This window comes from Odocoileus virginianus, unplaced genomic scaffold (genome assembly GCF_023699985.2).
Source record: "Odocoileus virginianus isolate 20LAN1187 ecotype Illinois unplaced genomic scaffold, Ovbor_1.2 Unplaced_Contig_26, whole genome shotgun sequence".
In the NCBI taxonomy this organism is placed as follows: domain Eukaryota; kingdom Metazoa; phylum Chordata; class Mammalia; order Artiodactyla; family Cervidae; genus Odocoileus; species Odocoileus virginianus.
The window spans coordinates 1,289,595-1,361,510 of NW_027224343.1; the positions used below are offsets into that span (position 1 = coordinate 1,289,595).

At 41.9% G+C, this 71,916-nt stretch overlaps 2 protein-coding genes and 1 pseudogene across 2 annotated transcripts; all 3 read left to right on the forward strand.

The window, feature by feature from the left end:
• The first annotated feature begins 16,758 nt into the window (after positions 1-16,758).
• LOC110122566 (plasminogen activator inhibitor 2-like) lies at positions 16,759-30,018 on the forward strand. The gene is made up of 7 exons (XM_070464483.1): positions 16,759-16,936; positions 21,603-21,722; positions 23,432-23,560; positions 24,197-24,314; positions 27,309-27,451; positions 28,127-28,291; positions 28,832-30,018. The coding sequence occupies exons 1-7, from the start codon at positions 16,766-16,768 to the stop codon at positions 29,234-29,236; spliced, it is 1,251 nt and encodes a 416-aa protein (XP_070320584.1). The 5' UTR covers positions 16,759-16,765; the 3' UTR covers positions 29,237-30,018.
• Positions 30,019-39,024: 9,006 nt separating this feature from the next.
• On the forward strand, positions 39,025-57,581 carry SERPINB10 (serpin family B member 10). Its single transcript, XM_020870078.2, has 7 exons — positions 39,025-39,192; positions 43,438-43,503; positions 43,944-44,081; positions 45,098-45,215; positions 51,640-51,782; positions 55,039-55,194; positions 57,156-57,581. The coding sequence occupies exons 1-7, from the start codon at positions 39,025-39,027 to the stop codon at positions 57,558-57,560; spliced, it is 1,194 nt and encodes a 397-aa protein (XP_020725737.2). The 3' UTR covers positions 57,561-57,581.
• A 5,531-nt stretch (positions 57,582-63,112) lies between these two features.
• Positions 63,113-71,286, forward strand: LOC110122564 (serpin B8-like; annotated as a pseudogene).
• The last annotated feature ends 630 nt before the right edge of the window (positions 71,287-71,916 follow it).

The following is a 71,916-nucleotide window of genomic DNA, read 5'->3' on the forward strand; positions in this document are numbered from 1 at the left end:
TCTAGTCTCCCCTCCCTATAAGCAAAGCTTTATTCAGATACTGGAAAATTATCTACCTCTCTTTCTGACAGCATCTAATGCAGAGAAAATCCCAGCCATAAGTTGGTTGGGATGTTAGACAATGCATTGCCAGAGGTCACATATCCTGGGAGGGTCCAGCTTAGCATATTGACCGAAGACTTATCATTTGCTAATGACTTTGCCAGGCTCTGGGGAAGCCAGGAGTGAATACCACATTGTCTGATCCTGGTGGTCCTGGTAGTCCCTTAAATAATCACAGAAATATAGACTCATACATTTCAAAAGTAGAGCATTGACCTAAAACATTTAGATTTAATTTAATTTTGACCATTCAGTAACTATGAGGTACATCCTTTGACTGCTCTCCTATCCTATTTCCTCAGCTGTAAAACAATGATTTAGCTGGTTAAACAGTCATTGAACATATTTAATAAGATAATGTGCATTAATGGGGCTTCCCTGGTGGCTCAAATGGTAAGGAATCTGCGTGCAATGTGGAGACCTGGGTTCAATCCCTGGGTGGGGAAGTTTCCCTGGAGAAGGAAATGCAACCCATTTCAGTATTTTTGCCTGGAGAGTTCCATAGACAGAGGAGCCTGGTGGGCTACAGTCCATGGGGTCGCAAAGAGCTGGACATGACCAAGCAACCAACACAATGTGCATTAAAATATTTTACAATTTGTATGGGACTACCACAATGTGGAAGAGAAAGCCTAAGAAGACCCAGTCAATATCACACAACTATTATCAGATGTGAGTATAACACTCAAGTGTTATAATTAAGAGATAATTATATCTTAATTATATCTCTTAATATCTCAAGAGATAAGTATAATAATACTCTAACAATAATATGCTCAGTTGCTCAATTGTGGCCAACTCTTTGAGGCCCCATAAACTATAGCCCACTGAGCTTCTCTATCCATGGAATTTTCCAGGTAAGAATACCAGAGTGGGTTGCCATGTTCTTCTTCAAAAATAATAATATTGAGTGTTTAATATAATCAGACATTTTGTTCATGCTTCACCTGTATAATTTCATTTATAACAACAATAGTTCTGAATACAGAACATGTAACTATTTTCAAATCTCTCCTACTTTATAACTTTATCCAAAGCTGTTGGAACTCATGAGTATTATTTATTATATTTTAGATGACTGTATCAAACATTGGAAATGCAGGATATGTGTGCAAATTTCCACACTGATGTGATAAGAAGGAAGAGGATCTTGCTTCAAGTTTATGATGCCATATTAGAAAATCATGTAGCATAATTTCAATATAAGTCATAGATTCAGGCTAAGAGGTCATGACTATTAGGCAAGTATGATGACCAAAGGTCTTCCTTGATGGTGGAATTCTCCAAAAAAATTTTGTAATGAGCTTTAGTTACAAACTCTTATTCCATAACCAATTTCTGTTTGCCCGGACAATTCTATGAATTGGTTATGGAGTGAGAGTTTGTAACTACTAAAGAAAAGTTAGATTATTGTACTCAATCTCATGTCCTGCCAGTGTGTGAACAGATAAGCCAACACTTTCAAGCTGGGTTGGCCAAGAAATTCATTTGTGTTTTTCCATAATGTACTTCCTGGCCAACGCAATTTTAGGGCAACACGCTTGTGGGGGCAAGTATGGAAATTACTAAGAAATAGGATTAAAGTAGTGTTGGAAGGGAGATAAGAGCAAAATACACTGAGACACAATATACTTTGGGGAATATTCATTCCTTTGACTCAGACTTCTGATCAGCAAGGGCTCCAAAGGAATGGATTAAGTAACTAGAAGCAAATGTCAGGGAAAAAAGTCATCACAAGTCCAGACTTGATGGAAATCTGAGATGTTTTGATCTTTGTATGATCTCATTAGCTTATTCACTTCAGTGCCATTGGCATTTATTTCTTTCAATGAAGCTAGTAATCTTGCCAGTCTCACATAGTCTATAACCTAAAAGGTCGTGTTCAGCAGCATTTAAAAAAATTCCTTTATCATCGAAAGTTTTATTCACTTCTGTTTGGAGTCAAGTGTCCAATACAAAACTTAGAAAATAAAGGCAGATGGAGTAGACTTCTTCCCCTGTAAAGTCCACTTTCTGTGGCTTTGACATTATCATCTTTTAGTTCTTTGCCTCCTTCCTTAGCACTGTTACTTCCTTACTGTTTAGACTCTTGGGGCCCAACTTCACTCAAGCTCTGGAGTAGAGGAGATGTTTCCCCTTCCACAGGCCTGTTCCCCTCCAAGCCTGTTGTACAAGATGAAGGTGTCTGCTCCTTTGCCTACCTGCCCCTATAATTCTCTGGGCTCTTAGACCAAGGGTCCCAGCATTCACCTCATATACAGTTCATGGGGCTCACTCTTAACTACTCTCTGTCTTGGAAGATTAAGTTTTTGAGAAATGGAGTATTTGCTGCCATATTGGTAAAAAAAATGAATGTCCCAGTCATCAGAGATCGCAGTCACCACAGATGGTGAGCTGGTGAGCCCTGAGGAAACTCAGGAAGGAAAGAATACATGCCATCTAGCAGCCATCAGACTGCAGCCACTCCCTACAGTGAGCCCTGAGGAAACTCAGGATGTGAAAACACAGGATACTGGCCCCAGATAGCTGAGATGCATATCAAAGGAATGATTTCAGTGAGCCCAGACTCTTGCATCTTCTCATACATAGAAAAGTGCTAAATTCCTTAACTTGGGATATCTGATTTTCCTTTAATTTACAGTAATCTTTTGACATTCAGACTACCTACCCTTTGTTGCAAAACTTCTATATAACCTGGCTCCCCCCCATCACCTCCTGGAGAGCAGTTCTCTCAGGGTTACTTGAGATGCTGCCTCCTGGGCTTCAAGTCCTAAAAATTCCCACCAAATAAAACTCTCAGGTTGTGAATTTTTTTTTTAAAGTTGATACTTTCTATCCTCATAGTGAAGGGGAAAGAAGAAAAAACCGTACTTTAGGTATTCAGTAGTTCTATAGAAGATCAGCATTGAGACACAAAAGATCATTGTCAGTTTAATTTAAAAAACAGTAAGTAGGTATCACAATGAGCACATATTATACCAAGTTAAAAATTGAGACACCAAATTTCTGCCCTGAAAGAGCCTTACTGAGGAAATTAATATGCAAAGATAGCACTTTGATACAATTTCTAAGTACACAATAGAGGTGAATGTGATAGTAATCATTAATTTTGAGTACTTACTATGTGCCAGCTATTGGGTTGGTCAAAAAGTTTGTGTGGAAAAACCCAAACAAATTTTTTGGCCAACACAATATTATGATAAAAACTTATCTAGAGTCTTTAATGTGATTTGAGAGGAAGGCAGGGACTAGATAACAAATGATCTTGGACTCATGTGAACATAGTTAGGACATTGAGTGTGTGTGCACTCAGTTGTGTCTGATTCTTTGCAAGCTTTTTGGACTGTAGCCCACCAAACTCCTTTGTCCATGGGGTTTCCCAGGCAAGAATGTTGGAGTGGGCTGCCATTTCCTTCTCGAGGGGATCTTCCCAACCCAGGGATTGAATCCATATCGCCGGTGTCTCCTGCACTGCAGGTAGAGTCTTTACCATCTGAGCCACCAGGGGAGCCGTAAGTGACAGGTGACATAGTGGGGACTCACTGAAGAATTTGAAGAAGAGTCAAGGCTCGGTCAAATTTACACTGTAAATACAAGAAGCTGTGGCTTAAAGAACAAGACATGCAAGACAGATCAGGGCAGAGATGATGAAGATCTGAGCCAGGGCATTAGTTTAAGAGAAAAAATAGAGAACTCGACTCAAAATATCTTAAAACTAAAATTAGTGAGATCTGTTAAGATGTGACAGTGGATGAAAATAAAGGCGTCAAGGATGTGGCTTTGATTTTGGCTTGGATGACTGGTAAATGGGGAGTAGGTAAGGAGAAACATGTCCAGGAGAATGATGGGGAGACGACGTGTCCAGTTTTGGGCGCACTGAAACCCGAGTGGCCACGGTCAATCAGTGAGGATGCCCGTGAGAAGCTGGATTTGGCATCTCAAGGTCTGGGAGAGGTCAAGGCTGGAGACAGAGTTGTAGGAGTTTTTGCTGTTTCCTTTCCCTCCTCCTCCCCAGTCATCCACACATCCCACTCACATCCCCATGTTGCTGTCCACACATTCCATGAATTGTGACTAATGAACAGGGAAGAACTAAGCAAAAATTTCCTCTCCCTCCTCCTCATTTGACACAAGTCTAAATAAGGCTATCATAATTTGAAGACAATGTGGATTCTCTGGCTTGATCCTGTGATAAAACACATCCCTGCCTCACAATTCATCTAACTTTTCTTTGCCATGTCCTTCCTAGAAATTAAAGGATTACCCTAGTCATTTTATATGAGGCCAAATCTGGATGTGTATGTGAATCAGGCATGTAGTTTGGTCTCAGGTCGTTTATCTACTCAAAGAAAAAAAAAATACAGAAATTCATAGAAGTGTAAAGCAAAAGTAATTGATACCTAGATTTGGAGTGCCTTAAATGAAGATGTGGTTATTTATTGTCTATGTATGTTTTATGAAGGTTGAAACTGAAGTGTTTTCTTTTACTAGGCATACGCCATTGACTGAGATGTAGTAGGAACATGCTAGATAAGAGAGAGAGAGTAAATTAAGGAGTGTTAAGTGATATAATAATCCATTTATAGGAAAGTAATCCACAAGGATAATAGAGTTGAATGATGCATGCAACTGTGGCTTCAGGAGTCCAATAATACATCACTAGGTCCTTGAAGGAAATGCATCATTCTAAGTGCAGAGTTTCACTTGATATGTATGGTGAGTGAATTCATGATTCACGATGCATTCTGAGACTGTTCTAAAAAGGCAGTCTCTTTGCATGCTTTTGTCATGATAAGTCTTAGGAAGGTTGTTGACTTTCTCAAACCACTGAATCACAGAACCCTGGATATGTGTTCTCACAGTCTACCAACCATGGCATCCATGTTGGGTTTATCACTTGGCAACCAGATAAATACTCTAATGAGGTGTTACACTCCCTAACAAAGCTCGTTTCATGTACAAACTTTCTCACACTCATGGCTAGCCCAGGGCAACATCTCAAAATAGGTGAGGTTTGCTTTCTGTTGTCCTGGATTCTGGAACTGTCCCTCTCTGTGGCCTAGCCCCAATCTCACTAAAAACCTTCTCATTCTCTTGCTTATCCTCTTCACACACCCCAAAACTCCTTCCTTGACCATGTCCCCTTCCACTCCATCAAAACCCTCTCTGCAGGAATCTCAAAACATGTATCATCTCTCCAAGAGACATTAACATACTATATTTTTTATTGCCAATTGTAAAAGGAGATGTTTATTCTCTTATAAAGATACTTCAAGGAATGTATGTTGGAGGATGTTTTAGTCAAGGTGACCCCAAATTCACACTACAGGGTTAACTACTTTCATATACACTTGGTCCTGCTCCCAGCAACAACTATTCAAATTTCTAAAGTGAATCAGGCTATTTAAACACACAGGCTAATCTGTTTTAATGATCTTTGTTATAAAAACAATGTTGTAATATATTTAACTGAAAGTATTTTATAAAATAACATTACTATATGGAATTAAAAAAAAATAATTTATTCTTCTTACAATGTTGTGGGTTATCTGGATTTTTTTTTGTTGTTGTTGTTCCAGTGATATTTGTTGGAATCATCTGATATTTGTTGGAAGTGAGTTCAGCTGGTGTTCAACTTGGGGCATTCTCCTCTGTACATTTTCTCTCTCGGCATGATGTCTTATCTTTAAGGGCTTTTTATTTTTTGGCTATGCCATGCATGCGGGATCTTATTTCCTGGACCAGGGATCAAGCCTGTGTCCCCTGCAGTGGAAGTTAGGAGTCCTAACCACTGGATCACCAGGGAAGTACCACTATATGGACTTTCGTATCAAATGGGGCTTCCTTTTTGACCTACATTTACATTATCCTTTGTATAACTTCAATACTGACATTACTGCCAGGGTAGATGTATCTTTCTAAATCATACAGTCCCCAATCACATGGAAAGGGTGATTAGGAAGTGTTAGTGTTTGCTCATTCAACTTGGAGAGAATAGGAAGACATCACAGTGCATTGAGGATGAATAAGTCATTTATCAAGCATTTAGTGAGAAACAGTCTCAGCCAAGTGTCTCTCCTGGCCATCAGGAAAGATGATTGTGGTTGTGGAACTCATGATGTTTACCCATCTGGCAGGAAGACAGACACCGAATAGTTAACTGCAAGCACTATTCAATCACAGTTGACCTTGTGTTTCAAAAACAAAGGACAGGGTATGTCGTCTCTAAATTAGAATAATAGAACCTTATTCATTAAGTTGCTTTCTTATTTTGGGTATTTCTGCATATTATTTTTACTTTATATGTAATTCATTGTAGTGCTACTGGAAAGAAAACGAACACTTCAATACAGATAATTTGATAATATATTTCTGATTTTAAAATAAATGCATACCCATTATAGTATATGTAAAAATTTTTTAAAGTAAATGAAAAAGGTTGAACATCTATGAAGCTATAATGCAGAGATATCACTGTTTACATTTTGATGTATTTTCTTCAAGTCATATTTTTGCACATATTAATACATATAGTTCACATCATACTATATATTTAATTATATATCCTTCCTTTTTCCACTTAAGATAATCAAATACACAGTTCCTAGAAAATAAGATGAGAAGGTGAAAGATACTCTGTTCATTTTATTCTTTGCTTCCATAGAAATGATCTGTCCTACAACTGCTGCATGTACTATTTCAGGGTCACTAATCTCACCATAAAACCTAATCAAATATATTTTACAATAGTAAGGAACACTTCATAGAAGCTGTGCTTTTCAAACTAGCATCCTAAGGTGTGTTTCATCCTTTGGGTTCTTTCTCTTCCAGACTTCCCAGATTTTTCTTGGTAAAACACCACATTTTACAAGTTACTTCCCTTTTCCAGGGTGTGCAGTAGGCTGCCTTTAGATTGGGTTTCCCTGGTGGCTTAGTGGTAAAGAAACTACCTGCCAATGCAAGACACATAGGAGATGAGGGCTTGATCCCTGGGTCAGGAAGACCCCCTGGAGAAGGAAATGGCAACCCACTCCAGTGTTCCTGCCTGGAAAATTCCACGGACAGAGGAGCCTGGCAGGCTATCATCCATGGGGTTGCGAATAGCTGGACATGACTTAGCAAGTGAGCACAAAAGCACACCTTTAGATTAGCATTCAACTCCATCTAGCATTAGAGGCCCCTTTGTAAGATGCTGTCTCCTTTCCTCTCTCCAGCTCCTGGACACTGACTGCTCCAGACAGCCAGTCAGTGTGCTCCCCACTTTGCAATTTTAGTGTCTTTTCTTTTCAATCTTCATTTAAAAAATTTATCTCAACCCTTTCCTTGCAGTCCTCACACACAGTTTCAATGCTTTCCCCTCCTCCCTATGACACTTCCTACTTTTGGCACTATTCAGTTTGGCTCTGAATCATATATTGCCTTTTACAACTTTCTCCAATCGCTTGATTGGTGAATGTCTTTTTCGGATGTTGATCTCATCAAATTGCTCCAATCTAGGCAGGGCAGTGACTTCCACACCTGGACACCAGTGATCACTCTGTTATACCGGCTAACACCATGGGGCACTTGTCATGTAAAGGATAATATGTTAAGTGCTTGACAAACAGTAGTTCATTCATTCTTCACAACAGTCTGTGTCTTCTAGGAATGCTTTTGGCTGCAAACAAGGACCCAAGCTGTCTCACAATGCCTGAACAATACAGATTTATTATCTAATATGACAGTAACAACAAGAGAAAAAACTGGAGGTAGGTGGTTTCCAGCATTGGCTTAGGAACTCTGATGTCAGGCTTCTGGTTTGGCATCTCTACAAGTCTTTCCGGCTTCCTGGTGGTTGCGACATGGCTGTAGCATTTCTCACTACCACATCATCGTACAACCTTGCTCAAAGTCGGGTAGGAGGGGTGGTGTAGAGAACAGGGGGTTCTCTTTGCATATCTCCCTCTTATCAGGAAGGAAAAATTTCCCCAGATTTTCCCCAGCAGATTTCTCCCACGTCTCATTGACTAGAATTGGGTTATCTATCCACCTTTAGATGAGCAACAACTAAGTCCTTCTTCCCAAGATCAAGAAATCTCTGAATAATACTAAAAATCAGGATGAAAGACATGAAAAATGAACTGCTCTTGCATAGGCAATAAACAGTACCAGCTGTGAGGCATGTTAGGGGCATGTTAAGCTCAGAGAAGTTGAGGCATTTGCATAAGATTACCCATTCCAGTATTCTTGCCTGGAGAAGCCCCATGGACAGAGGAGCCTGGTGGGCTACAGTCCATGGGGTTGCGAAGAGTCGGACATGACTGAGTGGCTAAGCACAAGGACAGGACATGCCGTTAGTCTATAGCATCTTTGTTGTTGTTTCATCACTAAGTTGTGTCCAACTCTTTTGCAACCCCATGGACTGTAGACCACCAGGCTCCTCTGTCCATGGGATTTCCCAGGCAAGAATACTGGAATGGGTTGCCATTTCTTCTCCAGGGAATCTTCCTGACCCAGGAATCAAACCTGCATCTCCTTCATAGGCAGGTGGATTCTTTACGGTCTGAGCCACCAGGGCTTCCCACTAAATGGCAGGAAGAGGATTCAAATCAGACTTTTGGAGTCTCTCAGAATCCACATCTTTGCTCATCAGACTATAAGATCTTTCTAGAGAGTTTTAGCATCTTATTCAATTCATCAAAAAATATTCAGTACCCACTTGATGCTCAGCACTGTTCTTGCTGCTAAAGGGGAATGAAACATATAATCTAGTTAGTACCAGAAGCTCAACCCAGATGAAACAGCTGGAACACACAAGGTTAATTAATTAATAATCATACATTTTTATGTTGCAAGTTCAACTTGAAGGAGTATAGTTCTATGTAACAGAAATTCACCGAAGTTGGTAGAAGTCAGAGTGGACACTATGGAGTGTGAATCGAATCTCACTGCTTTGGTTCAATGGAAATAAAGGTGACTAATGTTTTAGGTGTTAATACATTCACTTTTTTTTCTTTCTTTTCTAAAAATTTATTTATTTTAATTGGAGGTTAATTACTTTACAATATTGTAATGGTTTTTGCCATACATTGACATGAATCAGCCATGGGTGTACATGTGTCCCCCATCCTGAGCCCCCCTCCTGCCGTTCCCTCCCCATCCCATCCCTCTGGGTCATCCCAGGGCACTAGCCCTGAGCACCCTGTCTCATGCATCCAACCTAGACTGGCGATCCGCTTCACATATGTTAATATACGTGTTTCAATGCTATTCTCTCAAATCATCCCACCCTCGCCTTCTCCCACAGAGTCCAAAAGACTGTTCTATACATCTGTGTCTCTTTTGCTGTCTCACATATAGGGTTATTGTTACCATCTTTCTAAATTCCATATATATGTGTTAGTATACTATATTGGTGTTTTTCTTTCTGACTTACTTCACTCTGTATAATAGGCTCCAGTTTCATCCACTTCATTAGAACTGATTCAAATGTATTCTTTTTAATGGCTAGGTAATATTCCATTGTGTGTATGTACAACAACTTTCTTATCCATTCATCTGCTGATGGGACATCTAGGTTGCTTCCATGTCCTGGCTATTATAAACAGTGCTGTGATGAACACGGGTATACGTGTCTCTTTGAACTCTGGTTTCCTTGGTGTGTATGCCCAGCAATGGGATTGCTGGGTCATATAGCAGTTCTATTTCCAGTTTTTTAAGGAATCTCCACACTGTTCTCAATAGTGGCGGTACTAGTTTGCATTCCCACCAACAGTGTAAGAGGGTTCCCTTTTCTCCATACTCTCTCCAGCATTTATTGTTTGTCGACTTTTGGATAGCAACCATTCTGACTGGTATGAAATGGTACCTCATTGTGGTTTTGATTTACATTTCTCTGATAATCAGTGATATTGACCATATTTTCATATGTTTGTTAGCCATCTGTATGTCTTCTATGGAGAAATGTCCGTTTAGTTCTTTGGCCCATTTTTTGATTGGGTCGCTTATTTTTCTGGAATTGAGCTGAAGGAGCTGCTTGTATATTTTTGAGATTAACGCTTTGTCTTTTGCTTTGTTTGCTATTATTTTCTCCCATTCTGAAGGCTGTCTTTTCACCTTGCTTATAGTTTCCTTCGTTGTGCAAAAACTTTTAAGCTTAATTAGGTCCCATTTGTTTATTTTTGCTTTTATTTCCATTACTCTGGGAGGTGGGTCATAGAGAATCCTTCTGTGATAATACATTCTCTATTGGCTTAGCAGACTGTTGTGCTGCCCATGTGTGGTTAGAAAACAGTTGAACAAATTGGTTGCCGTGTCAGGGGACTGAGACTGAAAAAAGAGAGAGACCTAGACCACCAAGCAATAGCACCCACTGAGTGTTCACTGAGACAAAGCAGTGGCTGAGTGCCAAGGGACGTGAAAATCTATGAAAGGGCCAGTGGCTGCCTGCAGGGTTACTGTGGTCTAACGGAGAAACTGAGGAGTTGAAAGATCACTCTTGATGTGAAATTTCAGCTCTTTTTCTTTATGCAAACTGCGATCTTCCAGAAATTAATAAACAGAATAATTTGGCTTTTGAAGGCCAGATTCTGAAGAACACATCTATCTCATTGCCCCTTTAATAATAATGAGGCATTTGGGTTAAGTCTGGTGGTTCAGATGATAAAGAATCTGTCTGCAACGTGGGAGACCTGGGTTTGATCTCTGGGTGGGGAAGATCTGCTGTAGAAGGGAACGGCCACCCACTCCACTATTCTTTCCTGGAGAACCATGGACAGAGGAGCCTGGTGGTCTGTAGTCCAAAGGGTCACAAAGAGTTGGACACAACTGAGTGACTACCACTTTGGGTTAAGTCAGCCCACACCTTTTTGACCAGAGACTCACATTAGCAAGAAGAGCTAAAGATAAGTCTGGCTCTGTGGACCACAGCCAAGCTAAGAAGCTCACACAGGGCTCAAACCCACAGGCTTGGTTTCAAGGACACTCCAGATTGTCAACTCAGCTCTTCAAGTGGAGACATGGGGCTTGCCACACCAGCAGAGAAGAAGCATGGTGCTTTCGCCTCTTTTTGTCCCTAACGCTTTGTGGATTTCCTATGCATAAAAGTTAAGTGTGCAACTAGAGATGATCATACTAGGCGAGGTAAGTCAGAAAGAGAAAGACAAATACCATATGATATCACTTATATGTGGAATCTAAAATGTGGTGTGAGTGAACATCTGTGAAGCAAATTCAGACCTAGTTATTAGACTTGTGGTTGACAAGCAGAAGAGAGGAGAGGAAGAGGGATGGATTGGGATTTTGGCGCTGGTAGATGCAAACTATTACATTTAGAATGGGCATAGAACTAGGTCTTACTATATAGCACAGGGAAAGTATATACAATCTCCTGGAATAAGCCATAATGATGTTTGTGTGTGCTCAGTCATGTCTGACTCTGGTTCCTCTGTCCATAGGATCTTCCGGGCAAGAATACTGGAGGAGAGTGCAATTTCCTACTTCAGGGGATCTTTCTGATCCAGGGATCTAATCTACCTCTATTAGTTTCCTGCATTGGCAGGAGGATTCTTTACCTCTAGTGACACCTGGGAAGCCCATGATAGCAGGATATTAAAACAACAAAAACAACTATATATGTGTGTAAACCTGAGTCACTTTGCTGTGCAGCAGAGATTGGAAGAATGTTTTAAAATAACTCTACTTTAATAAGGAAGCAAAGTGAGAAGAAAAACCATCTTTACAACGTGTTGGAAACACTTTTCAATAAGCTCTAACAATATGAACATTTTAAAACTCAGATTCTCTTTCATTATGCATATCTTTTATCTGTTTTTATTGGAGTCCTTTGGCTGTATCAAAAAATCTAGCGATTTTCAGAATCATGTTTTCAACATCACAAATTCCAATTAACAGCTTTAATTTACCCACTTAAAAGTTAGCTTAAAGTACACAGTGGATTTTCACTGTTTAATTAAAGATAAAATTTATGTTCTAAAAAGGGGCAAATGAAATGTTCTTTGGGTGTGATTTGTGACAGATTAGGGTGGAACTCAGAATTATTTAGACAATTATAGCTTGAGAAAATGTAAGAGGGTTTAAAATAGAGAATTTATAAGGGAGAAAAGTGTTTTTTTTTTTTTCTTTCTGTTCCCAAAGAACTGTTTGGTGGCTGTCTAGATTCAAAAGAGAAAGGATTCCATTGCTTTTAAATATTGCAAAAAGTTCCCAGGCCATTCTTGTCAAAAGATACAAGAGACATTGTAGGATTTCTTACTAAGAGAGCAAGTTAAAGAGGGGACTGTTGAAACTGGGGCTGACAGATTTTAGCTAATTTTAACAGGCCTGTTAAATTGTATTGCTAAATTCACAAGTTTCTGAATGATGTCATCTTCTTAAACGATGACTTAGCAAACAAGCATTTCTATTCTAATGATATCTTTCTGAGTAAAATGTTGAATCACTCAAAGGACACAGATAGAGAGAGAAAAAAATACCATGTGGGAGGGGCAGAGCTTTATAAAACCAGTGGTTACCATGTCTGAACTCTGACAGCGCTCGGAAGACCGTTTCCTGTCAGACAGAGAAGAACCAGGTATTTCAGCCATTTCCATGTCTCTCTCTGTGAAATAGGGTTTTATTTTGCATACTGGTATTATTAATATAATGAAAATTAAACCATGGGATGTTTTTAGGGGGTGAGTAAAAATTTAATGATGTTTTCTTGTTTAGATGCTTGTTTGAGAATATTTTGGTTCAAGATTTGAATTAAGTTATATATAATCTTAAATCTCAGAGATCAGCAAATGCCTATGTAACATTCACCAAACCCAAATGTACATTCTGGTTGTGATGTTAGTTTTACTGAATAGCTTAGAATGTGTGTATCCTTTACTAGTTTGTGTTTGGCACTGAATTTAAAGAAAATAGCTAGACCAATTAAAATGTATTTTTTTAGTAACTGAAAGTAATTTATAAATTGTACGTAAATATGATATAGACAAAAAGAGGACTCAGTTTTCATCTTAAACAACCAGAAATTAAGCAGAAAACTGAGTGGTTCAGTTCAATATCAGAATATACTTACTGAATTTAGTTTGATAATTGGTCAATTTAGTGAAAGAGAAAGAACAGCCCAGTTAGTTGCTGGATTGACTGAAGTAATAGTTCAAGAAATAATTTAATATCCTATAAACAAAAAATTATTCATTATGAAAGAAATCAAATATAGAAAAGGCTTTTAATTTTATGGGGGAAAACTTGGTAATTTGGAATGGGAAATTTCCTTGAAGTTATTGTTTTCTCTGTGTCATTAATTTTTCTGGTCAATTTCAAATATCTACACTGTGTTGCTGCAAAAAAATTCACTTAAAAATGCTCTGGCAAGCTCAAATCTAACTTTGATGCCAGTGAGCAGAGGGGGTGTGGCTGCAGGTCTGAGCTCTTTTTTACCTGTGCCAAGTTTCAGGGGCACATTTGACAACTTGCGTTTTAGGAACCAACACAAGCATCGCAGAGACCAACCCCACGCTTGCTTTTCATCTGCTTGTTCTTCTAAAGATGATAGTAGATGTTGGTTAGGAGTATAAACCTAGAGATTGTTGGAGCTGTGCGCCTCACTCTAGTGTTAAGAAATTCACAACAGGTGTTTCCTGTTCTGAGAGATTCTGAAGCCACTCGGTGACTTCGGTTCTACATGGTCTTAGGTAGATCCCACTTAAATGTAGGGTGGACGTGTGGTAGAGTCAGAAGACACTGTGTACATATATATACATATATATATATATAGAGAATATACATTCCTAGATTTCTACAAATATAAACTTCTCAAACCTTATTTGAAAAGTCTGTAGGAACAGCACTAGAGCTGGAATCAGAAGCTAGTCTTGGCTTTGAAACCAGCTGTGCTATCGACATCTTCATATTCTCATTGGTATAACAAGAATTACTAGGTTTACCAGGCAAGTAATTATGCAAGGTAAATAAAACAGTGAGGCTGAAGGCTCACTGAGGTTGAGGCTGACATAGACATCACACATTAATTTTTATGTTAAATGCAGTTAATTGCACCTATCTGAAAGATAAAAGTTAGACTATTCTTAAAACAAGTGAATACATTTGGGGTGATTTAATTCTGTCCTTACTTTTTAATTTTTTTAAAAAATAATCACAGTCAACTGGTATTCTAACTTGGCATTAAAAGCCCTCACTGTTCATTTGTCTTGACAAATTTTGCTAGTGTCAGAGCGACTGACTATTCAGGTCATTATAAAGAATTAGATATAGGAGAGGCCTACATTAACTAATTAATTAATTAATTGGTCACATGATGCAGCTTGAGGGCTCTTAGTTCCCCAGTCAGTGATCAAGCCCATGCCCTCAGCAATGAAAGTTCTGAGTCTTAACTACTGAACCACTAGGGAATTCTCAGGCTTAAGTTTATTTTTATGGCTCCAATTCTTTATTTTTTTGCACACAATAACATTTATGCTATTAATTCTCTGTTTTTGAAATGTTTTTGAGAGGAATAATTCATTATAAGAATGATTTTAAAATCGAGAAGGAAGAGGAAACAAATTTCTGAGTCACCCAGGTTAATCTAACCTCAGTGATGAAGCAAGAGAAAAAAAAACAGTAAAAAAACTTGAGCCTTCTAGGAGTATTACAAACTGGCTTCCTTCCTCTTTTTATTTCCTCTTTCTAGCATTTCTCAAACCAGTAACTGGCTGAAACTCTTACACATAGCAGTTAAACATCAGTAGGTGAAGTGTAAGTGACATTGGACAGAGTGGGGAATCCTAGGCTTGAATCCCTGCACCATTACATACAAACCCTGTGACCTCATATATGTCTTAGGGCATCAGGATGTAACCTATAGAATAAAGATCACAATATGTACCTCACACTGATCCTGTGAATATTACATATTAAAGGAGACAAGAAGATGTGAGAGAGTTTTGGGGACAAGTTTTATTTAATTTACTATTTTGTCTTGATAAAATACAGTTGGGTGGTATCTCACATGAGAAATTTTGATACAAATGGCAATCACTTTGTTCACAAGAAATGTTCGTGAACCGAGTTTCCACATGACAGCTGTGGACTAGGGAGATGTGAGCCTGGGAGGCCCCGCCGAGGGAGCCCAAGGCTGAAGAGAGCCTCCTCCAGGGCCCCCTCCAGCAGCCCCCCAGCCACCGTCCCCAGAAGAGTTCCTGTGGAATGATGAGTGTCAGCATCGCTGGGTGCGTTTATAGATTTTGGTAATTGCAGGGTGTGTTTGAAGCCATTGTGAAAGTGTAAGATACAGTCTGTTGGTTAGAACCAGCAGGTATCCACCCACACCGGGTGTATCCAAGCGTTTGGCTGCATGCGAGTCTTAGGTCACGAAAGGTGTGTCTGTCATTTATCTTCAGATGGTGGATGGGGTGTGTGTGTTCATGTGTGTGTGTGTGTGTGTGTGTGTGTGTATGAGCTCCACAAATCCAGGACCACTCCTGCAGAGGGACCTAGAGTTGACTGTTCTGCTAGGGGTGGTGGTAGGAGGGGGGCCTTTCCAGCACCCCCAGTTGCTCAGCTCAGGGGGTGCTTTGGTAGAAAGGCTGTGGTGTGTGAGCGAGTGGAGGGGTGTAGGAATGGGAGATAGGGAAGTGTGAAATCCTCACTCTCAAAAGGTGAGTCTAAGCCACTTGTAGAAAGGAGTTTGGCCATCTCCACTGGGGCCAACAAGAGTATGTGTGCATGTGGTATGAATTTGAATATGTGTGTGTTTTCCTCTAGTGTGTGTGATGGTGATGGTTTAGTCACTAATTCTTGTCCATGGATTCTTGTGACCCTGTGGACTGTAGCCTGCCAGGCTCCTCTGTCCATGGGATTTCCCAGGCAAGAATACTGGAGTGGGTTGCCATTTCCTTCTCCAGGGGATCTTCCTGACCCAAATCTGGGTTTCCTGCACTGCAGGTGGTCTCCTGCATTGCAGGTGGATTCTTTACTGACTGAGCCACCAGGGGAGGCCCTAGTGTGTGTATCTGTGTGTCTGTATGTGTGATGTGTGTCTGTAGGTACAACAGAGAGGTTGAGAGTATGACCCTGGAGGCCACCCACCCACCCGGTTTCAATTTCCAGTCCTGTCCCTTACAGTCGAGTGACATGGGTCACTTTTTTGATTCTCTTTGGTCAGTAATTTTTTCCTTTGTAAGCACAAGAATAGCAATGCCTTCCTCACAGGGTTTGTGTGAGGATTAACTGGTTTAGTACAGGTGAAATGTTGAACACAGCATCTGTTGTACAGTTAAGAATTCAATAAGGGCTATTTATTGTTATTGCTGTTATTATCATTATTATGAGGTGGAATGTCACCAAGCATCCCAGGATGGTTCCCTCTATCTCAGGATCAGCTGTGTCATTTGCAGAATCCAGTGCAAAAGGGAAACGCAGGGAGGGCCCTTTGTATAAAATTATTAAGGGATTGCAAGGTTGTGACAGCGCACTGCACCGAGAGCGCAACTTTTTGTGGCTGCGCAGGTCCCAGGGTCACGACACCGCTGGCCCTGTTCAGTGATGGGAGAACAGAGAGGGAACCCCTGCCCTGTGCAGGGTACAGCCTGGGCTACGCCACTGACATCACTCAAAATGTTGAGTCATCTTTTAGAGCTGTTGCTTTTCCTTGTTTTCCTTCCAGATTGAGACAATGGAAGAACTTAATGTGGCAAATACAATCTTTGCCCTCAATTTATTCAAGCATCTGGCAAACACAAGCGCCAACACCCAGAATATCTTCTTCTGTCCCTGGAGCATCTCCTCCACCATGGCCATGGTCTACCTGGGCGCCCGGGGCAATACTGCAGACCAGATAGCCCACGTGAGTTTCTGTTAAAGTTCCCAATTGGGACTGAAGGATTCCTGAACTGAATTGCAGAACTGCTCTGATTATATGCTTGCAAGATCTGGACTATAACAGTCAGCGACTAGTGGGATCTTAGTTTCCCCACCAGGGATCAAACCCACGCCCTCAGCAATCATCACAAGCCATTACAACACGAGTTACTTAGGTTCAAATCTACAAAAGGGCCAAGCCACGGAAATCCTCAACGGCAGATACAGTAGAAGGGTTATCAGTGTTCTTACCCTGCTACGTTAGAAATAGCTAATAGTGACTATATCTGACATCTGAAAATGTTCATATTTTTCAAAGGATTTGTCTGCTTTATCTCTTACTGGTTTTAAGAGTGTCACTGATGGATGGGCAGTGGGACTGAAGCACCTTTCCCCGGGTTCTCTGGTTTCTGCTCTCTCATCTCAGGCTCTTTCCGTTTATGTGAAGAATTCCTAGTGGTGGTTTTAAGAGAGTGCCATGAAGAGAAAAAACTGTCCCAGAGCTCGGTCTGTGCACTCTGGGGGAGGCACCGAGGGCAACAGGACTTCGGAGAGCCTCAGCCAACATGCTCTGCCCCATGAGCTCATGTCAACAAAATGGGGCTGACCGGATGGCCATCTTCAAAGTCCAGGTAGTCAGTGGGGGCCAGCACTGTGGGGTCTTTCTGTCAGGGCCGCTGGCTTCCTTCCTTGGTAGATGGACACCAGCTCAGTCAGGAGACCCTTTCACTGGGTCAGGGACTGTGGAAATACGTTGACCTACTTCACTTGTACACAGCAGTCATCCTCTGGTATGAATTAAATTAAATTTCACACGGTCCTGTCTTCCCTGGGTCCATGAGCAGACCAGGTAATTATATCTTTAAAATTCTTTCCTGGTCCCACGTGCACAGACGTCAGCGCTAAGTGCTGGGCTTCCAAGCTCTGCTTCTCACAATCGTGGCTGCTGTCCTCAGTCATACTGGAGATTCCCGTGAGAATCGTACCTGTGTGAGTACCGGGGGATGGAGAGTCTTCCAGGTACACGGTCACCCACTTAAGGCGGGCCTCGTTTGGAGTGGCTCACACAGTGTTAGCCAATCTCACCGCAGGAGGGAAAGGGCCAGGAGCTTCTCTCTCTGTTTGTGGCAGTTTGAACATCAAGACAAAGCCCAGTTGCTCAACTCTGATACCAGCCACATTTTGCAAGACTCCTTCCCCTTTATTTTCTTTGCCTTGGAAAAAAAATAAATAAAGGCAGCGAACTCCATTAAAAACTTTATTTTATTTATTTTTTTCTCATTTATTTTTATTAGTTGGAGGCTAATTACTTTACAATATTGTAGTGGGTTTTGTCATACATTGACATGAATCAGCCATGGATTTACATGTATTCCCCATCCCGATCCCCTCTCCCACCTCCCTCTCTACCCAATCCCTCTGGGTCTTCCCAGTGCACCAGGCCCGAGCACTTGTCTCATGCATCCAACCTGGGCTGGTGATCTGTTTCACTATAGATAATATACATGTTTCGATGCTGTTCTCTTGAAACATCCCATCCTCGCCTTCTCCCACAGAGTCCAAAAGTCTGTTCTGTACATCTGTGTCTCTTTTTCTGTTTTGCATATAGGGTTATCATTACCATCTTTCTAAATCCCATGTATATGTGTTAGTATGCTGTAATGTTCTTTATCTTTTTGGCTTACTTCACTCTGTATAATGGGCTCCAATTTCATCCATCTCATTAGAACTGATTCAAATGAATTCTTTTTAATGGCTGAGTAATATTCCATGGTGTATATGTACCACAGCTTCCTTATAGAAAACATCTAGGACTTCAATTTTTATTGTATTTAGTTTTTGGCCATGATATGTGGCATGTGGAATGTTAATTCCCATCCCCCTGCACCGAAAGCATGGAGTCTTAACCACTGGACCACCAGGGAAGTCTTCATTTTTTAAATGTAAAGAAATCAGAAGAAATTTTTTTTTTTTTTTGAGGACAGATGCCAAACAAAGTGCTCTAGGTGCTAAAGGGAAAATCTTGATTTTGCTACCAGAGGAAAAGTAACTTATTGGTCACTCATGGCACAACACAGCTTTCTTGTGTTTTGAAAGTATTTTCTGCATGTGGGACAAGAATTTTATATATAGTAGTTTTCTTGTAACTCTGTTTCATGGGAAGATTTTTAAATTCAAAGGCAAATTGGCTTAATTCTCTACCAGAACAAAGAGGAGACACTTTTTGGTTTGGACATGGAAGCCTGGACTTTGGGGACAGACCTGCCTGTCTTTGGTTGGTGGTTTTGCCACTTACTAGGTGTGAAAATGAAGACATTTAAATGCTCTGAGCCTCAGCTTTCTTATTTTTTATAAGAACAACTTTGTTGAGATATAATTCACATTTCATAAAATTCACTCATTTAAAGTTTACAATTCAGTAGTTCTTAGTATATTCACAAGAATTGTGCAGTCATCACCACAGTCGAATTTTAGAGTATCTTCTTCATCCCCAAAGGAATTGTCTATGGCCTATGGCTATACCACCCTGAACCCTCCCAATCTTGGAAGCTAAGCAGGGCCGGGCCTGGTTAGTACTTGGATGGGAGCCATTCTGTACCCATAAACTATATTAATTTGATCATACATAATGTGGATTGTTAACCACATATTTTGTACAATAGTTGCAGACCTCTAGAACACCATTTGAGAACTCAAAATAGTCTAGTAGTAACTTTCTTATTTTTAAAATGTAAATGAAAATATGTATTGGGCAAGATGAGTATGAAGAGTAGAGTTAATAGGAGAGGCATGTGGTGGAAATAATTGTTTTCATAGCTGATACTTACAATGCCCCAGCCAGGCACCTTGCTGAGAATGTGTTATGAATTTATCCACAGAATACAAAGTCCTGTGAGGTAGGTGCTCTGATTACCGTATTCACTTTACAGATGAGAAAATCAGGTAGGAAGAGGCTGCCCACATTTGGGAACTGGTGTAGCTTGTAAGGCTGGAACAGTTGTAGTGGAAAAAAGGAGCAAATAGAATAAATAGATAATCTCTTCCCTTGTGGCTCAGATGGTAAAGCGTCTGCCTACAATGAGGGAGACCTGGGTTCAATCCTTGGGTCGGGAAGATCCTCTGGAGAAGGAAATGGCAACCCACTCCAGTACTCTTGCCTGGAAAATCCCATGGATGGAGGAGCCCAGTAGGCTACAGTCCATGGGGTCGCAAAGAGTCAGACACGACTGAGTGACTTCACTTCACTTACAGAGCACACCGCAATGTGAGATTTGCAGTATTTTTACCCAGCTCTTATCTTTAGGGTAAGGGCACAGACCAGCCCAGGCCAGGCCTGCTCTCTGGGCAGGGTGCCCGCCTCAGCCTGGCTCAGGACCATGACACACACCCCATACCTGCAGGGACTCTTGCTACGACTTGAGCGGGCTTCAGTGCTGCCTAGAGACCCCAGCTTATGGGTCAGCTTCCTTAAGAGGGAGGACAACCAGAGAAGCTCTTACACAAAGCAGTCCTCCCCTTTACAGTGGCAGTCAGGCTGCTTTTCAGAGGGTATTAGGTAGGAACTTATAATATATGATCTGAAGAGCAGAGAAAGACCCCAGAAATCCTAACACCTCTTCTTCCAGCCTAGAAATTCACCATCTGCTGGGCAAGGTTGCCTTCCCTCCCTTGGGAGAGCCTCCACCATCAATGCTTTACCAACAAGTTCCTCCCTGCCTGGGGCCCCATGGCGCTGGGACCCAAAGGATGCTGGAGGTGAGGGTGGGTGGGTGGCAGGGCCAATTGGAGGAGTCTACTGTACTGGGGGGTGGGGCTTGAGGCACCTTCCAGGGCCAGTCTGCACCTGCCAGTTTCACTGTTAGCTGGATCTGCCACTTACAACATAAAGAAATTCACATTGGGACTTCTTGATGGTCCAGTGGCTAAGACTCTGTGCTCCTAATGCAAGGGGACCTCGATCTGATCCCTGGTCAGGGAACATGTGGAAACTAAAGATCCTGCATGCTGCAACTAAAGATGCTGCCTGTCTCAACTAAGGCCATGGGCAGCTAAATAAATACATAAATGAAAACAAATATTTTAAAAAAGGAATTCATATTGCCATCTGATCCCTGCCATCTTCCCCCAACATGGACAGAAGTGAGGGATTTATTTCTGTGTAAATAACGTATGTGCAAATGTTTTAGGTGATCCTTGATAATACTGAGCACCCTGTTTATTTGCTTAAGCTTGCTGTGGCTGCTAATTTTTAACAGTCTAGAAGGGTATAATGTGTAAGGCCACTGAGTGGAGAGATACAAAGTCAGGCATTAACCTTATTACTTCCTTCAAAATACTGGGATATTTTCAAGGAAGTTTATGAGTTGGGTGATAATTTAGATAACTTAATTAAAAGGCTATAAATCATCTCATTATAATTTTTTTGTCAAAATGGCCAGTATTTGAATTAGTATAAAATAACTCATGCTAATCCCCATGAAGGGAATTTCATTGACACATATTATACTTGAAGAGCATCTATGCTTGTTGCCCAGACACAAAGGCAAGGAACTTGACGTAGGAGGTCAAGAGGTACTTTTGACAGCCGTTGATTTAAAAGCTAAATAATGCAGCAAAAAAATGTACCTGATTTTCTCTAATTCCAATTGTAGGTGCTTCAGTTTAACCAAGTTGGAGTCCACAGAGGTGCCCCAGTGAGCCCAAGGAGCCTCACAAGTTGTGATTTCTCACAGCAGATCCAGAGGGGCACCTATCCTGATGCTATTTTGCAGGTATCTGACTCATCCGTTCCTAGTTCTTTTGTATTTTGTTTCCAGAAACTTCTTGTCTTAAAGTCACAATATTAGGGAAGGAACCTAGTACAAATTCCACCATTCATAGGAAAAAAACTAAGACTCACAGTCCTTGAGTAAATATCTTACGGTCACTCTGATAAGGAAGGGTAGAGCTGGGGTAGAATCCATGCTTTATGACTTCCAAGTCAAGACTGTAAATTCTGTCACATCACTCTGCCATTAGTTGGGTATGCATAATTTATCCTAAAGCCATGGTAGAGACTCCTACAATACACATGTGTGAATGCAGATTTCCAGAGTAAGGGGTGACAATTGAGGAATGGAGATGGCCAGGCATGGTGACTTCAGGAGAGGTCAGTGACCTTTGTGTATCCTTTGTCTCCTCTCTCCCTATCTATCTAGGGCTCCCCCAATGGCTCAGTGGTAAAGAATCTGCCTGCAATGCAGGAGACGTAGGTTCAATCCCTGGATAAGATGATTCCCTGGGAGTAGGAAATGGCAACCCACTCCAGTATTCTTGCCTGAAAAATCCCATGGACAGAGGAGCCTGGCGGGCTATAGTCCATGGGGTCACAAAGAGTTGGACACAATTGAGCAATTGAGCATGAGCACACATCTATCTACCTACTGTTATCATTATGATCATCACCTACTATCTATCTATCTATCTGTCATCTATCAATCTATCATCTATCTATCTATCTATCTGTCATCTATCTATCTATCTATCTATCTATCTATCTATCTATCTACCTTCTCTCTCCCTATCTATCAATCTATCATCATCATCATTAGCAACAGAACACCACCAATATATCTACCTATTTATCATTATCATGATCATCATCTACTCTCTATTTATCTACCATCCATTCATCTAATCAGTCTCAGGTTAATATCTTTTCCCAGTACTCCACTTCCTTAAACATTATTCAGCTACATTATAAGAGCCTGGTGTAGATGGGCTCCTATTGGTAAATAACTTCCACAATCACACCCTGATTTAGGTCCTCTCACAAGTTCCTTCCTAGGAACGCTGATGCTCCATCTGTCTGTCACTCAGGGAATTACAGATTCAAGATGGTGAGAGGGCCTCTTCAAAAGGTGATTCTGCCAGGCCTGAGTGGACAGCTGATGATCCATCTTCAGGGCTCTGACCTCAGCTTCACCCAGGCACTGCTGTGATTAAGCCCCATGTCTGTCATCATGCTCACAAACTTCAGGTTGGGGATTGGAATTCCCCTCTATTTTATGTTTTCTAAACTCCAGATTCCACTGCACACACTACTCCTTAATTATGTCAAGGGACTTGTAGAAGTTATATAAGCTTTTAAAAGAACATTTCTAAGGTAACATTTTAATATAATAAAAATTTCTTAGAGACTTTATAGCTTAGGTAAGTATCAAAGGAGCCTGACTTTTTCTAGGATCTCAGTTCTGTTACAGTTAAATCCAATACTATGGGCACAGAAAAATCTGAAACAAGTAAAAAATTATCTGATACATTTTAATGTACTATATCCATTTCAACATTATTTCCTGAGTTACCTCTAAAGTGCCAGAAAAAAAGGTATATTGTAATACAGCATTTTATTGATATCCTAGAAAAAAAATACTATTGCTTAAGAAATATCTTGTTTAGAAGTCCTGAGTTATATAAAATAAATCTCTTCTTTCCTTTTAAGGCACAAGCTGCGGGGGTAATCCATTCATCCTTCTGTTCTCTCAGCAACGCCATCAACGTGTCCATGGGGGAGTATTTATTGGAAAGTGCAAATAAGCTGTTTGGCGAGAAGTCTGCAAGATTCAAGGAAGTGAGTGAAACCTGCAATCTAAATGGCAGGGCCCCAAACTTGCAAGGAGGTCACTTTCAAAGCCGTTTTCTCTGATTCATTCCCAGAGGGTCAGATCTCCACTCAGGCTCGCTAAGGCTCCCCAGAGCCATGGGACACGAGCCAACACAGCCGTGCTCATGCTCCCTCCGTGGGTGCTTCCTATTTCTACTGTAAAAACTCCATGTGTAAAGTCACAAGAAGGTGCGCACAGGAGTTCCCAGAACTGCCAACCCCACGCTCAGCCTCTCCCTCTGCACTCGGTGTTCATCGTGCAAAGTATGTAGGAGAACAAAGGCAGTTGGTACTGGATTGCGGGGGTCAAGAGAGCACATAATCAGCCCCCAGCCAACCTCCCCTTACCCTGCTTCAGGCTCCCCAGTCTTGACAGGAAACCTGTAATTTACAAATACACCGCAGGTGGTTGGATATCCTGGAGGAGGGCATGACAGCCCACTCCAGTAGTCTTGGCTGGAGATTCCCATGGACAGAGGAGACTGGCAGGCTATAGTCCATGGGGTCACAAAGAGTCGGGTGCAACTGAGCAGCTAACACTTTCACTTTCACTCGTTGGGTATATGTTCTAAGTAATCTTGTCATTATTTTTTCGCTTTAAAGGAATACATGCAACTCTCCAAGAAATATTACTCTATAGAACCCCAGGCAGTTGACTTCCTAGAATGTGCAGAAGATGCCAGAAAAAAGATTAATTCCTGGGTCAAGACTCAAACCAAAGGTAAAACCAAGGAAATAGTTTCTGCTCTTCTTTCCACATAGAAAACTCTGTGTTCTTTTTTTTTTCATCCTGAACTTGGCTCTTACTCCTAACCTTAGTTATTTTGGCTAATGTAACCTGATTCTTGTTGAGCTTTGTGGTGTTTGAAGTAAGAAACAAATAATCAAGGTCTACTAATAGAAGATATATATTCAGTACTTCAATAATCTGGTTTGGATTATTACCGAATAGAGTGTAAGAAGAGGCAGATCTTTTCTAATTTAGGAAATATCAGTATTAAAATAATTGTGACTTTATGTTCACTGCAAACAAAAGCAAAGATAAAAGGAACAATATTCAACTGAGTAATTGGTGTGAGAATATGGGCAATGGAAAAGGAGGGATCATAAAATTTTAGCTCTTTCTTCTATTTCACCATCCAGAGTCAGTATGTTGTCCAGTTCTTTCAGTCCCTTCTTGATCTCCCATTAATCATCTAAGCTACTTCTACCTTTATTATGCATGTCCTCAGTTCTTAACTGACTCATCCAAGATCCCACTCTCTGTTCATGGTGCAGCTGGGGTTTCCTCTTCTTCTGAGCCTTAGTCTAATTCTGGAATTCTTCAAATAAATGTTTAAAGAGTTTGATACCTTAATGCAGAAAACATATTTTCACTTATCTCCTATGCTTATTTATTTACTTTTAAATACATTTTTATTTGGCTGTGTTGGGTCGCAGTTGTGGCATGTAAAATCTAGTTCCCTGACCAGGGATTGAACCTGGGCCCCCCAGCATTGGCAGCATGGAATCTGAGTCACTGGACTACTAGGGAAGTTCCTGCCTCCTATGTTTAAAACATTATTTCAAACCATAGTATGCTATCCTGATTTATTAGCTACCATAATATAAAAAGCACTTGTATTAAGTTCTGTAGAATTGAAAATAGAATTATTGTTTCTCTAAAAAACAGTTGGCCTACTTTAGTTCTTCATTTCTAGATTTTTTAATTACTGCTCTGAAAGATTGATGCACCACTGACAAAAAGGAAGCAGAGAAAGTGAAGATTTAACAAAAATGAAAGTCAAAGCAGATTGCAAAATCAAAGAGATGCATGAAAGCTTTGCTTTTTTGAGAACAACAAGAATTTCTCTTCTTTCTAAGTGTTTGTGCTGAATGGCTATAAATCAATCAGTGAAATTGCAAAAATGCCAAATAGTCATTTTGACAGATTGTTTTACCAATTTTTATAGTAATTTGAGAAAAACTTCTTTTTTCCTTGTTATGATCAAATATTATGTGTCACAAAGTTAAATAAAGTCTCAGTAGATTTCCAAGTAGTAACCAGGAGTTTTAATTACTAAGGGTTATGCTGAATGAAGATATTGAATAACTATACTGAAACTGGTCAGACTATAGTGACCTATTTGCTTGAGTCTCGTATGTGTCAGCAGAAATGGAAGATGGTGGAATTCTGACCAGCTCTCAAGCATTGTGACCTTGGAAAGATTACTAATATCTCACTATGGTGTCTGTTCGTGTTGTTGTTCAGTTGCTAAGTCATGTCCAACTCTTTGCCACCCCATGAACTGCAGCATGCCAGGCTTCCCTGTCCTTCACTATCTCCTGGAGTTTGCTCAAACTCATGTCCATTGAGTCAGTGATGCCATCCAACCATCTCATCCTCTGTTGCCCCCTTCTCCTCTTGCTCTCAATCTTTCCAGCATCGGGGTCTTTTCCAATGAGTTGACTCTTCCCATCAGGTGGCCAAAGTATTGGAGCTTCAGCTTCAGCATCAGTCCTTCCAATGAATATTCAACATTGATTTCCTATTCGTGTAAAATGACACTAATAATACTCCCTTACTAGAATGGTTGTGAGGATTAAATAAAATAATGTGCTTGAAATATTGCAGAGCAGGTATTCACTATAAAAGGGCTGTTTCTTAAACCAACTTTAAAAAAAATCACACTCAGATATTATCACTTCTGGGAACTTTCTTGGACTCAGTCATTCACTCCGTTCTCTGTGTTGTTGCAGTTTTCTGCATTATTCAGCTCTCTTAATAGGACTCACTTCACTTTCTTTCCCGAATGATTTAGTGTCTCTTCCAACATTCTAAGCCTGCCCCGCCCCCAGGACAATTTTTCCTTTGTTACTTCCTGAATCTGTGCTATTCCTGATGTAGGTGTAGCACAGCTTCCAAAACACTGTTTTTGGGTGAATCAGTGAGTTAGACCTATGGGCTGTCTAGACCAGATCTAGAAGGAGGCCTACTGACATACTGGGGAAGTGTGCTATTGAATACCTTGTTAGTGTCCGTCGATCAGTCGTGTCCGACTCTGCGATCCCATGGACTATAGCCCGCCAGGCTCCTCTGCCCGTGAAATTCTCCAGGCAAGAATACTGGAGTGGGTTGCCATTCTCTTCTCCAAGGGATCTTCGCCATGCAGGGACTGAACTCAGGTCTTCTGCATTGCTGGCAGATACTTTACCATCTGAGCCACCAGTGAAACCCATTATACTCCTTGAGTCTCTTTTTCACTCCTATCTGAATGAACTAACTTCATATAACTATAAAACTTTGAGAAAACAGTATAAAAGGAATTTAAAAATTCCTGGGACTTCTCTGGCAGTCCAGGGATTAAGACTCTGTGATCTCAAGGCAAGGGATACAGGTTCAGTTCCTGGTCAGAGGAATAAGATCCTGCATGCAGCACAAAGGAAAAAAAATTAAAAGAAATTAAATTTTTTTCCAAGTCTGATAGCAATTCTAAATCTTAATTACATTAATTCTTCAGTTGCTCTTGAATTTTGCAAAACTGAAAAATTTGGTCTGAGTTTTACCTATGTTTTAAATAAATTAAGAGAAAAATTTGAATGTGAATATCACCGTCACTGCAGAGTTCAATAAATGTGTATGCTAAGCTAGATGGTGACTCAAAAGATTCAAGAAATCATAATGACTTCATAATTGTTAATCATGAAACATTAACATATATCATATTTTCTGTAGGCAAAATCCCAAACTTGCTACCTGAAGGTTCTGTTGATGCAGACACCAAGATGGTCCTGGTGAATGCTGTCTACTTCAAAGGAAAATGGAAGACTCCATTTCAGAAGAAACTAAAGGGGCTTTATCCTTTCCGTGTGAACTCGGTATGAGACAATGACAACAAAACAGATTTTCTTAACATATATTTTAGGGTCTTTGACAAAATAGAGAAAGAAAAATTGGGACCACTTATTGACACCCATACATGGTTTGCTATTAATAGTTATATACACACTGGATAGTTGATTGACTCTTTCAGGTTACTGAATGGCACTTAGTAATTTTCCGAGAGGTCATATGAGTAATGGTAAGGACCATGGGCTTTATAATTACACAATCTTGCACTCATATGTAGACTGTACCAACTAAGATGTTACTTGTGGTTCATGCACTCCTTTTTTTGATCTGTGAAACTAGGATGATAATATCCAACTCAAAATGTTGTTGTAAGGATTCAATGAGATTTTGCAGAGTTCTTGACCCCTAGTTAAGGTACTGAACAAATGTTTTAGTATTTAATTATAATTGTCCATCTTATTACTAATGGGTATAATCTTGAAAAAACAAAATAGATCAGAGTCACTGTGAGAGTATACAAATAATAAATTTTTATTTTTTAAATATATTTTGATGTTTTTAAACAAATTTCGAAACAAATTTTTAATTAAAAAAATCTATTTCTTTAGCATGAAAGCAGAACCCTTTCTCTTTTATGTCTGATTGTAAATCTTTTGACATCTTACTATCAACTTTCATATTTTACTTTTTAATTACTTTAGACTCAGCACAAATCAGTAGAGATGATGTTCCTGCATGAAAAGCTAAACATTGGATACATAGCAGACCTGAAGGTCCAGATTCTAGAACTCCCATATGCTGGAGAGGTCAGTATGTTCCTGCTGCTTCCAGATGGAATTGCTGAATCCTCTACAGGCTTGGAGTTGGTAAGAATTCCAGCTTCCGTTGTTTCAAACTTCTGGGGCTAAACTCGCCTTTGCGCATGTCTGCTGTTCTGGTTGCTGTTCAGTCGCTCAGTCGTGTCCGACTCTTTGAGACCCCTGGACTGTAGCCCACCAGGCTCCTCTGTCCATGGGACTTCCCAGGCAAGAATACTGGAGCAGGTTGTCATTTCCTTCTCCAGGGGATCTTCCTGACCCAAGGATCAAACCCACGTCTCCTGCATTGGCAGGTGGATATGTTATCACTGAGTCACCTGGGAAGCCCTTGCACATGCCTACATCTGAGGAAACGGTGTGCAGTTTGAATATGTGAACTTGTTTGAGACGAACTGTGCCAGGTTTCCCAGTCATTCAGAAGCCTTAAACATGTCTCATATATGCTATCTTCTTGCAAAATTTTTACCGAACTATTAAATTTTAATATCACCTACTTTACTTTAATATAGTAAAGTCATTGGTTGTCAACATTAGAGGTTGTTGTCCTTCTCTGCTAGCACTCAGTGGTTTTATCTTTTGGATTCGTAGCTGGAGAGAGAAATCACCCATGACAAACTCAGCAAGTGGCTCAGCGAGGACACCATGGGTGAGGATGACGTGGAGGTGTACATCCCCAAGTTCAGACTGGAAGAGCATTATGGACTCAAGACCATTCTCACGAGCATGGGCATGGGCGATGCCTTCAGCCGAGGCCAAGCCAATTTCGCAGGCATGTCAGAAAAGAATGACCTGTTTCTGTCTGAAGTGTTCCATCAAGCTTCTGTGGACGTGAACGAGGAGGGCACTGAGGCTGCTGCCGGCACTGGGGCCATTGTAACAGGGAGAACAGGCCATGGAGGCCCACAGTTCGTGGCAGACCATCCTTTCCTCTTCCTTATCGTGCACAAGATAACCAAAAGCATTCTCTTTTGGGGCAGAGTTGCATCACCCTAAATTGAAAATTTCCATTTCTGCACAGGAATTTGTAATATGAGGTACAAGTCTCAGGATTTCTGCAAATGCCAGAACTTTAGAGACCTCTGCATGTTTCTGCCTTTCTGAACTTTTATTACATACTAACTAGAAACACAGACATAGCGTGACTGTCAATCATAACATTATCCTCCCCATTAATCATTTGGCCTCCTAAAATGGGATGATATCTCATTTAGCTCTTTCTTACTCTCAGTTTATTTTATAGCATTAACTTCTACTGTATTATTTATTGTTTTATATCTATATATTTTATTATGGTCACTGTCTACTGTAGCTGATACATTTACAGAAGCCAGTCATCACTTATTTTTCTTTCTAAGGAAATATATGTATTTGTGGGCTTCCCTGGTGGCTCAGAGGGTGAAGAATCCACCTGCAATGCAGGAGACCTGAGTTCGATCCCTGGGTCGGGACGATCTCCTGGAGAAGGGAATGGCTACCCACTTCAGTGTTCTTGCCTGAAGAATTCCATGGACAGAGGAGCCTAGGAGGCTACAGTCCATGGGGTTGCAAAAAGTGAGACATGACTTAGTGACTAAGCATGCAGGCATATGTTTTGTTCTTAAAATGAAGGATACGTAGGTGGACTTCTATGTCCTTTTGTAATAGAAACCTAGAAGAAAGCATTGAACAACAGGGAAATATATATTGTATGCATTTCTAGCATTATGTATCCCATACATGTGGCTGTAACTTACGTAAGGTTGCAAAAATATAGAAAATAAACCTATTTTCACAAACCATTTGTTTGTTTACATTCTATTAGGTCTTTAGGTTATAAGACCTGGTTATCTTGTTTCTCAGAAATCAGGCATCACAGCTTGTTTGTGAGAACCAAGTAAATAGAATAAAGGAGCCAAGGGAACAACCAACTGCTTTGCAAGGGGCCCCAGTGTTGGGGGTGGAATGAAGCTGTGTGAAAAATTGATTAGAACTGCCTTCTCACAGAAGCAAAAAGTATAGCAGTTCAAAAGGATAGTTTGGGTCAGCGTCCTTTGGGGACCCCTGTGTTCAAATCAGGACATCAGACATAAACACTGAGTCTAGTGGTGCAGACATAGCATCAAGGTCGACTCATAGCATCAAGTGCGTTGAGAGAGAGAGCTCAGAGGGGTAGAGGAGAGCTGGGCACAAGGGTGGAAGGAAAACATAAGCTGACTTCTTTTAAGCGTGTTTGCTTCGAATAGCACTGAATAGTTTTGAGTGGATCAGCAGCACAGAAAAACATAATTTAAGTCCTGAGAAATAAGGAAGATCTGAGGTTTAGGGAGTTTGACCTGGCTGCAGAAGCGTGGCTGGATCCTGAAAATGCATTCCAGGCACTGCTGTCTTTATGATGAAATCCAGGGATGGGTGATGCACTGGAGCATCATGGCTAAAGAGGTGGCCTTATGACCTTGACTTAACTGCACCCAAACCCCAATTTGAACACTTAGGAGTCCTCTAACCACAAGCTGGGAAGGATGCTTCTTCCTGCTTCAGTTTTCTTCCAGTGTAAACTAGAGAAAACAGTGCTTTTCTCAAAAGGTTGTTCTGATGGTGGAATGAATCCATACCTAACAAGAAATTAAATGAATGCTTAGCACATACAGTACTTAATAAATACTAGTGCATATAATTATTTTCTTAGTCAGCAATAAAACAGTCTCATTGTCAGCTGGTCAAGCATAGAGTCCCCCAAAATTATTCAGCTAATTCTTTAAGGCTTGAATTGTGATTTATCTCCTCTAAATCAGACATTCTTAAAAATTAGAGGTTCTTCCTTGCTTTCTCCTACTTACTTTTAGATTCATTTAAAAAATGTATTTTACCAATTCATTCAGCAAGGTGACAAATAGTAACTTTCTGAATCATTGTGAGGTTGTGAGTCTTAAGATATATATCACCATCATTACTGAATTAGCGCATGAGCGTAGAATTCTAGGTTCAAAGTGTTCTTCACACTTTGTTGTTATTCAGTTGCTAAGTCATGTCTGACTCTTTGTGACCCCATGGACTGCAGCATTCCAGGCTTCCCTGTCCTTCACTATCTCCCTGAGTTTGCTCAAATTCATGTCCATTGAGTCAGTGATGCCATCCAACCATCTCATCCTCTGTCATCCCCTTCTCCTCCTGCCTTCAATCTTTCCCAGCATCAGAGACTTTTCTAATGAGTTGGCTCTTTCATCATGTGGTCAAAGTATTGGAGCTTCAGTTTTAGCATCAGTCCTTCCAATGAATATTCAGGGTTGATTTCCTTTAGGATTGACTGGTTTGATCTCCTTGCTGTCCAAGAGACTCTCAAGAGTCTTCTCCAGCACCACAATTCAAAAGCATCAATTCTTCAGTGCTCAGCCTTCTTTATGGTCCAACTCTCACATCCATACATGACTACTGGAAAAACCATAACTTTGACTGCAGCGACTTTTGTGGGCAAAGTGATGTCTCTGTAGTTTTGCTTCTTATAGTTTAAATTATTAAAAGTCAATAATTTTATTTTTGTTTTTGATACTGTTCTTGATATTTCATTGCATTAGGAGTCCTTTTAAATAGTTTTCGAAATTTAGCTTATTCATCAGGAGATGTTTTCCATTTGGAAACCTGTGTCTTGGTTTAGTTCTGGAAAACTCTTAGCCACCACTATGGCCTGAATATTTGTTATCCTCATTCCAACACAGATGTTGAAACCCTAATCCCTGATGTAATGTAGTTTGTAGGCTGGGTCTTTGGGGGATAACTGGAATTAGAATTGGTCATGAGGGTGAGTCAAGGATGTAATTAGTGTTCTTGTGTAACCAGGAAGGGTTAATTTTGAATTCACACTGGATCTGCTCTGTGACTTTAATCCTTATCTTGCCAGTTTTGTTATTATAGGCATACATAGTGGTCTGCCTCAGGGAGATAACTTGACTCCACCCACTTGTGAAAGACTGACATTCTTAAATTCTTTGTGTAGCTAATGGTGGAGCCCCCCCTCACCTGCTGCTTACTGGCGTGGCCCAGAAATTCACATTTGGGGAGGCGGGAATTGCAGATAGATGCAGCATCTTTGTTTGTTGATATGACAGGAGATATTCCATTTCACACCACCCATGAAATGACTGTAAGGAAGTGAAACTAACACATCCCCCTTGCCTGAGGCTTGCCATTCTCAGGAACATTTGCAAGGTGACATTTTACTTTGTTGCCTCACCACCTCCCCGTCTCCGATCCATAAAAGAACCTGGCATCTAGGCTTGGACAAATGGTTATTTTGAGGTGCTAGCCTACCATCTTCTTGGTCAGCCAGCTCTCGAATAAAGTCCCTTCTTTGACTTAACACCTTGTCTCAGATTTATTAGCTTATCATGAGGCGAGCAGAGAGAGCCTGGACTCTGTAACACCTATGCGTGCTAAGTTGCTTCAGTCGTGTCCGACTCTTTGCAACCCTATGGACTGTAGCCCTCCAGGCTCCTCTGTCCATGGGATTCTCCAGGCAAGAATACTGGAGTGGGTAAGCCATTTCCTCTGCTAGGGGATCTTCCTGATCCAGGGATTGAACTTGCATCTCTTATATCTCTTATATCTCCTGCACTGGCAGGTGGGTACGTTACCACTAGTGCCACCCGTGAAGTCCCGGTGACTTATAGAGAAAGGAAAGAAAGACAAGAGCTCTCAGCTAAGAAAAGACAAGGAGGCAACCACCTGTGAGCCAGGAAGTAAGCCCTCACCAAGCACCCAATCACACTGGCACCCTCATCTTAGACCTGCAGTGTCCAGAATTGTGAAAAATGCATGTTCACCAGGCACCTAGTCGGTAGTGCCCTGTTACCCGACCTGTGGTTGAATGACAGCCATCATCCACACAATTGTCTCGGCTCTACTCTATTTCCTCTCTTCTTCTGGTTTCCATTTGAATAATCCTGATGGACCTAGAGTTCTTTTTTATGTTCTAACAGATTTTGAATACTTAATAAATTCCTGCAATCTTAACATCAAATATTGTAAAAACAAAACAAAAGCTAGAGCAAAACTCTCCTTTTACACCTGTTCTCCATTCATATAGCTCCTATTCCTTCATTCTCATTAAGAATATTGGTACATATTGCTAAACGTACACAGGGCAGGCCATAACTAATAACAATAAATAAACATATGAGCAAAATTCTGCTGATAATATTATATTGTTGACTTAGGATAGCATTACCTCTTTCCCAGTCTGCTCCAAACAGCCATCAAAACAATGCAAAACCAAAATTTTATCAATAGAGCTAGTATGTGTGTGCTGTGCTCAGTCACTTCAGTTGTGTCCAATTCTTTGCAACCCCGTGAATTATAGCCCACCAGGCTCCCCTTTCTGTGGGATTCTCTAGGCAAGAATACTGGAGTGGGTTGTCATGCCCCCCTTCAGCTGGATCTTCCCAACCCAGGGATCAAACCTGCGTCTCTTATGTCTCCTGCACTGACAGATGATTCTTTATCACTGGCGCCACCTGGAAAGGCCACTGGTGCCACCTGGGAGGCCCATAGCTAGTATATCAATATATAAAGATGTCATTTTAGTACTTATTTATTTTGGGTTGTGCAGTGCAGCATATGGGACCTTCATTCCCTGATCGTAGATTGAACCCATTCCCCCTGCAGTGGAAGTGCAGAGTCTTAAACAATGGACTGCCAGGAAAGTCCCTAAAATTTTTAAACAAGAGGTAAGTGAGAATGGAATCTGGAGAAGGTTTGTGGAGAAACATCAATAAAACCTAGTCTGTGGTTTTAGTGAAGAGGTTTTAGAGGAGATGAAACAATTTCTTGTTTGATCCCTCCAAATCTATATAGTTGCATTGAATGTAATGCAAATAACTAGATCTGTGCAGTGATATAGCCTGAGTCACTCTCTGGTGAACCACTGGCAGTCAAGATGGACAGTCCCTCTATCTGGAACCTCCATGTGATACGTGTGTGTGCATGTGCGTGCTAAGTCATTTCAGTTGTGTCCAACTCTTGGCGGCCCTATTGATTGTAGTCCACCAGGCTCCTCTGTCCATGGAATTCTCCAGATAAGAATACTGGAGTGGGTTGCCATGGCATGCCATGCCATGATCCCTCTTCCAGGAGATCAGACCCAGGGATTGAACCAATGTTTCTCAGGTCTCCCGCACTGGGAGGTGGGTTCTTTATCACTATTGCCACCTGAGAAACCTTGAGATCTTCCTGACCCAGGGATCAAACCCGCATCTCCTGCATTGGCAGGCAGGTTCTTTACCAGACCTAGTAACTGCATCTAAAACATCCATCCAGACCCCATGTCCCTGGAGTGGGGACAATGGACATGAACTAGTTAGAGTTATGCTTGGGGGTCGACACCAGAGCCCAAATGAGAAGAACAGAAACATATCTTGGATACTTCACTTAATACCTTGTGAGATATTTAAAAGCAAACATTGCTGTTTATAATAATGATAATCTCCATTTCATTGCTCATAATTATTCTACTAACTTAAAACTTTCTGATTTTATGGGAAAAAAAAATATCTAGGGGAAGTCACTTATCATTGCCAGTTGGCAGACTAGGGAAAACATGAAACCAGGAATGTGTGAGTTACAATTTGTCAGAATTCCAGGTTCTATGTACAGACAGACATGGAGAATGTGGGCAGTTGGGTAATTGAGGCAAAACCTTGTCTATCTCTCTTTTTATCTGAGCTTCTGGCCAAGATAAACTTGAAAGGAAGAGTGTATGGGTTTGTAAAAGTGAATCAGAGGGTGGAGCTAAGAAAAGGGTGGTGCTAAAATTGCTAAAAATTACTCCTACAGTTCAGAGTTACTTAACTCAGCCACAATCTCTTACTAAAGGAACCCACTGCCAATTCTGCTCCAAGTGGAAAAAAACAAGGTATTATAAATATTTCTTTGTTTAAAAATGTTTATGTTTTCTTCCTTCATTGAACTGCCTAGATGAATAACAAATTATCAAGACCTCCACAGGACAGAAATGATAGTTGAGGCCATCTCCTAAGAATTCTGTGCAAGTCTGAGAGATTTAACCCTGAACTGGTTCAAAGATTGTGCTGGGAAAGGCTAAGCAGGAGAGTGCTTTCATTTCCAAAGATGTGAGAGAGGTGGTTTTACCATGAATTGTGAAATTATGAATGATATTTTTTTCCAGTCACATTTTTGGATTTGCTACCTTTGTATCTGTCAACAGGGGCAAAAAGAAATAGGATATTCTCAGAATGATTGAACCAAAACCCTTCTATCCCTTCAAAAGAGTGGACTTGGCACCATGAACTTGATCTCACTCATTTGTGTAGGGAACTAATGATTTGACTCTCTACCCCCTACCCCTACCCAACTTCAAGTCTTGGCTATCATTCCAGGGGCCATTAGCTTTCTTCTCTTTCATGGAATAATCAAGACCCTAACCTTACACTACATGCTCATCAGAAACCCTCCCAGACTATTAATTCCTTCAGAAATGGCTTCAGGTAAACTCAGAAGTGCTGGAGGTGTGGAGAGGTCATTTGCTGATATGCATGACTCCACCAAGTAGGCAGTATTATCAGTACCCTGGGAAGGTCAGGAGGCCTTTACTGTCCTCTAACAGAAAAGCAGAGCAGAGTCCTTCCTGCTCCCTCCTCCTGCTCACCATCACTCCTCCTTTCTCCCTCCTCTTGTTCATCCTCTTTTGTCATCCAATCCCTCCCTTTCACAATAAAACCTTAAAGGCAATAAAATATAGTGGCAAAAGGATTTGTATTTAGAGTCCAGAGACTGAGATTGCAATGATAGTTCTGCTGTTAGGTAGCCATGCATGTTAGCACATTTTACCTCTCTGGGCCTTAGTTTCCTAGCAGATAAAATGAGACAATTTGATTAGGATTAGAAGATTCTTTCCAACACTGATTTTCTGGGAATATGTGTATTTATAATGAGACATTTTGATGAATGATACTATTCTTTTCTTATTTTCATATTTCTTTAGTTAAGCCCCTTTACAGACTGAGATATTACATATTTTACATAAATGTATGGATACTGATATATGGATTAGGAAATGACAACTCACTCCAGTACTCTTGTCTGGAAAATTCCATGGACAGAGGAACCTGGTAGACTACAATCCACAGGGTTGCAAAGAGTCAGTCATGACTGAGTGACTGAGCAGGCATACTGAGGCATCTATATACCTCCCGGAAACTGCAAAAGAGCAATTCATTCTGAAAAGGGCACACTTGGTTTTGGGTCTAGACTTTAGTCTTTATGTATAGTCCTCTCTGAAAAGATCACTCTCCACCCCTTGAATGGATAATTTATTTCATGAGAATTTCATCCCCAAATTCTGCATCTTTCAGGAATCACTTTTAATGCTGGCTTAGCACTTCAGTACTTTTTTTTTAAAGGCAAGAATTGTTCTTCTTGTATGTTCTAGGCTGCATCTGATACATTAATGATGATATTAGTGAGAGAGTTAATGAAGCTGATGATAACTGTCTGTTAACTTTCCACAAGAAATTAACTCTTTCATCAGAAGAATTATCATTTTTAGGAATTTGCTACAAGTATCTAAACTCTAGAATAATCATAAATCATAGGTAGAAAGATAAAAGTCCTCAGCCTTAAAGTAATAATTTCTCCTCTCTTCCCTTCATGGTGATTATGCTTTGGCAATGGAGCCAAGCAGTTTCCATATGAAAAATTCATGAGTTCTTAAAAGAGAAAGTTTAGGGGACTTTCCCAGTGGTCTAGTGGCTACCAATCCATGCTACTAAAGCAGAGGGCCCGAGTTTGATGACTCTTCAGGGAACTAGACCCTACGTTCTGCAACCAAAGACTCCACATGCTGCAAATAAGACCTGGGGCAGCCTAATAAAAAAAATTAAAAAATAAAAGATAAAGCTTAATATATAGGTAGTAAACAAAACATCATTTAAAGGGATATAGCTGTAAAGAAAACAGGATTTGTCAGGAGAAAGTGCTATTATGAGGGTGTAGAGTTATTACAAAACAAGAGTTGTTGCTTTTTTTCATTTAATAAAATAATGTTAGCCTAGAATTATCATCAGCTTCTACAATAGGTAGAAGCTACGACTAGAGATGACTTATGGGCTGAAAAGTTGTTTGGTTAAGGGTAAGCCTATGACTAGGAGGGGTTTCAACAGTATCACTGTTAATTCAAGTCATGAAGAAATCAAAACTTTGTCTGCACATGTCTCTTCCTTGATTCAACCATTTAACTAGAGAGATCTCCTGACTTTTCTAAAGTTCTCATTCTAGGTTTCTCAGAGGGCCAGATGATATCAGTGCAAGACCAAGTTCAATACAATACTGGCCCTAATAGGAATCTCCAGACTTAGGAATTTGGTTTATTTTAAATTATTTAGTCAGTTTGAGAAATTATTTGGCTTTAAAATGACAATAGATTGAACTCACTATTTCTTTGGTAACGATCCAGTTTTTAAAAACTTAAATGAGAATATCAGGGTGATTAGAGGTGATATTTAGAAACTGAATACAGTATTTTTAAAAATGAGAAAGCTTGAGTTCCTTTGTTCATTATGATTGGTTTCAGGGGGTCTCAAGTGAGTGAGAATAAAGATAAGAGTCTTGACTTCTCTACTTCTCTATAAGCATTTCCACTAGACTGTGAAAGTTTCAGGTTTAAATAGATTTTAAAAAATGGTGACTAGAACCTTAACTACAAACATCTAAATAAGAAATAAATAAATATTTGGAAGTTTCCATTTTGTACAAAGTCCTGAGCTGGGTGCTAGCGGAGGCACAAAGCAGAGTAAGAAAATTTTGCTCTCAGGGAACTTATTCTAGAGATGAAAAGATACGAACATATGAAAACAGACTAGCAGTGTGATAAGCACCAGGCAAGTGGCAAAAGCTATGTTATAGGACTTTGGTGGCAGACATGCTCCTGTGAACCCCAAAGTTCAGAAAAAGCATCCAGAGGAAAATGTCTGGAACAGAGTTGGGTTTCATCTTATTATGAAAGGAGGATAAAGGCTCTCCAGGAACCAGGATACCATCTATCAAGGTGTGAACGGATAAACAAGGTTAAAAAGAATAAAAATAGGGATGAAAGATAAGTGACGAAAAGTACAAAGTCAAAAAGTTGTATAATTATTCCTCATTTACTGGTAAAGCCAGCAGATATGTGGCGTATTGAAAAGAATCATTTGGCTGATTCTACTACAATTTAAACTCTGGCGATTTCAACAGGGAGACCAAACTGACAAGAATCCAGGTGTTCTCTCAGGTGTTTCTGCTCTAGAATTTGAGGGAGTTCTCTTAAACTCTCTGTACTTCAGTTTTCTAAGATTTAAAATAATATTGGAATTATGTTCATTCAGCTCTTAGGAGGGCATAAATACAGATATATAGATAATTGTTGTTGTTTAGTTGCTGAATCGTGTCTGACTCTATGCACCCCATGGACTGTAGCCTACCAGACTCCTCTGTCCGTGGGATTTCCAAGGCAAGAATACTGGAGTAGGGCTGCCGTTTCCTTCTCCAGGGGATCTTCCTGACCCAGGGACTGAACCCATGTCTCTTGCATTGGCAGGCAATTCTTTACCACTGAGCCACCAGGGAAGCCAAATATAGATTGTTACATAGGTTATTATGTATATAATTGGGTTGGACAATACATTCTTTTGTCATTTCAATGAAGGATGATAGAAAAGATAATTGTAAACCAAAAAATCCATTTACAAAAGTAAAATAAATGGAAAAGATTATTAATATGTTCTTTAACTCTGCTTTATCTTTCTTAGATCTTCCCAATGGACTCACTAGCAGAATCTATCAACCAATTTGCTCTGGAGTTTAGTAAAAAGCTAGCTGAATTTGCTGAGGGTAAAAATATCTTCTTTTCTCCCTGGGGGATCTCAGCCTCCTTGGCCATGGTGTATCTGGGCACCAAAGAGACCACTGCAGCACAAATGGCCCAGGTGAGTAAGAAAGGTCAACTATCCTCTATTGGCTTAAAATGAAATGCTTTTATTTGGCTTTCACCTCCATTCATCTCCTGGAACCCAAATAGTCCACATGTTACAATCATGTCTTCCAAAATAAAAGACACACACATTTTCCAGACCTTAAAAAATAAGGCTGAGAAAGTGAATCAACAGACAGCTGTTTCTAGGAAAGCTATTTAAGAACCTGTGTTCTCTGGCAAAATCAGATGGAGACAAGAGGTTATCAAGTTTGCTTCAATGTTAAACTATTTAAAAATTTTTGATTATTAAAATATTTCAAGAAAGTCATAGCTCATACTTTAGAAGAGTTAGCCATCATCTTTCTAATCTTAGAAGGATTTTCTTAAAAACACAAGTAGAGGACTTCTTTGGTGGCCCAGTGGTTAAAATCTGCCTGCCAATGTAGGGAACATGGCTTGATCCCTGCTCGGGGAAGATCCCACAGGCTGCAGGGCAACCACTGTAGTCTAGGCTCCCATACAAGGGAAGCCCCACCCTGAGAGTAGCCCTCAGGCGCTTCGAATAAAGAAAGCCCGCATGCCCGCGCGAAGTAGTGAAGACCCAGCACAGTCAAAATTAAATAAACAAAATAATACATTGATTTAAAAAGACACAAATAGAAAAATCAGGTGAAATCTGTTTCTCATGCTTTGGTTGTTACTTTGTTCAGTCCCTGTTTGTCAGGGTGAATCTAACAAATACATGAAGAGCATTAAAATAGTAGAACATTATTATTGTTTGTTTCTAAGGCAAACCATTCAATGTCACAGTAATCCATGTCTTTGCCCCAACCGCTAATGCTGAAGAAGCTGAAGTTGAGTGGCTCTATGAACACCTACAAGACCTTCTAGAACGCACACCTAAAAAAGATGTCCTTTTCATTATAGGGGATGGAATACAAAAGTAGGAAGTCAAGAGATACCTGAAGTAACAGGCAAATTTGGCCTTGGAGTACAAAATGAAGCAGGGCAAAGGCTAACAGAATTTTGCCAAGAGAACACACTGGTCATAGCAAACACCCTTTTCCAACAACACAAGAGAAGACTCTACACATGGACACCAGATGGTCAATACTGAAATCAGATTGATTATATTCTTTGCAGCCAAAGATGGAGAAGCTCTATACAGTCAGCAAAAACAAGAATGGGAACTGAATGTGGCTCAGATCAGAAACTCCTTATTGCTAAATTAAGATTTAGATTGAAGAAAGTAGGGAAAAGCACCAGACCATTCAGGTATGACCTAAATCAAATCTCTTATGATTATACAGTGGAAGTGACAAATAGGTTCAAGGGATTAGATCTGATAGACAGAGTGCCTGAAGAACTATGGACAGAGTTTGTGACATTGTACAGGAGGCAGGGATCAAGACCATCCCCAAGAAAAAGAAATGCAAAAAGGAAAAATGGTTGTCTGAGGAGGCCTTACAAATAGCTGAGAAAAGAAGAGAAGCTAAAGGCAAAGGAGAAAAGGAAAGATATACCCATTTGAATGCAGAGTTCCAAAGAATAGGCAAGGAGAGATAAGAAAGCCTTCCTCAGTGATCAGTGCAAAGAAATAGAGGAAAACAATAGAATGGGAAAGACTAGAGATCTCTTTAAGAAAATTAGAGATACCAAGGGAACATTTCATGCAAAGATGGGCACAATAAAGGACAGAAATGGTATGGACCTAACAGAAGCAGAAGATATTAAGAAGAGGTGGCAAGAATACATGGAAGAACTATACAAAAAAGATCTTCATGACCCAGATAACCACGATGGTGTGATCACTCACCTAGAGCCAGACATCCTGGAATGTGAAGTCAAGTGGGCCTTAGGAAACATCACTATGAATAAAACTAGTGGAGGTGATGGAATTCCAGCTGAGCTATTTCAAATCCTAAACGATGATGCTGTGAAAGCGCTACACTCAATACGCCAGCAAATTTGGAAAACTCAAGAGTGGCCACAGGACTGGAAAAGGTCAGTTTTCATTCCAATTCCAAAGAAAGAAAATGCTAAAGAATGCTCAAACTACCACACAATTGCACTCATCTCATACACTAGCAAATAATGCTCAAAATTCTCCGAGCCAGGCTTCAACAGTATGAACTTCCAGATGTTCAAGCTGGATTTAGAAAAGGCAGAGGAACCAGAGATCAAATTGCCAACATCAAAAAAGAAGAGAGTTCCAGAAAATAGTCTATTTCTGCTTTATTGACTACGCCAAAGCCTTTGACTGTGTGGATCACAACAAACTGGAAAATTCTGAAAGAGATGGGAATACCAGACCACCTGACCTGCCTCCTGAGAAATCTATATGCAGGTCAAGAAGCAACAGTTAGAACTGGACATGGAACAACAGACTGGTTCCAAATCAGGAAAGGAGTATGTCAAGGCTGTATATTGTCACCCTGCTTATTTAACTTTTATCATGAAATGTCAGGCTAGATGAAGCACAGGCTGGAATCAAGATTGCTGGGAGAAATATCAATAACCTCAGATATGCAGATGATACCAACCTTATGTCAAAAGGTGAAGAATTGAAGAGCCTCTTGATGAAAATGAAAAAAGAGAGTGAAAAAGTTGGCTTAAAACTCAACATTCAGAAAACTAAGATCATGGCATCTGGTCCAATCATTTCATGGCAAATAGATGGGGGAAACAATGGAAATGGTGACAGACTATTTTTTTGGCTCCAAAATCACTGCAGATGGTGACTGCAGCCATGAAATTAAAAGACACTTGCTCCTTGAAAGAAAAGCTATGATCAACCTAGTCACGTTAGTCACTCAGTCACGTCCAACTCTTTGGGACCCCATGGACTGTAGCCCACTAGGCTCTTCTGTCCATGGATTTCTCCAAGCAAGAATACTGGAGTGGTTTACCATTTCCTTCTCCAGGGGATCTTCCCAAGTGAGGGATTGAAAATGGTTGTCCTTCACTGTAGTCTGACTCTTTACCCACTGAGCCACCAGGGAAGCCCGTGATCAACCTAGACAGCATATTAAAAAGCAGAGACATTACTTTGCCAACAAAGGTCCACTTAGTCAAAGCTATGGTTTTTCCAGTAGTCATGTATGGATGTGAGAATTGGACTATAAAGAAAGCTGAGTGCCAAAGAACTGATGCTTTTGAACTGTGGTGTTGGAGGAGACTCTTGAGAGTCCCTTGGACTGCAAGGAGATCCAACCAGTCCATCCTAAAGGAGATCAGTCCTGAATATTCATTGGAAGGACTGATGCTGATGCTGAAGCTCCAATACTTTGGCCACCCGATGCGAAGAACTGACTCATTTGAAATGACCCTGATGCTGGGAAAGATTGAAGATGGGAGAACAGCGTGACAAAAGATGAGATGGTTGGATGGCATCCCAGATTCGATGGACATGAGTTTGAGCAAGCTCCCAGAGTTGGTGATGGACAGGAAGCCTGGCATGCTGCAGTCCATGGGGTCACAAAGGGTCGGACATGACTGAGTGACTGAACTGAACTGATTACTGTATAAGCAGTTAATTTGATGTAAGCATTCTCAAATCACAGTGTTTGTATGTGTGTGTGTAGCCTTATATAGCAAAGTGAAAATGAAAGCCGTTCAGTAGTGTCATTCCTTTCTGTGAGCTGCATCCAGGATGCATATGGGAGATAGAATTAAAGTGTTGTTTTTTCTTCTTGGACAATTTAAGGGAAACAGAGTCCACATCCTTCCTGTGAATTTACACATAAATGCTGGGTGAACACAAAGACTCTGACTCTATCATCAGATGATGGTCGGCAGTGAGAACTGAAGCACTTAAGTAGAAAAAAACAACTAAAACTCCTGAATTTTCCAGATAATTAAGGCAATGGTGGCTTTTGCTTAAATTGGCTAAATGATGCACTTAACTGAATAGTTAGCTTTCTTCTCAAAACAATGATAGATAAAAATGAAACATGGAAAACATAAGAATTTTACATCTAAGGCTATTCCCAATGTTATTTTCAATGTCCAATGCAAAGTATTAAAGTAAAGAGACTAACAACTTAAATTCAACTTAAAAATTTATTTAAAAGCAGCTCTTGACTTACTCTATTAGCCCAGGTAATACACCATTTAAGTCAAATCAGAGCTCTCTTGATTCATTAATCACATGTTTTGCAGCTATGGGAATGACTGGCTTGTAGTTACTGATGTGTATTTCGAATGATCACATCTCTGCAAAATGTGCTCATGTATTGCCTTTTTATTGAAATTACAGGTTCTTCAATTTAGCAGAGACCAGGACAGCAAATTTTGTCCTGACAGTGAAAAGAAAAGGAAAATGGTATGTCTTATATTTCAATATTCATTTCATAATTAAGGAGGAGGTACTTTTAGCATTTTTTTCTTTTAGTGGCTAAATCAAACAACCTTTAATAGGTAATTTTTTTTAGAAAAAGATATTAAAACTATAGGAAAATTTTAGAGTACACAATGTCTACACTTTTTGAAAGAGTCATATTCTTTCCCCTTATCTCTCCCTTTTCTTTCCCTTCAGAACTATTTCACTTTCAACCTTGTTCTTATCTTTGCAAACTAAGTGTGAAGGAAATTATGCCTCAACAACTTTTATATCCTGCACTAATAATACCAAAGGAAAAAAAGATACCTACCATACAATTGATTTCATGATCAGTTCATGAACATGAAATCATTTCTAAATTGTTCATATACATGTATGTCTTTTTCAACATTTTTATTTGACCAATTTATTTTCTTTGAAAGGAGTTCAATGTGGGCAAGCCTGAAGAAATACACTTTGATTTCCAGACACTTATTTCAGAAATCAACAGTTCCAGCCATGCTTGCATACTTAAAATAGCCAACAGGATCTATGGAGAGAAAACTTACCTCTTTCACAAGGTAAGTGCAAACCTCTTATTTTAAGTTGATGGGAAAGAAAGAGCCATGTGAAACCAATCAATAAACAGTTTGTACTTTTCTACAGGGATCCCAGGGACAATCTTAATGTATAGGATGTTTGTGGTCAGTGTTTCTGATAACCATTTAAACTGACCAATGTGTCAAGTTGTAAAGGAAACCAACAACGTATTTCAAACCACATCTAGTGATCAGAACTTTATGCCTAGAAGAAAGGTGTACAACCCACTAACACACATAGAAATGTGGTTTATATAACCCCTAGGCCAACATTTGTTTCATGGGAAATAGAATAAAAGATTTAGAGTAGTTCCATATGGTGAGTCTGAAGGAGCAGAGAGTGGCATGATCATCAGAGGATGGCTGGAGACTCTGCCCTCAAGAGCAAAGCTGACTTTAGGATCAGATAAGTCACTTTATATCATGATTTTAGAAAACATTCTTTACATGCAATTAAGTCAACTTCTCTTCTTTGATGGTTGAGACCCCACAATGTAGATCCTCAGAGGAGTCAACCCCACACCCGGCCAAGCATTTAGTTCTTCCTGTTTATCTATCACATTCTTTGGCACATTTCAGAAAAGATCCAGAAGACCCAGGTGCCCAGTGGGTAAGAAGTAAAGAAACTGAATAGGATAGAAGGATAGCAATAGAAAAAGTCAACCTGTACAGTGGTGAAGGCTCCTGGGAATAAGATCCCACACGCCACATGGCAAATATATATGTGGATGTGGGGGCTCCAGAGATGTGGGGGGCAGGCCTTCCTTCCACAACTGCAGTTTTGCATGGCTAGTCTGCATCCAGCTAAGTTTACACAGGGCAGCTTAGTTTTTAACCATAGCTGGAGTATGGAAAGACTGAAGAAAAAAATGGGGTAAGAGTTTGCAATTATCCATCTAGCTAGATTTTTAATTTTTTTGATAATCTAAATAGACTTGATTTCTCAGCTTTGGTAAAAAAAAAAATCTACAAAAGGAGATTTTACCTATATCTTCCAGAAATATTTAGAAGACATGAAAACATACTTTGGTGCAGAGCCACAGTCTGTGAACTTTATGGGAGCTTCTGACCAAGTCAGAAAGGAGATCAACTATTGGGTTGAAAAACAGACTGAGGGTAAGCTTTCTCCAAGGTGATCACCAGTGTATTTTCTAAAAGTATCACTTTATCATTTTGAATTGTGTTATGTGTTAAGTATGTGCATTTCTTAAATAGAACTGTGGACATATTCAAATTATTCAGAACATTTGTCTTTATTCTATGTCTTATCTAAAACAGATAAGACAACCATTTTATTAATACCAAGTAAACAAGAGAATGATCAGACTCCACTAATTCCAAAGAGGACTCTAGAGAAATGCAAAAAGTTTTGGAATACTGATGCATATGTGGTTTCTAAAGAAAAGTAGCTGCTAATGAATAATTAAAGTGTGGCATTAAATATATCATATAACCTTAAGTAAGTTTCAGAATAAGGTCATATATTAGAACAGGTTTAAAATACAGTAACTATCTTAGTAATAGGATAGAAGTTTATTGTTGCTATTGTTGTTCAGTTGTTAAGTCATGTCTGGCTCTTTTTGACCCCATGGACTGCAGCACACCAGCCTTCCCTGTTCTTCACCATCTCCCAGAGTTTGCTCAGATTCATGTCCAAAAAAGATAGAAGTTTATCTCTGACCTAATCGTCACAGGATAGATAAGCATTCTGTTCCCAGAGGCCTTCCAGAGATACAACCTTGTGGGTTAGGGCTGCATCTTTAAGATGTGGCTTCTATATTTGTCTAAGATGATTCTTTGGAGAAGGCAATAGCACCCCACTCCAGTACTCTTGCCTGGAAAATCCCATGGATGGAGGAGCCTGGTGGACTGCGGTCCATGGGGTCGCTAAGAGTTGGACAGGAATGAGCGACTTCACTTTCATTTCACTTTCATGCATTGGAGAAGGAAATGGCAACCCACTCCAGTGTTCTTGCCTGGAGAATCCCAGGGATGGGGGAGCCTGGTGGGCTGCCATCTATGGGGTCGCACAGAGTCGGACACGACTGAAGCAACTTAGCAGCAGCAGCAGCAGCAAGATGAATCTTGGGCTGCCCTGGCGGCTCAGTAGTAAAGAACCCATCTGCCGATGCAGGAGATTTGCATTCAGTCCTTGGGTTGGGGAGATCTCCTGGAGAAGGAAATGGCGACCCACTCCAGTATTCTTGCCTGGAGAATTCCATGGACCGAGGAGGACCAGGCTACAGGCCATGGGGTTGCAGAGTGGCACACGACTGAGATCGTGCACACAGGAGATGATTCTTAACATTTGTCAGTTTCATAGTCAGCAGGAAATAGGGAAAATAAAGCCTCTTTGCTTTTAAGTGGCTGCCCTGAAACTTTCACACATCAATTCCATTTATATTCCAAACTTGGGAACATGGCATACGTTATGCTCTGGTGACCATTTTGTCTTAGTTTGCCTGGGAATTTCCTGACTTTATTTTCTGAAAGTCTCTCAGACCTGGATAAACCAAGTCAGTTGCCTGGACTTATAGTAAAAGATAAATCCTAACTCCCTAAACTGACATAGAAGCTCAGCGTGACCACAAGGTCTTGCCTGTCCTCCACTCCAACTCTTGTCATTCTCTGACTCAAGATTAGCGCTCAGGAATTCCAAGTGGCGCAGAGTTCCAGAAGAGTCCTGTGCTACTTCACAAGCCCGCACATTGACTCCTGTGTCCTCTCAATCCGAAACAGCCCCTCTCCTGCCAGTCCCTGTCCCTTCATGGCCTCTGGATAACAACTCAGGGCCTCCCTCAGACGGCCAGCCTTCCTCCGTGCTCTAAAAGCCCCTTTGGGAACCTTTACCTTGACACTCACCACGCTGTTCCTAAAACTAACAACTGTCCAGTTATTCACTGAAGTCCCTGCCTCTCCCACTAGATTCAATGACCTAAGTGCAATAAGTGAAGTCGCTCAGTCGTGTCTGACTCTTTGGACGCCATGGACTGCAGTCCACCAGGCTCCTCTGTCCCTGGGATTCTCCAGGCAAGAACACTGGAGTGGGTTGCCGTTTCCTTCTCCAGGGGATCTTCCCGACCCAGGGATCGAACCCGGGTCTCCTGCATTGTAGGCAGACGCTTTACCGTCTGAGCTACCAGGGAAGCCCAAGTGCAACACCACTACCTTATTTGAGTTTCCGCTTTGAATCACTAACACGTAATAGCCTCACTCATGGTAGTTGTTCAGAACATTAATGTTTATTGAAGTGAATTGAGGAAGCTGGCAGCCCTATATTCTCAGTTCTTTTTTCACTGAACTAGTGACTCAGAAGCCATGCTGAGGCAGGAGTGACTCTTTTTCCTAACTTATGCCTGATTTGGATTCATCCAAATGTGAGTCTGGTTTGAGAATTATAGATTAGCCTGTATTTACAGAAGGAAACTACTTGCATTGTTCCAGTTCATGTGAGAACCAAGTGTGACTGTACAGGCAAGAGCACATTGAAACGCACAACACAGACTCAGCAGAGTAGCTGTGCTAAGTCACTCAGTCTTGTCTGGTTCTTTGCGACCCATGGGCTGTAGCCCGCCAGGCTCCTCGGTGCATGGGATTCTCCAGGCAAGAACACTGGAGTGGGTTGCCATGCCCTCCCTCCAGGGGAATCTTCCTGACACAGAGATCGAACCCATGTCTCTTATGTCTACCTGCATTGACAAGAGGGTTCTTTCCAGTAGAAGTAGAAGCAATTATAGTGCCAGAGCTGAACTAAATCTCAGCTCTCAAATGCCTACCCTCTGCCTACTTGGGTCCCTGGCACACAGAAGAGGGCCTTATGGACAGGAAGGCAGGGAACAACTCATATGCTGTCTTTCGCCCCAACAAATCCTTTCAGAGCTGAGTAGAGAGGAACTGTCTGATGCTCACAAGATTGGTTTGCATAAGGGTCTTGCCATCTTCCTCATATAGGCTGATGCACTCAAGGACCATGACAGAATCCATTCCACCAGGTCACAGAGCTGTCCAGACTTTCCTATGATCATAGAAATGTGCCATAAATCCTAGGGCTGTCACACCAAATGACCACACACTGTATGGTTAAACCAATGGAAGTATATTCTCTGGCAGTTCTGGCACTTCCCTAGTGGCTCAGTGGTAAAGAATCTGCCTACCAATGCAGAGATGCAGGAGATACAGGTACCATCCCTGGGTCGGGAAGATCCCTTGAAGAAGGAAACGACAACCCACTCCAGTATTCTTGCCTGGAAAATCCCATGGACTCAGGAGCCTGCCGGGCTACAGTCCACGGGATCACAAAGAGTCTGACACAACTTAGTGCTAAACAATGCAACAACACAGTTCTGGAGGCTGCACATCTGAAATTAAGGTGTTAACAGGGCTCTGTTGTTATTCAGTCCCTAAGCTGTGTTTCACTCTTCACAACCTCATGAACTGTGGCACGCCAGGCTTCCACTTCTTTGGAAAGTTTTAGGAAAGAAGCCATTCCATGCCTCTCTCCTAGTTGTTGATGGTTGCTGGCAAACCTTGGCTTGTAGAAGCATCTCTCTGATCTCTGTCTCTGTTGATACATGGCTTTCTTCTCTTCCTCTCCTTTGTCTTTGTGTTTTCACACTTCATGTGTCTGTGTTCGAATTTCTCTACTTTTATAAGGACACCAGTCATTGAATTAGAGGCCCAACTAATCCAGTGTGACTTCATTTTAACTTGATTGCACCTGAAAAGACCCTATTTTGAAATGAAATCACATTCACAGGGACTGGGGGTTAAGAATTAATGTATCTTTTGGGGAGGACAAAATTCAGCCCACAACAGCAATCAATTCAGTTCAGTTCAGTCGCTCAATCGGGTCTGGCTCTTTGCGACTCCATGAACCGCAGCACACCAGGCCTCCCTGTCCATCACCAACTCCCGGAGTTTACCCAAACTCATGTCCATTGAGTCAGTGATGCCATCCAATCATCTCATCCTCTGTCGTCCCCTTCTCCTCCTGCCCTCAATCTTTCCCAGCATCAGGGTCTTTTCAAATGAGTCAGTTCTTCGCATCAGGTGGCCAAAGTATTGGAGTTTCAGCTTCAACATCAGTCCTTCCAATGAACACCTAGGACTGATCTCCTTTAGGATGGACTATGCTGGATCTCCTTGCAGTCCAAGGGACTCTCAAGAGTTCTCCAACACCACAGTTCAAAAGCATCAATTCTTCTGTGCTCAGCTTTCTTTATAGTCCAACTCTCACATCCATACATGACTACTGGAAAAACCATAGTCTTGACTAGACGGACCTTTGTTGACAAAGTAATGTCTCTGCTTTTTAATATGTCATCTAGATTGGTCATAACTTTCCTTCCAAGGAGTAAGCCTCTTTTAATTTCATGGCTGCAGTCACCATCTGCAGTGATTTTAGAGCCCCCGCAAAATAAGGTCAGCCACTGTTTCCACTGTTTTCCTGTGCATTTGCCATGAAGTGATGGGACCGGATGCCATGATCTTAGTTTTCTGAATGTTAAGCTTTAAGCCAACTTTTTCACTCTCCTCTTTCACTTTCATCAAGTTGCCTCTTTAGTTCTTCTTCACTTTCTGCCATAAGGGTGGTGTCATCTGCATATCTGAGGTTATTGATATTTCTCCTGGCAATCTTGATTCCAGCTTGTGCTTCTTCCAGCCCAGCGTTTCTCATGATGTACTCTGCATATAAGTTAAATAAGCAGGGTGACAAGGTACAGCCTTAACATACTCCTTTTCCTATTTGGAATTAATCTGTTGTTTTATGTGCAGTTCTAACTGTTGCTTCCTGACCTGCATACAGGTTTCTCAAGAGGCAGGTCAGGTGGTCTGATATTCCAATCTCTCTCAGAATTTTCCACAGTTTATTGTAATCCACACAGTCAAAGGCTTTGGCACAGTCAATAAAGCAGAAATAGATGTTTTTCTGGAACTCTCTTGCTTTTTCGATGTTGGCAATTTGATCTCTGGTTCCTCTGCCTTTTCTAAATCCAGCTTGAACATCTGGAAGTTCATACTGTTGAAGCCTGGCTTGGAGAATTTTGAGCATTATTTGCTAGTGTATGAGATGAGTGCAATTGTGTGGTAGTTTGAGCATTCTTTAGCATTTTCTTTCTTTGGAATTGGAATGAAAACTGACCTTTTCCAGTCCTGTGGCCACTCTTGAGTTTTCCAAATTTGCTGGCGTATTGAGTGTAGCGCTTTCACAGCATCATCGTTTAGGATTTGAAATAGCTCAGCTGGAATTCCATCACCTCCACTAGTTTTATTCATAGTGATGTTTCCTAAGGCCCACTTCACTTCTCATTCCAGGATGCTTGGCTCTAGGTGAGTGATCACACCATCGTGGTTATCTGGGTCATGAAGATCTTTTTTGTATAGTTCTTCCATGTATTCTTGCCACCTCTTCTTAATATCTTCTGCTTCTGTTAGGGCCATACCATTTCTGTCCTTTATTGTGCCCATCTTTGCATGAAATGTTCCCTTGGTATCTCTAATTTTCTTAAAGAGATCTCTAGTCTTTCCCATTCTATTGTTTTCCTCTATTTCTTTGCACTGATCACTGAGGAAGGCTTTCTTATCTCTCCTTGCTATTCTTTGGAACTCTGCATTCTAATGCATATATCTTTCCTTTTCCCCATTTGCTTTTCACTTCTCTTCTTTTCACAGCTATTTGTAAGGCCTTCTCAGACAGCCATTTTGCTTTTTGCATTTCTTTTTCTTGGGGATGGTCTTGATCCCTGTCTCCTGTACAATGTCACGAACCTCCGTCCATAGTTCATCAGGCACTCTGTCTATCAGATCTAGCCCCTTAAATGTATTTCTCACTTCTACTATATAATCATAAGGGATTTGATTTAGGTCGTACCTGAATGATCTAGTGGTTTTCCGCACTTTCTTCAATATTCTCCCCCAAATGTATAACCTAAATATTATCTTGAGGAAGCATCAGAAAAATCTGAGCTGGGAGTTAAGCATTCTACAATTTTTTTTTTCCCCAAACATATCAAGGTCATGAAAGACAAAGAATGAATGCAAAACTGCCTTGAATTAAAGAGGACTAAGAGGAAATGACAGCTAAATGCAACTTGAGCTCTTGGATTGATTTCTGGTCTAGAATAAAAGGACACTATTGGAAAAACAGATGAAATAATTTAAATAGGGGACACCTCTTGTGGTCCAGCGGGGTTGGGACTTTGCCCCCCAAAACACGCGGTATGGGTTTGATCCCTGGTTGGGGAGCTAAGATCCCACATGCCTTGTGGCCAAAAAACCAAAACATAAAACAGAAGCAGTATTGTAACAAATTCAGTAAAGACTTTAAAAATGGTCTACATAAAAAATAATTTTTTAGAAGAAGAAATCTAAATAGATCTGTTAATATTAATAGTATTCTATCAATAGTGACTTCTTGGTTTGAATTCTTATGGGTATAAGATGTTACCATTTAACAGTGTTACATAATCTCAGTTTTGTAAGTGTGGCATTTCACCAGGACATAACTATATCACTTGAAATCTGTCCCTTTTTCTTGTAGGAAAAATCCTGAATCTCCTACCTGATGATGCTGTGGATCCTACAACCAGAATGGTTCTGGTGAATGCCGTTTACTTTAAAGGAGTCTGGGAACATCAATACTTAGTCCAAAATACAACAGAAAAGCCTTTCAAAATAAACAAGGTAGGAGCCTGTTAACGACCAGTATGTATTTTATAAGACATTGCAAATGAAATTCTATTTTAAATTCATTCTATCTGAATATATGTTCCTGTAAACTATGGCTCTTTCCTCGGGCAGGGATGACTGACCTAAAAGCCCGTTTCATCCCACCTGGACTTTATCCTTTCATTATCTTGGTCTCTGTAAGCAGACCGTGCACATATTTTATCACTCACCCCTTGCTGCGACTGTGGTAGATAAGTAAGGTAGTTACTGCATTTATTTTCCAAGTTAGAAATGCAGTGGGGTGAAGTGACTAGATTCATGTTAAGTTTATTTGTTTTGGTTGCATTACAGTTTCTCTGGTCAACAGAGGAACCAACCATTAAATGTCCAGTGTTGGTGTGTGTGTTTGTTACTTGCTCTTTGTGACCCCACAGACTGTAGCCCGCCAGGCTCCCCTTTCTATGAGGATTGTCCTGGCAAGAATACTGGAGTGGGTTGCCATTTCCTCCTCCAGGGGATCTTCCCGACCAGGGGTCAAACCTGGGTCTCCGGTGTCTCCTGCAGTGGCAGGTGGATGCTCTACCACTGAGCCACTGGGAAGCCCCAAGTGCCTCGGACTGTGCCTCAGTTAGATGGCCACCAGATTCCACATTTTTCACTTACGAGTTCTGTTCTTGTTCTACTAGACTAGCACTATATTACACCAAACTCTTACTTTTCCAGAAGAAAAAGAAATAAAAAACATTTTAAAATCTCATCTTTTTCTTTAAGTTTTCCCTTTGGGCTGGCACACAGAGCATTTGTTTTTGTAGTAGGAACTTACTTTAGCAATAAGGGAGATTAACAGAAGGTCACAGATACAACCAAGGGCTGGAACATGGCTGGGTCTTGGGCCTTGAATGGAAACAAGGATTCAAATATTGTCAGGGTTCATTCTCTATCTTCTCAACTCTGTTTCTCCCATCCTTCTCTCAATCTGAAGTCTGATCTCCATTCTAGAGATGAGTTTGATAGGTCACATTCCAAATTCTTAGGTAAAGAACTGACTGGCCAAAGTTTGTGAAAATGTTTTAGTCCTAGGTGATTTATATCACTTCAACACTGCTGCTCATGACATATTGCTGTAACAATATGTTGTGTGTGCCATAGATTGTGTGCAATAGGCAATTTTCAGATAATCAGTGGGGAACAGATGTGGAAAGGACTGAATTTATAATCTAACAGGCTAACTGGAAATAAGCTAGATAGTAACTTGGCTTAATAAAACCACTAGGAATTTTCAGCTGCAAGTGATAGAAAAGCATTCCAAATTGGCCCCAGTGACATGAGAATTATACTAGTGTTAGCTCAAGGGCTTCCCTGATGGCTCAGGGGGGTAAAGAATCTGCCTGCCAATGTGGGAGATGTGGGTTCAATCCTTCAGTCGAGAAGATCCTCTGGAGAAGTAAATATGTCCAGTATTCTTGTCTGGGAAATCCCATGGACAAAAGACAATGGAGCGCTACAGTTCATGGTGTCACAAAAGAGTCAGACATGAATAAGAGACTAAACAACATCAAAGAAACTAAGAGGAACCAGGAGTGGGACCTCTAGAGTCTCAAACATAATCTGTCCTCTCTGCCTCTACCTTTGAGCCATCCTTATTGCTCTCATTCTCTAATATTAAGGATGGAGTTTATCCATATGACCAGGGAATATGACTGCCTTTTATTCTAGCTTCACAACTCTTCTGTTAATACAGAGAAAGTCTTGGCTGCTAGCTCTAACAGAATGCTCCCAAAGAAGAATCCGGTTGGTCCCACCCATATGCTTATTCTTGAGACAATCATTTCATCACAGAGCATCCTGAGTGAACAGCCATGGTCACAAGGCCACTAACTTAGCAGAAAGGTAGGGCTTTGTGATTTACATTTAGCGCCACTTAGAGTGGATAAATAACAAGTCTAAAATGTCTGAATTTCAGGGTTTTGCTTTTGTTTACCATTTGCTTTACTAACATTTCGTAATGTCATGTATCTACCATTACAGTATCATATAGAATAATTTCATTGTCCTAAAAATGCCCTGTACTCAACACATTCATCCCTCCCTCTAAGTCTCTGGCAACTGATGATCTTTTTACTGTCTGTATAGTTTTGCCTTTTTCAGAATGCCGTAAAATTGGAATTGCATAGTATGCAACCTTCTCAAAGGTGCAACCACCTTCTTCTACTTAGTAATATGTATTTAAAGATCCTCCAATATGTATTTAAAGCCACTTTTTCTGGCTTGACAGGTCATTTCACTGTATTGCTGAATAATCTCCCATTGTATGGACTTAAGATTTTGTTGATCTGTTTGCCTTTCTGAAGGGTATTTTGGTTCTTTCCAGTTTTTGGCAATTATGACTCAAACTGCTATAAGCATTTATGTGCAAGATTTTGCTTGGACATGTTTTTAACTCATTCTCGTGACTGCCCAGGAGCACAGTTGCTGGATCACGTCGTAAGGTTGTGTTTAGCTTTGTAAGAAATCACTGCACTGCCATCTGGTGTGGCTTGCACTTTGCATTCCCACTGGCAAAAAATGTCAGTTCCATCTTAGCTAGAAGTTTGTGTCATCAGGGTTTTGAACTTTTGGCTATTCTATTAGCTGTGACACTCCACAGCTAATCTTCACTGTTTTAATTTGCAATTGCCTAAGCACATAGGATTTAACATTTTTTCACATGCTATAGGTCTTCCTTTAGTGAGATATCGGTTCAGATCTTTTGCCTGTTTTTAAAGTAGGGTTCATTGCTTTATCATTGTTGAGTTTTAGAGTTCTTCACAAATTTCAGATACTGTTACTTTATCAAACATGTGTTTTGCAATTCTTAGCTCCTAGTTTATTTCTTGTGTTTTCCTTCTCTTAGTGGATTTCGGTTTTATGATACTAAAAGGCTGTCTCAAATGTTTGCATCTGAAATGCAACTTAGTTTCTGAATCATTGGTATTTGCATAGTTTGCATAAGATTATATATTCTTTTAAGTGTTTGGGAGAATCCAGCTTGCCATAATTCATAGAGGATGTCATAATAATGTCAGAGAAAGAAAGTCTCACATCATTTATTGATGATGTTATCCAGTAGAACATATATTTCCAGAAAGCAAGGTTTGAGTAATTTTATTCAGCATTTAGCAGAGGATCATCATCTTTGTCACTGTCCCAGATGGCTGGGAACCAATGTTGCTAAAGAATTAAGAATTTGGTGAGATACCTCCTCAGTGATTTTGCTGCATATATTCTACAGACTACAAGCAAACCAGTGCAAATGATGTTCATGAAAGAAAAACTTCAAGTATTTTACATAGAAAGTCCACAAGCCATAGGCCTTCAACTCTACTATGAGGGTCGTGACCTCAGTCTGCTCATACTACTGCCAGAAGACGTTGGTGGGCTGGATCAGGTAAAGGGACCAGTCTATTCATACCTCCCTCCTTTCCTCTTCCCTTTGGTAACATTTGTTTTCTCTCTGTGAGTCTGTGTCTATTTTGCAAATGCATGCAAAATCACTTTAGTTGTGTTTGACTCTGTGCAACCCCATGGACCCACCAAGTTCCTCTGTCTATGGGATTCTATAGATAAGAATACTGGAGTGGGTAGCCATTTTCTCCTCCAGGGGATCTTCCCAATCCAGGGATTGAACCTGTGTCTCTTATGCCTCCTGCATTGGCAGGCAGGCCCTTTACCACCTGGGAACATTTACTTTCATGGAAAAATAACTTAAGAAAAAAGACATCAGTCTGACACGAAGATGGTTCTAGTGTTTATCCCTCCTGGGAAAAAAGATACGATCTTATAAAGATATGATCTCCCAGTTCTTGAATTTCTGCACAGGAAGGCAACCAACACACCTTCAGCACTAGGTACTGTATTTTCACGTATCACCTCAGCTTTACAAAACTTTGTAAGGTTGATGTTACTATTCCTCAGGAAGGATAAGTAGTCTACAGACACCGTTAGCATTGGGTAGTCACACAAACAATAGCTAGAGATATTTATTGTGAGTAACAAAGCTGTGTAGATTGATCATAACAATCTTTCAGGTAGTATAGGTCTTTTTTCTCCTTCTGGTAGAACCTGCCTAATTAATTTTTAAATCACATGCATTAAGATAGCCTTAGACATACATTTAAAAACATTAAACAGAGTCTAAAACATTTTTTAAAGAATGCTTTTTATCAAGTAAACTCTCTTCAGAAGATATACTCTGTATCAGTGCATCTTCAGGTTATTATTTAAGTTGTTCACCAGTTAAACATCTCTTAAGCCTGATTTTGTCCAGACCACATTTCTGAGCAATTCACGTGCAATAACTGGTCTGTCTTTCTTTGCACTGTGCCTAATTTTTCATGTGTTTCAGATTGTTTATATTTCTGCTTCCACTGCCCTACTGGTGTTTAGAAAGATTTCTAGATAGTGTCACAAAATTTGTGAAACTGGAGAGGATGGTAAGACCAAGTGTGAATACTAAACCATTAGAGTTACATCAGTATAAGCCTTTTTTTAATAAAGTGCAAGTTCCTGACCTGAAAACATTGTCACTTAATGCACATCATTTACATATGTGTCTTTGATAGCAATACTTGGATCTAGAAAACTTCAAAGTAGCAAAAGCATGTGCTTTAAACAAACATGTTATTTAAAAAATCAAACATTGCTTTTTATCCTATATATGTAATGCATGTGTATATACATATATATTTATTGTTTTAAAATTTTAAATATCAAGAGAAAAAGCAGCTTCAAAATCACTATTTAAAAAGTTATTACTCTTAAGATAGAATGATTTTCCTTTCTTTACTATTCTTTTTTTCCCCATAATTTATAGTTACTAGTTTCATATTGGTGTGATTATAGAGTATAGGCATTTTATCTCAGATTTTGTTTTTGAAGGATTGTATATTGTGCTAATGAAACTAATTTAATAAATTAATTATTGAACTAGTTTATTAGTTAATAAGCTAGTTTTAAACTAGTTAATACAACTAATAAAAATAATTTTTTTGGTTCCTTGGCGTACAACGTATCCTGGAGTATAAGCTTTTGTGTCGATGACATTTATATCAATATATTTGTGTATGTAGTTGCTGTCTTGCAAATATCATAGAAGTACTTCCATTTCAAATCAAGGTCTTACTTATTAAGCCTATATCCTGAGAACTATTAATCTGCAAAATGATATGTCAACAGTGTGAAGGATCTCTTTATAAACAAAAAAACTTCCAAATGCGTGTGTTTTGTTACCTTTGGTAATGGGAGTGATTATAATTCATCTTTGTAATATGTAGAGATCTCATTCAACCTTTATTTCTTATTTCTTAATTGGAAACTACTGACTCTTTCTTCTTTGGCTCCAAATTGCAGCTGGAAAAGGCCATCACCTGTGAGAAGCTGAGTGAGTGGACCAGCATAGACATGATGGAGTTGTGCAACGTGCAGTTAAACCTTCCCAAGTTCAGGCTGGAAGAGACTTATGATCTCAAGTCAACTTTGAGCAGTATGGGGATGAGCGATGCCTTTAACCAGAGCAAAGCTGATTTCTCAGGAATGTCCTCAGAGAGAAACCTATTTCTGTCTAATGTTTTCCATAAGTCTTTTGTGGAAATAAATGAACAAGGTACAGAGGCTGCAGCTGGTACTGGGAGTGAGGTGAGTCTAAGAATTAAACTCCCCTCCATCGAATTCAGTGCAGACCACCCGTTCCTCTTCTTCATCAGGCACAACAAAACCAACTGCATTCTATTTTATGGGAGATTCTGCTCCCCCTAAACCCTGCATCTCTCTCATCAAACAAGAGCATCTTACACTGTGAAAAAAACACATATGATGGAAAACACAATTACAATAAAACCAGTTTGTAGCCTGACTCTTTCTTATGCATAAATATTAGAAAGATTATCTTGAAATAATATATTCTAGTGATCTGATCAGGCCTATATAGCTAGAGAGAGTGCAAATTTAATTTTTCTAACATTTTAATGTGACTTTTATTTACATTTTAGAAATTCGGTTATTCAGTCAAATGCCTTACAATGCTTGACCTACCTGGTCACTGTATTTCCATTGTCACTTATATTTCACATGCATCATTTAGTGAAGAAAAATCTTTATAAAGGTGATATAATGATATCACTGATATTAATATGTGAATTTAAAAGTATGCTAAAATAAAAAATTTATTAGAAAGAATTGTTATAGGTAAAAGTTGTTACATTAACATCTTTGCTTTTAAAAATCTTATAAACCAGAAGAGTAAATTTCTAATATATATAAATGCATATTGTCAGGTATAAGAAGATATTCTTACTAAAATTTTATCTCCACAAAATTGCCTGTGTTTTTCTAATTTCTACTCAAAATGCTCATACACAGTGGCTTATTGGTAGTCTCATCAGCTGTTATTCTAATTTTAGAGACTGAGAGTATCATTCTAGTTGCTTTTTCCATTTTAATTTACTAAGTGAAAGAGATAATCTACTACGGATCTGATATGAACAGTGTATAAATTAGTACAAGAAGACGTGTTTTCTGTATCAAATCCTGCTTTGGTATCATGGAATTAAAAAAAAAAAGGTCCTATACATTGGGCTTCCCTGGTGGCTCAGATGATAAAGAATCTGTCTGCAACACAGGAGACTTGGAGCCTTTGCTTTAGCTCCAAGGAAGGGAAATTGTAGTATATATGACATTTTATCACATCATCATGAAACATTTTGCCTCTACCCATAGCACTTCACATTAAGTAACAACCAAAGAAATCCCTGAGTCTGTGTACTACGAAATTAAAAGTCCTTATGTTTTAGGTATCATGTGGACTCAAAAGAAAAGTAGGTTAACAAGTGAACAGGGAGCCTGGAATCCAAGACAAAGGAAGACCAGAGTGACTCTGTCAGAAGCTGACAGTCAAAGAATATTCAACACAGCATTTTCCACACAAAGAGGAAAAAGGATGATACTAGAAATTGCAGTTTAGTAAGATGCATTCAGGCAGTCATTCATTTAAAAAATGGTTGCTAGACATCTATGCTGTATCAGTTGATATTTAGGGCATGAAGACTATGTTTCTGAACACAAACACTCTGGTCCCCTGTCTTTTGGATTCATGGAGCTTACAAACTCAAGGGAGAAATAGACTCAAAGTGGATGCTAGTACAAAGAATGATTGCAAAATAAACTGTAGTCATCCTGGACACACACGTATGTGTGTGCACTCATCAGACTTTTTCAATAATGAGGCTTAAAATATTTGCTGATGATATTTGTTTTCCTCCCTTAGTGCAAATGTATACATATAGCCTGCCTTTTGAGAAGTATCACAGACTTTAGAACAATAGATAATAATCATGGGCTGTTAATCTCTTTTTTCCCCCCAAGGAAAACAAAACTATTTAAAAAAATGGGAAAGCAGTATAGTAATTAAAGAGCATATGGGTTTCCCTGGTGACTCTGGTGGTAGAGAATCTGAAAACCAATGCAGGAGACACCAGTTCAGTCCCTGGGTCTGGAAGATCCCCTGGAGAAGGAAATGGCAACCCACTCCAGTATTCTTGCCTGGAGAATCCCATGGACAGAGGAGCCTGGAGGGCTACGGTCCATGGGGTCACAAAGAGTCGAACAGGACTGAGCAACTAAACAACAACATGTTAAACAACATAGACGTTCGTGTAGTGGCTAAAGATATAACTAGACAGATTGGAATCTGGATTTTGAAAGTGCTCTTCCATAGGCGTACTAAACAAGGCATATTAAACAAGCTTGTGTGTGCCTGCTAAGTCACTTTAGTCGTGGCCCGCCGGGTTCCTCTGTGCATGGGATTTCCCAGGCAAGAATACTGGAGTGGTTGCCATTTCCTTCTCCAGGGGATCTTCTCAACCAGGGATTGAACCCACATCTTTTATGTCTCCTGCATTGGCACGGAGGTTCTTTATGCCACTAGCTCCATCTGGGAAGCCCACTAAATAAGTTAAGACTGTGCCTAAGTAACCCAGGAAAGCACACGCATTCCTTAATTGGAGAGGCCTTCTGCAAACACCCTCGGAGGCCCAAGCGCTAGCTTCCGCCGCCAGTCCGTCCACTCTCAGCCCGGGGTAGGGGGACACGCGCGAGGCTCGGCCTGCGCGAACGGTCCAGCCGCTGTACAAGCCGGGCCGTCTCCAGGAGTTCTGAGTCATCGCCAGAAGCCCGGCCCGAATCGAAGCGGACGCGAAGCATCCGCCGAGCTGGAAGAGCCGCCGCCACCGCCGGGGAAACAGGAATCTCCCAGATACCCGGTGTGGGGGCGCTCCCGAGCCCTTGGGGTCCCCCGGTGGCTTCCTGGAGCCTGGAGCTCAGGCGGAGACGCAGGGACGGCGGGAGGCCGGAGGCAGCCTCGGTCAGAGAAACGAGGGGACCAGAAGGACCTCCGGAGGTGTCCGGGTGGGAGGGCCGCGGGGCTGGGGTTGCCCCGGTTCCCGCTGCACCCTGGGGACCCCGGCCCGTTTGGTTTGGGCCTCAAAGGTGAGTCTCCAAGGGTGGGGCTGGGAGACCCGGGTCAGGAGCGCGGACCTGCCCTGGTCACAGGCAGGGAGGGCGCAGCCGGAGCCCCTCCTGGGCGGTGGTTCCCCGAGAAGGACGGGGGAGCCCTGGCGGGGGTGGGGGTCTGTGGGCGTCTGTGGCCCCCGCTGCAGGCGGGAGTGGAGCCTCGGGCGAGTTCCGGGCAGTGCTGGGTGCCGGCCACCTCCAGACCCGCGCGGCCCCGCTGTCGTCCCGCTCATGGGGTGTGACCAGCCCCCTCCCCTCCCCTCCTGTTCCTCCAACATTCTTCGCTCTGTTCCTCCCTTCTTTATTTCTGCATTTCTTCCATTATTTTCCTTTTTCTTGTTTTTCTTTAGCATCTTTCATCTGTTTTTACTCATGGACTCCTCTCTGTGTTCCGCTGTGCTTAGTCGCTCAGTCGTGCCTGACTCCTTGAGACCCCATCGGCTTTGTGTAGGCCGCCAGGGTCCTCCGTCCCTTAGATCCAGGTGAAATCCAGGCAGGAATGCTGGAGTGCCGTGCCCTCCTGCGGGAATCTTCCCAACCCAGGCCTCCCGTATTGCAGGCGGATTCTCTACCAGCTGAGCTGCCAGTGAGGCCCTCTCTCTCGCATGTAACAGTTTACTCCCGATTTCGGCTCCGCAGCAGCCACAGAATGGATTCCACACTCCTCCGATACCCCAGCCCCCTGGTTCCTGCTCCCACTAAGTCTGCTGAGGGATTTGAGGTCCGAACTGCCATCTGCCGCCCGCTCCCCAGGGCAGCCCGGGGTGCTGTCTTCCTGTCCTCCTCCATCCTCCCCACTTCCCTGGTCCCTCTCTCATTTCGGGTTCTCCCAGGACATCCGGATTGTCGGGTCCCAGTCTCTTGGCTTTTCCTCTCACTACCTGCAAACATTGGAAATTCCCAGAACGAGGTGGATTTTTTTTTTTCCTCTTAGGCCTCCACTTGTTTGCTCTAATTTCACCCATTTACCTAGAGGTTCCTGGAATGAGGATGCAGACTGAGGGCTGTCAGTCTCTCACTCTAGAGCTTCTAGTCATTGCAAGTCCCCTCCCTATGTTGACAAACACCCCTGGGCTGTCTTTGTCACAGGATCCCTTGAAATGGTATGTTCCACTCATCTCAAATGGAATGTAGTGCCTTCCCCTTTCCAAGCTGACTCAAACACCTTCCTGTGGTTGGTGTCCCACCCTTCAGGTGGATTAGCTAAGAGCCTCAGCACGGGACTCAGTCCTCCTTGTCCTTGGGTGACCAGCCCTCCAGCCTGGCAGTTCCGTCTTCCACTCTCTAGTGCAGACCTTTCTGCTGTGTTGGGTAGGTGCTGGTCAGTAGCAGGGACCCCCAGTTTTTTTCTACACGAAACCATGAGCCACAATATTTTTCTAAAACTCATATAAAGCATTTGTTTGAAAACAGTGCCTGGCTTCCTAGATCATAGCTCATGTTCCAAACTCTCAACCTGGTGTGCGGGGCGCCTCCTTCCTGTCTCATGCGCTGTGTCTATCGTAGGAAACTGAGCTCACCCACTTCCCGGGTCCCACGAGGACCCTGCTCTTCCTTTCCATCGTGTGCACCTGCCGGCCCTGACACTCTGCTTTCCGGAGTTCCTGCCCAGTCTTTGAGAACCAACTTACTGCTCCCCTTCTCCTGGGCTTCTGAAGAGATTTCTTTCTGCTTTACTGTCGGCTTCCTTAGCACTTTGTAGTTTATCCTGGTATGGAGCGCAAGGCTGGCTTGAAACTGGACATTTATGCCTGCATATCTCCCCAAGGATGGGAGCTCCCAGTCAGGAATTATGGCCTTTGTTTTTTACCTTTTTTTCCCCTCCAAAATATTACAAGGAAAGTTCAACGTAAATGCTCTTTGAACAAATTCCCTTTTGGATGTATGTATGTGTTAGAGGTAGAGGGTGGAGCAGGGAGGTGGCAGGCATTCAGGGCCCCCAGGAGAAAATGATGCTAAATACAGTCTGTCCTCCATTCTATCAGAGGTTCTACTTCTGCAGAACCCACAAGAGACTGCAAAAAAAAAAAAAAAAAATCTTAAGATGACAAATTGCCTAAAGTAAGTTCTTTAAGGAAAGGGAGGTCAGGGATTAGAGGCGGGAAGAATCTTGTCTGTAGTTTAGTTAAGCTGGGGAAACGTCAAGTCTGGATCCATAGTGAGTGCCTGATTCAAAGTGTCCACCTGATGACTTGAGGTCTGAGCTTCATATTCCATTTGCGTTCCCGGGGGGAATGTTGCTTCAAGATTATGCCAGAGATGCCAAATTGAGGGAGAACGATCAGTTATAGGGGGATTTATCTTATACTTCTGGAGGTCAGAGGTCTGTAAGAGGTTGGCAGAGCTACCCCCGCCCCCACCCTGCTCCGCTCCACTCCCACTGGAGGCTCTAGGTCAGAGTCCAGTTCCTTGCATTTTGCAGCTCTGAGAGGCTGTTCTTTGATCTGTGACCCCACATCATCCTCATCTTTACTTCCATCTTCATATTTCCTTCTCTGCCTCTGACCCAATTGCCTTGATTTTTTTTTTTAATAGTGATTTATTTGGCTGTGCCAAATCTTAGTTTTGGCACTCGGGATCTAGTTCTCTGACCTGGGATTGAACCTGGATCCCCTGCATTGGGAGCATAGAGCTTAACCACTGGACCACCAGGGAAGTCCCTTGCGGTCCTTATAAGAAGCCTGTGACTACACTGAGCTCACCCGGTGATCCAGGTGACTCTCTCCATCGCACGATCCTTAATTCAGTCTTATCCACAGGTTTCTGGGATTCGACATGGATGTTTGAGGGTGCAGCTACTCTGCTGACCACAACCAGTGTCCACAGACAGGGCACGAACGAGCAGGTGACTAGCGGAGGGCATGGTTGATGTGCTTCTGTTAGCCTTTTGATACAGACCTCCACCAATGAATGCTCTCTGTGAAGCAAACGGCACTTTTGCCATCAACTTATTAAAAATGGGTGAAGAGGACCACTCGTGACACGTGTTCTCTCCGCTGAGCCTCTCCTCTGTCCTGACCACAGTCTTAATGGGGGCTGAGGGGAACACGGCAGCCCGGATGTCCCAGGTATGTGGGCTTCCTCTGTGTTCTCATAGAGCTCGTCTGTTCTTACCCCACATTGGCTAATGGAAGCCAGTGAGGCCGGGAGATGGGAGGGGCACCGAAGTGACAGAGAGAATGCAGACCTGAAAGTGGCAAGAAGAATTGTGTGAGACGAAACCTCCTGCTAGTGTTCATGGGATACACTGAGTGTTATTTGCTGCATCTTTGATAGCAAGGGAAATTACAACTGTATTCCACAGAAAAGCCAAGAATTTCAACTTGTTCTGTTTTAAGCTTTTACTGATGTTATATTTCAAGTGGAAATGCAACCATGTAAATGAACTTTTTGTTTAATGCATTGTTTCTAGAATAAGGTTATGCATAAGTGGAAAAAGTGCAACACAAATGGGGACTTATATCTTCTGGAATTTTTTAGATTTAATCTTATCTATCTATCTATAGATCAGCCACATATATCAGTTCAGTTCAGTCACTCAGTCGTGTCTGACTCTTTGCGATCCCATGGACTACAGCACACCAGGCTTCCCTGTCCATCACCAACTCCCAGAGCCTACTCAAACTCATGTCCATCACGTTGGTGATGCCATCCAACCATCTCATCTCTGTCATCCCCTTCTCCTCTGCCTTCAATCTTTCCCAGCATCAGAGTCTTTTCCAATGAGTCAGTTCTTCACATCAGGTGGCCAAAGTATTGGAGTTTCAGCTTCAGCATCAGTCCTTCCAATGAATATTCAGGACTGATTTCCTTTAGGATGGACTGGTTTGATCTCCTTGCTGTCCAAGGGACTCTCAAGAGTCTTCTCCAACACCACAGTTCAAAAACATCAATATATATGTGTATATATGTATATAATCAATCAATATATAATCTGATTGATCTGACATAGTTTATATATGACTTCAGATACAAATGAAGTGGGCTTTCCAGATAGCTCAGTGCATAAAGATTTCGCCTGCCAATTCAGGAGATGCAGGAGACCGGGTTCACTCCCTGGGTTGGGAAGATCCCCTGGAGAAGGAAATGACAATCCACTCCTGTATTGTTGCGTGGAAAACCCCGTGGACAGAGGAGCCTGGTGGGCTACAGTCCGTGGGGTCACAAAGAGTCAGACACGACTGAAGTGAGTGAGCACACACACATGCACCAGTGAAGCATGGCTGTTACTTTAGGGAAGTAGATTCCCTGGTGAAAGTGTCTCAGAAAACTCTCATATACACATCACATTCTCATGAATACCAGAGTGCCCTGACCCTCCTCAGAATCTGTCCCCAGCCCCAGTTGAATCCCGGGTGGCTGTTCCTTTCAGCTCCCTGGAGGAGGGAGGCTTTGGGCCGGGATCATTTGGAGACAAGGGAACAGCCTTAATTCTCTCTGATTTGACACTTAAATACAGTCTAGACTGCAGGACTTCTGTGGAATCCCTAACGAACACTCCCATGTCTGTTTCCGCTCACTCCTGTATTGTAGAGGTGATTCCATATCTGTTTGTTCTGCTCACCTCCCTCCTGAGTGACTGCGTGCTGCCTTCCTGGAGTAGATGCACCTGCTGGAGCAGGGCTGTCCGTCCACCTGGGGTTTGCACCCCCTTGGACAGCTGACAAGGTCTGGACAGTTGGTTGTCATACCCGAGAGGTGCTGCTGACATCTAGTGGAAAGAGGCCAGAAATGCAGCTGAATATTCTGTTGGGTGCAGGACCGCCTCACAGCAAAGTCCTAGTGGTTGGTTTAGTCCCTGAGTCGTGTCCAACTCTTGGGACCCCATGGACTGTACCCCACCTTGGGATTTCTGTCCATGGGATTTCCCAGGCAAGAATACTGGAGTGGGTTGCCATTTCCTCCTCCAGGGGATCTTCCCAACCCAGGGATCAAACCTGCGTCTCCTATGTCTCCTGCATTGGCAGGCAGATTCTTTACCACTGAGACACCAGCTTTGTGGCCCCAAATGTCTGTATTTCCAGGTTGAGTAACTCTGTGCTAGGTGGTCAAACCAAACTTCTTTAAAAATAGGATCCTTTGTGATTTTCAGCGCAGACATTTGTTTGGGAAGAGCTCTTTGAGGCAGAAGATGGCCTGTTATAAGTCAGTGTTCTAGTCTTCTATCACCAGGCACTTTGTCTGAATGAAGGTGGAGATGTCCACCGAGGTTTGCAGTCACTCCTCAGGGAAGTGAGCACGCCCGGCCCACAGAGCCTGCTCAGAACTGCCAACAGACTCTTTGGGGAAAAGACGTGTGATTTCCTGCCAGTAAGTAGTGCTCCCACATTGATGAAAAAGACACTGAAAATAAAACAAGTTACGGATGTCAGTTTCAACTTGTCCATCCTCCTGCACCCACACCTGTCTTCTCCCATCCCCATCTCAGTGACCACAACCCCTAACCCCTGTCTCATCTCTGCTGGGCACTTTCTGTGGAGCTGACCTCGCAAAGTCTCTTAAATTTGTCCTGTCTTCTGAATCACCATTGTCATTGCCTGTGTCCAGGCTCTCACACCTTCTACACTGTTATTTTAATTGTTTTCTAACTGATCTCTCCAAGTCCAGCCTGGTCCTTCTGTACTACTGATAGAATAGTCTTTCTAAAATTAAAATATGTCCCTAAAAAATAAGATTTTGTATCTGAGTATTTCCTATTTACTGCAGCATGTAATTCCAAAGTTCCCTAGGCCAATAAAAGCCTGCCATTAGTCCATAAGTGAGAATCAAACAACTGTGCCAAATGATAAGTAGCAGGATGCTGTTTTAAGATTAAGGAGATGATCAGGGTAAGTCTGGCCATCTTACCAGTTGGCAGCTCCAAGGATTATTCTGTAAGATGCAGATATAACCTTGTTTTGCCTGCTGTAGGGTGCTACCCTGTGCAGATTGCCTGCTCTGGGCTTCAGTATCCTTGGAGATGATTCGGAATCCTTCAGCTAGTTAGGTTTTCTAGGATAAGTACTTGTGATTCCAGGAATCTTCTGGTTAATGGATGCTCATTTTTGAATATCAGCCAGATCTTTGAATATTGTAATTGGGGAATATTGAGGACACAGAGGATCATTCTCCACTTTTCATGGTCGCTTGGGTTCTTATCTCTACATCTTCTTTCCTCTGTAGAAGCTAAAATGTTTGAGGACAGGAGATGGGCAGAGGATGGGAGCCAATTGCCAGGCACAGGATATCAGAAAACAAGTTTTTATGAGGTGAGTTATCTGTGGATTTTAATGTGTTACATATAATGCCCTTCCTGATTTGACCCCAACTTACATTTCATGACTCATCCCTTGTTACTTTTCTCCCTAATTCCCTACACACAGACACACATGCACACAGACATACACACACACACACACATGCACGCACGCCACCCCCCACGTGCATGCGTGCATACACACACACACACACACACACACACACACACACACACACACACACAGATTCTATTCCTGGAAGACCTACAAGACTTTTTGATAGCCTACTTCAAGCCTCCCAATCATTCCAAGAGGATGTTTCAGACCCTCTGGTCGGTGTTGGTGGTACAGAAATGAATAAAACATGATTAGACCACCCAGTGGAGGAGATAAAATCAAACAGAAGGTCAACATGGAGTTACATGTTTAACAGGAATGTTTACAGGCTGTTATATGCTTAGTTGCTGCAGCCGATGTTCTCGGGACAGCCTGAAACTTCTGTGTGTGTTTCACAGCATCCTGTGAGCCTGTAGCTCTGTGTGTGTGGGTCTCAGCAGATTGTGAGGCTGTGGCTCTGTGTGTGTGTGTCTCACCAGACTGTGAGCCTGCAGCTCTGTGTGTGTGTGTGTCTCAGCAGACTGTGAGCCTGCAGCTCTGTGTGTGTCTGTGTCTCAGCAGACTGTGTGCCTGTAGCTCTGTGTGTGTGTGTCTCAGCCAACTGTGAGCCTGTAGCTCTGTGTGTGTGTGTGTGTCTCAGCAGACTGTGAGCCTGTAGCTTCTGTGTGTGTTTCTCAGCCGACTGTGAGCCTGCAGCTCTGTGTGTGTGTCTCAGGAGACTGTGAGCCTGTAGCTCTGTGTGTCTGTGTCTCAGCAGACTGTGAGCCTGTAGCTCTGTGTGTGTGTGTGTGTCTCAGCCGACTGTGAGCCTGTAGCTGTGTGTGGGTGTGTCTCAGCAGACTGTGAGCCTGTAGCTCTGTGTGTCTGTGTCTCAGCCAGCTGTGAGCCTGTAGCTCTGTATGTGTGTGTGTCTCAGCAGACTGTGAGCCTGTAGATCTGTGTGTGTGTGTGTCTCAGTCGACTGTGAGCCTGTAGATCTGTGTGTGTGTGTGTCTCAGTCGACTGTGAGCCTGTAGATCTGTGTGTCTGTTTCTCAGCAGACTGTGAGCCTGCAGTTTCTGTGTGTGTGTCTCAGCAGATTGTGAGCCTATAGCTCTGTGGGTGTGTGTGTGTGTCAGCAGACTGTGAGCCTGTAGCTCTGTGTGGGTGTGTCTCAGCAGACTGTGAGCCTGTAGCTCTGTGTGGGTGTGTCTCAGCAGACTGTGAGCCTGTAGCTCTGTGTGTGTGTGTGTGTGTATGTGTGTCTCAGCCGACTGTGAGCCTATAGTTCTGTGTGTGTGTGTCAGCAGACTGTGAGCCTGTAGCTTCTGTGTGTGTTTGTGTGTGTCTCAGGAGACTGTGAGCCTGTAGCTCTGTGTGTGTGTGTGTGTGTCTCAGGAGACTGTGAGCCTGTAGCTCTGTGTGTGTGTGTGTGTGTGTGTCTCAGCAGACAGTGAGCCTGTAGCTCTGTGTGTGTGTGTCTCAGCAGACAGTGAGCCTGTAGCTCTGTGTGTGTGTGTCTCAGCAGACTGTGAGCCTGTAGCTCTGTGTGTGTGTATCTCAGCTGACTGTGAGCCTACAGCTCTGTGTGTGTGTGTGTGTGTCTCAGGAGACTGTGAGCCAGCAGCTCTGTGTATGTGTGTGTCTCAGCCGACTGTGAGCCTGTAGCTCTGTGTGTGTGTGTGTCTCAGCCGACTGTGAGCCTACAGCTCTGTGTGTGTGTTTCAGCAGACTGTGAGCCTATAGCTCTGTATGTGTGTGTGTCTCAGTATACTGTGAGCCTGTAGCTCTGTGTGTGTGTGTCAGCAAACTGTGAGCCTGTAGCTCTGTGTGTGTGTGTCAGCAGACTGTGAGGCTGTAGCTCTGTGTGTGTGTCTCAGCAGATTGTGAGCCTATAGCTCTGTGTGTGTGTGTTTCTCAGCAGACTGTGAGCCTGCAGCTTCTGTGTGTGTGTGTGTGTGCATGTTTCAGCCGACTGTGAGCCTGTAGCTGTGTGTGTGTGTGTCTCAGCCAACTGTGAGCCTGTAGCTCTATGTGTGTGTGTGTGTCTCAGGAGACTGTGAGCCTGTAGATCTGTGCGTGTGTGTGTGTCTCAGTCGACTGTGAGCCTGTAGATCTGTGTGTCTGTTTCTCAGCAGACTGTGAGCCTGCAGTTTCTGTGTGTGTGTCTCAGCAGATTGTGAGCCTATAGCTCTGTGTGTGTGTGTGTGTGTGTGTGTCTCAGCAGACTGTGAGCCTGTAGCTCTGTGTGGGTGTGTCTCAGCAGACTGTGAGCCTGTAGCTCTGTGTGGGTGTGTCTCAGCAGACTGTGAGCCTGTAGCTCTGTGTGTGTGTGTGTGTGTGTGTGTGTGTGTGTCAGCCGACTGTGAGCCTACAGCTCTGTGTGTGTGTTTCAGCAGACTGTGAGCCTGTAGCTCTGTATGTGTGTGTGTCTCAGTATACTGTGAGCCTGTAGCTCTGTGTGTGTGTGTGTCTCAGCAGTCTGTGAGCCACCTCTGGTCCAATGTTCTATCTTCACCCTGGTGTTGACACCTGGCACATTGTCAGTGGTCTATACATTTTTATTAATTGCACAAATGAGTCTTAAAGTATAGATTGCCCTGTGCAAGCATTTATGCCAGAAACATGTTAAGAAAAAATGTTTTCACACTTTTAGGAAACCTTGCCAAGTAGAATATGGCTACACTTGGTATTCATTTGTAGGCTTTTAAGGAATCCTGCCAGAAGTTCTATCAGGCTGACCTGGAGGAGCTGTCCTTTGCTGAAGACACCGAAGAATGCAGGAAACACATAAACGACTGGGTGATGGAGAAGACGAAAGGTGAGAGGTTGTCTTTTCGGGGGAGGTACTGTTATGAGGGAGATGGTGGAGACTGCCCGGATGTGACCCCACAGCGTGACCACTCTGACCCTGCTTCCAGTGGCCTGTGGGTATGTGTTTGCTGGGTTTTCAGGCCAGTAATGCCATTCTGACATGGACTCTAGCCTGCCAGGCTTCTCTGTCCATGGGATTCTCCAGGCAAGAATACTGGGTTGCCATTCCCTTCTCCAGGGGATCTTCCCAACCCAGGGATCGAACCTGGATCTCCTGCATTGCAGGCAGACTCTTTACTGTCTCAGCCATCAGGGAAGCCCCAATGCCAATCTAATATTTTTTTGGGCTTATGAAGTGGTGATTTCTGAAAAATGCTTAAACCTAGTGTTAGTCTCTGCTTCAAGACTATTGTTTGAGGACAAGCACTACACTGCATGTGTGCCCAGCATGAATCATCATCCCCCTGAGTCCTCAGGTGGCCAGAGAGGCAGGATTCCAGCCTTTTCTCAATGTCGAGAGAACGTTTGTAAAGGAAAAGTTTATTCTCCCCCAATAGCAGTAACTTTCATACTCTGTATAGGTAAGATATCAGAGATACTGGGGGCTGGACAGTCTGTCCTCTTATTAAGCTCATCCTGGTGAATGCCATCTATTTCAAAGGCAAGTGGAATGAGCAATTTGACAGAAAGCACACAAGGGGAATGCCCTTTAAGACTAACCAGGTAGGAAAACATTTTGCAGACATATTGTTACTTTCTAAAGTAATACTGCTGGGAAAGACGCTGGGAAAGATTGTGAAGGAATGGAAAAAATAATTTATTTCACACTGTCTTCTTAATTTATGTCTGAATGAATTTCATGTCCCCTGTATATCTCGTCTTGGAATGGTAAAGAGAAATACTAAAATAATTGTTATATTGATCTTTTTGTCTTTGGTCAAATCAATCTTCTGTCTCCAGTCATGTTATTCGGATTGAAAGAAAATTTCTTCTAAGCCTTGGAGCTGTGTTTGTATCACTGACTATATTTAGAGTTTTTCTTGCAATTGTCAATGACAACTATGACTATTTATTGCCTTAGAATTCATGGCTGTATAATTCGGAATATAAGAAAAAAAGTGTTAGCAAATGTTCAGGACAGCTTTCTTTTTATTTATTTTTGGATCTTTTTTTAAAAAATAAAAAATTGTACATATTTAAGGTGTACCAGATGAGGATTTGAGATATATAGTGAAATGATTACTGCAGTGAAGCTAATTAAAATATCTTTCCCTCACATAGTTACCATATATTTTCTTGATGACAGCACCTGAAATCTACCCTGGGTATTCATTGGAGGGACTGATGCTGAAGCTGAAACTCCAATACTTCGGCCAGCTCACGCGAAGAGTTGACTCATTGGAAAAGACCCTGATGCTGGGAGGGATTGGGGGCAGGAGCAGAAGGGGACGACAGAGGATGAGATGGCTGGATGGCATCACCTACTCGATGGACATGAGTTTGAGTAAACTCCGGGAGCTGGTGATGGACAGGGAGGCCTGGCATGCTGCGATTCATGGGGTCACAAAGAATCAGACACGACTGAGCGACTGAACTGAAGTTCTCATTTGCCCAAGGCTGAGGTCTCGAGCAAAGTGGGCAGTGTTTTTCAAGGAAAGGGTTAACTTCAAGCTTTGCCCTAGGCAGGCCTTTCTAACAAGCTAATTGTTTTTAATTGCATATGCAAAAGAACCAGCTAAAAGTTTTTTTAATTTTAACCAATTTTCTCTGGTTCTATAGAATATCATGGCCATTCTAGGTCAGGCCATCTTTCCTTTCTGTAGTCATAGTTTTATCCCTGAATTATAGACAGATCAGCTGACAAGGTTTCCGTAGCTGAACCTGTGGAAGGATCATTAACGTGGTCGGTTCCAAGAGCGGCGCCCGCCTCGCCGCTCCGGAGCCTCTCCTCCACCGGTGCTGCACGGGATGGGAAGGAAGGGAGAGAAAGACGTCTGGAAGGCGGCGCGCCCCGGGCGGGCGGTCGGGTCCGGTGGCCTTTCCAGTGGTAGGGGATGAGGGGCCGCGCGAGAAGGTGGGGGGCGGCGTGCAGAGTGGGGGTCGGGTGGGAAAGGCGGCTCTCCTCCGCCTTCCCGCCCGCCACCGGCCCTTCCCGCCTCCATCCCCGGCCGGGCGCCCCGCCACCCTTGCCCCGCGCCCAGTGGCGTCGTCTCTGGTGTCCCTCTTCCGTCCGACCTCCCCGCCACGTTCCCTCGAGGTTGGTCTTGGCGCCGGACACTATTGCCTTCCTCTGCCCCCGCCCCAGCCGCGGACCGCCAGGCGCCTCCTCACGCCCTCCGAGCCTCGGGGCTTGCTCCCAATCCCCCCCTCTCCACGCCTCCCGCGGCTGGCTTGTCCGGTTCTCTCGCCCTCTCACCTCTGTCGTGTCCCCTGCCCGCTTGGCGCCACACTTCCCGTCG

What these genes read in the sequence shown, in the direction of transcription:
- SERPINB10 (XM_020870078.2), top strand. Translation starts at nt 39,025, where the DNA reads ATGGACTCACTAGCAGAATCTATCAACCAATTTGCTCTGGAGTTTAGT. An exon ending in CTGCAGCACAAATGGCCCAG is followed by an intron (nt 39,193 to 43,437) that starts GTGAGTAAGAAA and finishes TTGAAATTACAG; the next exon opens with GTTCTTCAATTTAGCAGAGA. An exon ending in ACGTTGGTGGGCTGGATCAG is followed by an intron (nt 55,195 to 57,155) that starts GTAAAGGGACCA and finishes TCCAAATTGCAG; the next exon opens with CTGGAAAAGGCCATCACCTG.
- LOC110122566 (XM_070464483.1), top strand. Translation starts at nt 16,766, where the DNA reads ATGGAAGAACTTAATGTGGCAAATACAATCTTTGCCCTCAATTTATTC. An exon ending in AGTCTGCAAGATTCAAGGAA is followed by an intron (nt 23,561 to 24,196) that starts GTGAGTGAAACC and finishes TTCGCTTTAAAG; the next exon opens with GAATACATGCAACTCTCCAA. An exon ending in CCTCTACAGGCTTGGAGTTG is followed by an intron (nt 28,292 to 28,831) that starts GTAAGAATTCCA and finishes TTGGATTCGTAG; the next exon opens with CTGGAGAGAGAAATCACCCA.